General features: G+C 32.1%; 5 protein-coding genes across 5 annotated transcripts; 4 read left to right on the top strand and 1 right to left on the bottom strand.

Annotated features, from left to right (window-relative positions):
• Positions 1-11757: 11757 nt before the first annotated feature.
• On the top strand, positions 11758-17233 carry LOC120092786 (DNA mismatch repair protein). Its single transcript, XM_039050991.2, has 4 exons — positions 11758-11842; positions 11955-12050; positions 14332-14499; positions 16947-17233. The coding sequence occupies exons 2-3, from the start codon at positions 11960-11962 to the stop codon at positions 14460-14462; spliced, it is 222 nt and encodes a 73-aa protein (XP_038906919.1). The 5' UTR covers positions 11758-11842; positions 11955-11959; the 3' UTR covers positions 14463-14499; positions 16947-17233.
• Positions 17234-30490: 13257 nt separating this feature from the next.
• LOC150032122 (uncharacterized) lies at positions 30491-31214 on the top strand. The gene has a single exon (XM_090307900.1). The coding sequence runs from the start codon at positions 30678-30680 to the stop codon at positions 31068-31070; it is 393 nt and encodes a 130-aa protein (XP_090164026.1). The 5' UTR covers positions 30491-30677; the 3' UTR covers positions 31071-31214.
• Positions 31215-45202: 13988 nt separating this feature from the next.
• LOC120068301 (Peroxidase superfamily protein) lies at positions 45203-47735 on the top strand. The gene is made up of 4 exons (XM_039020023.2): positions 45203-45488; positions 45707-45898; positions 46079-46247; positions 47134-47735. The coding sequence occupies exons 1-4, from the start codon at positions 45267-45269 to the stop codon at positions 47538-47540; spliced, it is 990 nt and encodes a 329-aa protein (XP_038875951.1). The 5' UTR covers positions 45203-45266; the 3' UTR covers positions 47541-47735.
• Positions 47736-48915: 1180 nt separating this feature from the next.
• On the top strand, positions 48916-49640 carry LOC120067248 (Heavy metal transport/detoxification superfamily protein). The gene is made up of 3 exons (XM_039018774.2): positions 48916-48948; positions 49039-49120; positions 49256-49640. Exons 1-3 carry the CDS (start codon positions 48916-48918, stop codon positions 49537-49539), a joined length of 399 nt encoding a protein of 132 aa, XP_038874702.2. The 3' UTR covers positions 49540-49640.
• Positions 49641-49855: 215 nt separating this feature from the next.
• LOC120067246 (putative 1-deoxy-D-xylulose-5-phosphate synthase, chloroplastic) lies at positions 49856-54143 on the bottom strand. The gene is made up of 10 exons (XM_039018773.2): positions 53620-54143; positions 53189-53317; positions 52736-52900; positions 52480-52630; positions 51825-52096; positions 51457-51730; positions 51043-51350; positions 50638-50919; positions 50274-50558; positions 49856-50181 (listed from the first exon to the last, which is right to left on the bottom strand). Exons 1-10 carry the CDS (start codon positions 53755-53757, stop codon positions 50032-50034), a joined length of 2154 nt encoding a protein of 717 aa, XP_038874701.1. The 5' UTR covers positions 53758-54143; the 3' UTR covers positions 49856-50031.
• Positions 54144-72089: the final 17946 nt, after the last annotated feature.

Raw genomic sequence — 72089 nt, 5'->3', positions numbered from 1 at the left:
CCCTAGATTTTAAAATATTGTAATTCTATCATTGACATTTGAATTTTATTTGAATTTGGACCCTATATTTTAAAATTTTTATTCAATTTTTCATTAAATACTCATTTTATGTCTTCAATGGTAATATATGTTAATAAATTTAAAATAATTAAATGAATTATAGTTTATTAAGTTTCACTATTTTTCATCACTTTTAAAATTAAATTTAAAATTTTATTTTTATAATTATTTTAAATTAATTAATAGACATTGACATCAATATTTAAAAGTGAGTATTTAATGAAAACTTGAGGTTGAAAAATGTAAAATCTTGAAATCTATAGATCAATTTCAAACAAAACTCAAATGTCAATGGTAAAATTGAAGGAATTGTATTCTTGTGGAAGTGTGTGAATACCTTGCATTTAGACATTTGATTTTTATGGAAACAAAGACAGTAAAATAAAACATGCATTTGTAGGGTAAACATTCAAACAAAACTATAAAATAAATGTACGATAAACATTCAAACAAAACTATAAGCACGCTAAAATAGAGGAAGAAGAACTCACATTCGTTGATTCTTCTAGCTTTTCTTTTCTGTCGTTATCAACGATCTCGAACTTCACCGATGAATAAGGACACTGCCAACAAAGTTACTTTGCTATTGTCTAGGATTCCAAAAGAACTTGGAAGAGTGGTCTCCAAGATCTTTTGAGGAGGAAAAGGGTAGAGAAGTTAGAAAAAATGTGGAGGCTTGAAGGCTAGGTTTTTTGTGTGATGAAAACCTCTCCACTAAATGAGCTATAAGAATATATTTATATGGAGAAGGGGTGTATTTTCCTTTATACCAGGGTTGTATTCCCCTTTATACCCTAGTGCTAGTTAATTAAATAATTACTATTTAATTAATTGACACATTGATTAAATAATCATATATTAAATCTCATTTAATATACATTTAATTTCATTGAATATACATTTAATTAATTATCATAAATATCATATATTTATACTGATCTCCAATCTCCGTTATTTCTTAATCAATTAATTAACCATTAATTAATCAATTAAATAACTATATTAAATTATATTAAATATGGAGTTAATTAAATATTTATATGTATATATCTCTTTATGAATCAAATTCATATAAATCTAATATTTGAATCTTATTCAAATATATCTCTCTTACATAATTTGGATTTTAGATCATATCTATAATTAATCATTATATATTAATCTCATTAATATAAAATTATCTTATTTGATTTGAAAATTTTAAATCATTGCTCATTATAATCCTTTAGTGAACTAAGAAGAGACCTTATGGACCTACAAATTAGAAACTCCAATGATATGAGATTAATTGATTAAACTCCTTTAATCCAATTAATCAATATTCATTAACTATCGATCACTCCTCTAAAGACCGATAGTTGCATTCTTCACACTGTAGATATATTTCTGTGTCCATGGATATAACCAATCGACACAACGATGACCCTTCACAAATGCTCATAACTATAGCTGAGTCAAAATACCGTTTTGCTCATACAGTTACATCTAACTCTTAAGTACCACCGATTCCTCTAATGAACAAATAGTTTATAGTCTAACTATAAACTAACACCTCTTGGGCCAGTGAGAGGTTAAGGCCTCATTGGTCAAGACCTAGAACCAGCTATTAAGGGAGCAATTTATCTACTTTCCCAAAGAATGGGAAGGTGTAAATTTCATCTTGTGTGATTGTGTTCTCAGCTCCCTAATCAGAAAAATTCTCAAAATGGTAGGCTTATTCGGCTATCATGGCCACTTTCACCCATATATATCAAAGGACTGTCATCATAAACAGAAGTTCACAACTCACTTAGGATTAAGGTCAAGTCTTCTATATGAAGGAACTCTAATTACAAAGGACCTTTGAGTGGAAGCGGATCATCCAAACTTCATTGTGAATGAACTCATATATTTACAGTTAAACAAAACAGCTTATGCATTATAAACTAAATTACAACATGCTTTGAAAGTAAAAACAAAGGATAGGAAGGATTATACCTTTGAAGAACCCTTCTTCAAGAATAATCCCTCGATCATTCATAAACGCAGCGAACAACACGATCTCCCTCGAACAGCAACGAGCAATAACTCGATCCTCGAACAAATCGAACACTACCACTCATCTTGGTATTCTCGGTGTGAGAATCCAAGAGTGGTGGGCTCTGACTTATTTTGGTTTGTGGGAAAGTTTAAAGTGAAGGAGGAAGACGATCGAGTAAACGACAACACTATCGTGTAGATGAAAGTCTATCGCATAGATAGGCTACTCGATCATTTAGTCTCTAAAGCTGTTGTGTAGTATATCGATTGCTAATAACATCTGTCTCTCCCTTGTGTTTTTCGTTGAATAATTAGAAAATAAATTTTCATCTTTATTCAACTTTGCCATAAAACCGTATAACTATCCACTAAGGGTGGTTATGGAGAAAGAGAAATTAATTATCATATAATTAATAAATTATAAATAAATATGATAACTAACTTATCATATTATATTTATAACCTATGGTTTTAATATTGCATCACATACAATATATAAACCATAGTTCTTTTTCTCTATTTTATGGCATTTAATATAAATCATATTTATATTAAATTTAATAACTATGAATCTAATTCATAGAAAATATATTTGAATCATATTCAAACATTAGTTCCTCCAATCACATAATAATATATCAATTATATCATATATAATCAAATTCAATCTTATTAATTTGAACATTTAAAATTAACCCAAAAACTGATTCCCAAAATAAATCCATTAAGCTACCAAGGGGACCTTATGGACCTATAGCTTGAAGGTCAAACGGTCGTGAATAAGTGACTAAACTCTTTAATCACATTATCCATCATCTGTTAACTGCCGGGCACTCCACTAAAGACTGACAGCTGTACTGTTCGCACTACAGATATATTCCTGTGTCCACTGGATATAACCAATCAACAATACGATAACCCTTCATAAATCGCTCGTAAGTACAGCTAGGCTAAATTACCGTTTTGCCCCTATAGTTACATTTAACTTCTTAAGTACCACTGATCCCTCTAATGAACAATAGATCATAGGTCCACTATGACTAAACCCTCTCGGGCCAAGAGAGGGTGTGGCGTTACATTGTTTAAGACCCGAAATTAGTCCTTTAGAGAGAAATTTATCTACTTACCCTTGCTTCGGGGAAGGAGTGAATTTCATCTTGTGTAATTGAGTTCCCAGCTCCCCAATCAGACGAATCTCCAAAATGGTAGGCTTGTTGAGTCGGCGATATGGCCACTCTCACTCATGCAAATCAAAGAATCGCCCTCATAGGTAGGAGTTCACAACTCACTCAGGATTAAGGTCATATTGTCTATAGTCATCCTAGTGAAATGAATGTCTCAATTATGAACGACGTTATACGACGAAACTAAACATTTCGTGGTCCAATCTTATACAAAATTCTTTATATAGAATATCCCCGCTCGCATGTCTAATACATGAATGATCAGGATCAGATCATTTGTAGTACTTTACAACATTTGTAACACCTACAAAGCAGGTCATACTCGTAGTGTCACTAGTGTTGGGGTTTGTGCCCTAAAGTCTCGTGTCCTGTAATTTTGTATACAACTTTGTAAGAACACTTGTGATGTATAATATATATGATATTTACTTCACTTATTGACTTTACACATTTAGATGTTTTTATTTTACCATAAACCAATAAACTTAATATCCCTGGTTATCTTTATGTAACTTAAGCATGCATGCAGTGACATACAAGTGGATCATGTCTTAAGTGACAACCAAAATAGTTTGTAGTATATGGATATAGGAGGGAAACTTTATCCTGGTAACACTACGGATGCGGTCTGCTTTATGAAATTGTTATAGGTGTTGTAACTTGTCACAGATGGTCTGATTCTGATCATTCGTGTAATGGACATGCGAGCAGGGGCGTCCTATACAAAGAGTTTGTATAAGACCTGACCTCGAAGTGTTAATGTCTCGTCATATACTCCGTTCATGACTGAGACTTCACTTCACTAGGATGATCATAGGTAACATGATCTCAATCCTGAGTGAGTTGGGAACTCCTGCCATTGAGGGCGGTCATTTGATTTGCATAGGTGCGAGTTGCCAGAGCGCCGCCTCAAACCTACCACTTTGGGGATTGTTCTGATTTGGGAGCTGAGAACTCAGCTTCACAAGATGGAGTTCACTCATTCTCAAAGCATGGGTAAGTAGATAGATTACTCTCTTAAGGGCTAATCCCGGAGCTTGAACGATGTGGCGCCACGCATCTTCTCATGGCCCGAGAGGTGTTCACACATAGTAGGACTATGTTGTATTGTTCATTAGAGGAATCAGTGGTACTTAAGAAGGAAGATGTAATTACAGGGGCAAAACGGTAAATTGGTCTGCTATAATTACGAGCATCTGTGAAGGGTCATCGTACTGATGATTGGTTATATCCAATGGACATAGAAATATATCTATGGTAAGAAAAGTTCAATTGTTGGTCTTTAATGGAATGTCTGGCAGTTAACGGATGGTGGATGTCGTGACTAAAGAGTTTAGTCAGCTATTCACGTACCGTTGGAGCTTCGAGTCATAAGTCCATAAGGTCCCTTTGGTAGCTTGGATACAAGTTGATAGTCAGTTTGAAATGTTCAAATTGACAAGAGGGAGTTCGATTATATATGATATAATTAACTTTATGTATGAGATATATTAATCTGGAGGAAATTGGATATAAATATGATTTATATCTAGTGGAGGAAAAATATTATAATTATTATATGATATTAATTTATATGTTATGAATATGATGTGACCACATTCATTGGACGATTAAAAGGGAAATGGGACAACATCTCTTCTGTTTTAATAATGGATGAGTGAGTTGAAAGATCACTTTGAGATGCATAAATAGCTCACAGTGTGTTAAGCATGAGATGCGCGGACATTGTGTTAAAAAGTGTGTCATCGCTTAGAAAATCAGTGCTTATACGATAGTGCCTGCACGATCGCTTACCTATACGATATTGCTAAGCGATCGCTTAATGATTACACCCGCGTGCGCTATTTACTAAACGATCGTTTACCTTTTCCTAAGCGATCGTTTAGCTCTCGATATTTACTAAACGATCACTTCGTTTTTCTACACGATCGTTTAGACGATCGATTACCTTTTTCCTATACGATCGTATACTTCACCTAAACGATCAAGCATCTTGTTTATACGATAGACAAGCTCATCTCCCACTTATTTGATTGTTGTATACGATTTCTCTTCTTCCTCCTCTCTACCAAATCTGAACAAAGCCCACACTTTATATTTTCACTCAAAGAACACTGAGGGCTCTGAGTGGTAGTGTCATCTCTGTTTCCTTCTGTTCGTATGGAGATTATTCGAGGTAGACGATTGGGTTTTGGATTTGCTTTGAAGAAGAAGTCTTCAACTGGTATGATCTCTCGATCTCTTTAGCATTATGAATGCATTTTAGTATGTTTAAATGTATATGTGGTAATTCTGTCACAATGAATTGGAAAGATCCGCTTCCACTCATAGGTACTCTTGAATAAAAGTTCCTTCAACCAGGATAAGGTATCCAACTTTATCCATATACTACGGACCATTTCGGTTATCACTTAAAACACGATTCACTTGTATATCTCCACATACACGTTTAAGTTACATCGATAACCATGGATCTTTGTTTATTGGTTTGTGGTTAATGCAACGAAAATATCAAATATTTCATAGACAATATGAATAAAATATCATATATTATAAATCACAGAATGTTTGTTCATACAAGTGTTTACAAACTATAGAACCCTACGAGATTTAGAGCATCAACCTCAACGATCTCTCACTTGTCCTAAAGCTAGTGGGGTATACAAGATAATCAAATTACAAGTACACCAAACAATAAACTAGGACACAAACGCCTAGTAAAAGACTATAGTCATCCTAGTGAAATATTAGTTTCTCGTGTTATAAAGAGAAACTAGTTATTTCGTGGTTCGGTCTATGTATAAACTCCTTTATACAGGATACTCCCACTCACATGTAATAATATGGTTCATATTGTTTGTAACACTTACATCTCATGTAACAATTACAAAGTGGGTCATATCCATCGTGTTACCAAGATAAGACACCTAACCGTTATCCATTTACTGCAGACCTTTTAGGTTATTACTTGAACATGAACCACCTATATGTCAACCACATACTGTTTAAGTGACATCATATAACCTTGGATCTTAGTTTATTAGATTGAATTAATGTTGTTTAAATGTTAAATAAAATACCTATGATTTTATTATATAAATAACTTATGTCAACAAAACTACAAACCACAAGATACACTAGATTTAGGATATCAATCTCAACAAAAATTGCAACATTTTGAAACCTAAGAACTAAATTGAAATCAAATTCAAAACTCAAGGACTAAATATGTAACATTTTGAAATCTAAATACCAAATAGAGACCAGACTTCAAATCTAGAGAACAAAAATGTATTTTCCCTTGAATTATATATTGAATCGCCTAAAAAAAATAATAGTAATAAAATAAAGAAAATTATTTTTTTTATGCCAGTTGAAAGTTTCCTTTTATGATTTTTCTTTATTTTTTTAATGTTTAAATTATTTTCCATATGTGGCACGATATTTTCTTTAGAAAAAATACGGTAGGTTCAGGCTATTAGTCCAAAATTTTATTTGATAGTATGAGATTCCATCTCAAAACTAATTGACAATGGGAGGGAATAGTCCATCTCTTTTATAAAGAGTGTGAGTCCCATCGGTTTTTCTAATGTGGGATTCTCAACATGCCCCCCTCAAGATGATGCTCTTTTGGGTTCACCATTCTTGATAGGATCTCAATTTCATTTTATCGGACTGTGGTTTAATGTGCTCTGATACCATAAATGGTTTTAGAGATAGATATAGAAATATTGGAGAAATAGATTTCTCCAATATTTCCGCATCTCTCTAAAATCATTTAGTGTTGATGTGTATACAAGTAGAGGACAATATGGGAAGAGAGAACAAAGATGATTTTTTTTTTTTTCAAAATACATTGTAAAATTGTTTGTTCCAATTAAAACATTAGTTTTTTTAACTATAAAATTGAAAAACGGTTTAAACACTTTAATGCATTCCACATTTCATTTTCTTATAGTTTTAGGAATATTGTTATGTAGGGTTAGGTTAAGGAATATCTAAATTTAAACAATGTTTTTTATACATACCATATATTATTGATTATGGTCAAGTGATTCTAGTCATCTATCGAGAGAGCTCACTTGTAAGATAGACTACACACTAGTGTCGTGTCATGTTCAACATGCTTCAATGCTTAAGTGAATATTAAACGAAATGATGTCGAGCTAAGCTAGTAAGATTGCACACTAGTTGTTGGGGAGTTCCCATTTTATACTACACTCCTTGACACTTTCTTGAAACCTGCTTTTGGAGGCTTTTGCAATGTCAATGGGAGACCCTGGAGGTAGGTTTGATGACCATAAGTTGGTTTTGTTGGAGTTGATGCCCTAAATCTCGTAGGGTCTTATAGTTTGTAAACTTTGTATGAACAAACTTTTATGTGATTAATAATATATGATATTTTATTCACTTTGTCTATAAAATATATGATATTTTAGTTGCATTAACCATAAACCAATAAACTAACATCTAAGATTATCGTTGGATCATGTTTAAGTGATAACCTAAATGGTCTGTAGTATATGGATATGGCTGGGTACCTTATCTTGGTGACACTACGAGTATGACCCGCTTTGTAGGTGTTACAATTATTGTAAAGTGCTATAAATGATATGATCCTGATCATTCATGCATTAGACATGCGAGCGGGGATATTCTACATAAAGGTCTTTGTATAAGACCAGACCATGAAATGTTTACTCTCATTATATAACATCGTTCATAATAGATACTTTCATTTCACCAGAATGACCATAAGTAACATGACTTGAATCCTGAGTGAGTTGTGAACTTTTGCCTATGAGGGCGGTCATTTGATTTATATGGGTGAGAGTGGCCAGATCGCCGACTCAACAAGGCTACCATTTTGAGGATTTGTCTGATTGGGGAGTTGGGAACACAACTACATAAGATGGAATTCATTCATTCCCCGAAATAGGGGTAAGTAGATAAATTGCTCCCTTAAGGGCTGATTCCGGGTCTTGAACAATGTGGCGCCCCACTCTCTCCTGGCTTGAAAGGAGTTTAGTCATAGTGGGACTATGATCTATTGTTCATTAGAGAGATTAGTGGTACTTAAGGAGTTAGATGTAACTATAGGGACAAAACGGTAGTTTGGCCTAGCTGTGCTTACGAGTAATTTATGAAGGTTCATTTTACTGTTTATTGGTTATATCCAATGGACACAAGTGCGAAGAGTGCAGCTGTCGGTCTTTAGTGGAGTGCCCGACAGTTAACGGATGGTGGATAATGTAATTAATTAAAGAGTTTAATTAATTATTCATATACCGTTGGAGTTTCAAACTATAGGTCCATAAGGTCCCCTTGGTAGCTCAAAAGGATTTAGTTGAGAATCAGTTTTTGGGTTAATTTGAATTGTTCAAATTAATAAGAGAGATTTAATTATATATGATATAATTAAATTGATTCAGTTATATATGATATAATTGTTATAATGTATTTGAAACATTAGAATTTAATTGGAGAACATAAATATTTGAATGAGATTCAAATATATTTTCTATGAATGTGATTCATAGTTGTTAAATTTAATATAAATATGATTTATATTAAATGCCATAAAATAGAGAAAAAAACTATAGTTTATTTTGTATATGATACAATATTAAAACTATGGGTTATATGTTATATTTGATATAACATATAATTTAATATAAATATAATATGATAAGTTAGTTATCATATTTATTTTTATTATTTTATTATTTTTTGAATAATAACTACCCTCTTTTCTCTCCAACCATCTTAGTGGGTGGTTATTATTTTTGTGGCAAAAGGAATAAAAGAAAATTGTTTTCTCTTCTTCATCTACACGAATAGACATTGGCATGGGATATACGATTGATTGAATAAAAAAGTTATTTGTGCTTCAATCTTCTTCCTCCAAACTCAAACAATCCCTCCTAACCAAAATAGTCAAAGCCTACCACTCATGAGTTCTCACCTTGAGAATACCAAAAACTCACTATGGTAGTGTCCGATTTATTTGGTTCGAGAAGTTCTTGAAGAAGGTCTTTAAGATTTGCTAAGTTCGTGTCTGTTTGAGGGAGTTACGTGAAGAGAAAAGGTCTTCAAAGGTAATGTATCTTAACCATTTTCTTGTATCAAACATGTTGTAAATTATTTTGAATGTATATCTCGTATGTTTACTGTAAATTTAGTTTTTAATAAAAAATGGAATTTGGACGATCTGCTTCCACTCAAGGATCTCCTTCAATACAAGTTCCTTCAGGTTTGAGGCTTCTTGACCCCTTAAGTGCAACATGAGTTTCCTCAATTTGACCGTCACAACCTACAAGGCATTCGTTTTCCATTTGGGCTAGGTAGATATGATAGGCCTCGTGGGCCTACCCCCAAGGGTCTTAAAGACGATTATCCCCACAACAAATACTATTTTATGTAATTCACGAGAAGATGATAGGTAGTTATTATATATAATCATATAGTATAAATGATTATTACGTTGTCAACATGAGCATCATAACCGTTAAAAACGAAGAGGATGTAAGTTCAGATTTTTTAGTCTTCTATAATATATATAAAAGATACAATTACGAGAAATTTTGGGTGCAAATTTTACCCTTTCATTTTGAATTATATGTCAATTTTACCTTTATCCAATCGAGGTTAGTGGGTGTGTCAAAGAATTCAAAATTTGTAAAATACAATAGATGGGTAGCAACAACTTTCTTTTTGTTGCCAAAATAAGCATAACTCAACTGATATAATGCTTATATTATTAATTTCGAAGACAGAGGTTTGATTCTCCCTACTCACATATTGTTACAAAAAAAAATCTTTTGGCTAAAAATTGGAGAAAATGGAAGTCATTTATCATGAGTTTTTTTTGTTTGTTTGTTTCAACGAGAAAAACACGAAGATAAAAAATGAGAACAAGGTTTAAGAGAGGTTGAAAGAAATATAAAAGAGACAATTAGTATAAAATGACAAAGAAAAAAAGCACGAGTCACAAGTAATCCATGAATGAGAATTAAGGTCTGTTTGGATTGACTAAAAAAAAGTATTTTAAAAAATGTATTTTCATTTAAACATTTTTTTTTAAAAAAAAACTCCTTAAAATAAAAAATACATGTGTTCAAAAGTGTTTTTATTTAAAAGTTGGTTTGATTTGTCATATACTTGAGAAGTATTTTTATTAATTGCAAATTACTATAAAAGAATTTATTGGTGGAGGTGATAGTTGAACTTGACCGGGTCGAGGATGGTGGTGGGAGGTGGCCGATGGTGTTTGCCAGAAAAGATGGCTAGAGATTGATCAGAAGTGGTCATCGGAAACGGTCGCGGAAGTTAGTTGGTGACAAACGTCGGAGATGGTGGACAGAATTCGACCGACAGCGGTTGCTGAAGACAGTGGTTGGAAGTTGATCGGCGTCAGTTGTCGAAGGTGGTGGCGCAGAGTCTTTTTTAAACCAAATAGGAGAGAATAATCACTAAACACTCTAAATTCGTTTTTCTAAAAGTTGGTTGAAAGTGTTTATCCTAAAACAACTTAATTTATAAACCCATTCTTTCAAAATCCATTTAAGATGATTGACAAACACATGAATTTTTTTCCAAAACAACTTATTTTTTAATTTAATCGCTTGAAAAGTATTCCAAACATACCCTTAGATTCATACCAATTTTAGGTGTAATCAGATTATAGGATTGAGCGTAATCAAACTCTTTGAGACCCACACTTAATTTTCATCACTTTTTTTTTTTTTTAAGGAGGATCTTGATTACATATTTTTATAGACACTGTAAAACGCAATGAAATATATCCCACCGTTGTAGACTCCATATGTCGAGTATGATTACACCTAAATAAAATAAAGGTCTAAATCTTATTTTGGTTTATGAACTTTGTATGATGTTCTATTTTGTTCCCTAAATTTTTAAAAATATTCGTGTTAGTCCCTAAATTTTGAATATTTTTTTATTTTGGTCCCTAAATTTTTAAAAATGATTGTTTTAATCCTTGAACTTTTAAAAAATGCTTATTTTGGTCCCTAATATATTAAAATTTGTTAAAATTTTAACAAAATGCCGAGGTGACTTGTATTTTTTTGGATGACTAAGTTACCAAATAAGTTAACTTCGCTAAAAAATCTATAGTTTCAATTTTGAATAAGGTGAGAGAGTGGGAGAATTTAAAAGAAATTTTTAGTTCAAAATTTTGGTTGTTGAGTACTTTGACGTGTTGGTTGTTGTCATTTTACTTCACTTTTATCTTGCTCAATATATCTATAGCCTAGTCATAAAAAATTTAGGGATTAAAACAAACGTCTTTTAAAATTTAAGAACCAACGTAAAACAAGATTCAAGAGACCAAAATAGAATTTAAATAGCGGAAAATAAACCAGTAAATTTTAATCAATGGGCCTGCTTCAATCCGTATGGGGCCAATGGGCCAGATTATTTGGGCCTATTCCAAAACGCCGTCGTTTTAGTTCATAAATCAATAGGATCAAAATGATGTTTGAGAACGGAGAATTAACAAATTCTCTCTCTGAAGCCGCAGGACGTCGCAGCGCTACTTCCGCAGCTTGAGCTTCGTAAGTAGCACTGAAACTTCAAAGCAGAAACCTTTTTTTTCTTTTGAAAATGAAGAATGGATTCAATTTTGTAATTGCGTGAATATCATTTTTTTTTTGTTTGAATTCTCAGTTGAAATGAAGTTTCTAGGTTGGTATGTGAAGATTGGGACAGTGTCAGCTTTGATTGGAGCTTCCATGGAAATGTTCATGATTAAAACGGGCTTCTGTGTGAGAACCCTCCTTTTTCCTCCTTCTTCCTCAATTCACCATTGTTAATTCTTTTTGTTTCTTGTATTTAATTGAAGTACATGTGGTTAATGGCTTCTTCGTCTTCATTTGTGTTCTGTCTTTTTATAAATCTTAGAAAATTGATTGGAGCTTTATCTTGTTCTTTATTAGGGTTTATTTTGCTTTCAATAAATCTAAACTAACTTTTCATTTCCCGTGTTCGATACAACGAAGTAAATAAGTTGAATTGAGTGGAAAATGGAAATTATAATGAACCACAAACTTCATGGGACATTATTTTTTATAAGTTTTGTGGCATATGATATTGGAGGCTGAAGCTAATGCCAAATTCTCAACCGTTGTGGTAATCGCTATTAATCTGACTTATAATGAGAAAACTCGTTAGAATCCTGGCAGTGCTTACTTCAACTGTTTCACAACACTCCTAATTTGGTCGTTTTTATTTTCCAAGTTCCTTCTTAAAACCAGTCTCCCTTCAAAGAAGTGAAGGTGTCGCCAACTTGAGCAAAATTGAACTAGTTATGACGTTATATCCTTGACTAGAATGTTAGAGTTCACATCCCGGCTCCCATGCTTCCTTACCAGATTCTATGCGCACATTGGCATGCCATATGCAAGAAAAATGCAGAAAGGCAGAGCCACCTCTTTATCACTTACCCCTTAGCCTATAGTTTCTGGTCTGCATAAAAGAATGCATTCAGATGGTCTATGACCCCCACAAGCAACATCCATGATTTTCTTGCTCTCGATATGTTGGGCCACTCTTTCCGAGAAGAAAAGAAAACTCTAGGGATGTCCACCCAGAGCCTTGTTTTGGACTTTTTGGTGGGAAAGAAACGACTGGCTATTCAAGGACATATCTTTATCTAATTAAATTTTCATTGAGCTGGTTCTTTTTCAGCTCTACATGGTGTGAACGTATACATCCAGAAACTACAGCCTCACATGTCTTGTTGCTGGTGGCTAAGTTTTTTTTTTCCCCTCCATCTTCTTCTTCTCTAAAAAAAACAAAAGGGGGAAAAAAATTCATTGCTTAATGAAATAGAGGAGTAGAACTCAAACACCTACTGGTGAATTGAAACATAGCTTTCTGGTTGGAGATCAAATGAGGCACGATATAATGAACCAAAGGGTGTTTTGTTTTACAACAAAAGAAAGTGGTAATAACACCTTGTCCATAAAGCAATCAACAGAAGAGGAAGTATCCTTGAAAAGGTGACCATTTCTTTCACCTCTAAGCAATCAGAAAAAGGCACGAGCGAAAGCCAACCATTACACTTTTCTGTACCACCAACAGGATTACCTACCAAAATGGAAGCAAGAATGTTGAAAACGTATTTGGGAACGTTAAAGACCAGCCATAACCCTCCAATATAATTTGGCAAAATGGGTATGCAGAGCAGCATAAACGACCTGGATATTCAGCACTAGATTCACACATGAAGCACTAGGAGGGGGATGGATGAAAATAGGGTGTTCGCCATTGCTGATAGGAATAATACTACATCAATCCAAATTAAGCGACCCAATTTAGACAATATATACTATCTAACAATTTGAAATTCGTAGGCTTAAAAGAATGGATAAACTAATCTAAGCTTCTAAGCAATAAGACCAATATTAAACCAAGTTTAAGGGAAAGAGATGACACTGATTTATACTGGTTCACTCGGTGTGGGCTATATCTAGTTCTCTGCTACTAATGTAGGTTCCACTAAAAATGATTGGGAGAAGAACCCAAGAGTTTGTAACGCTCAAGAATGATTTCTCACTTTTCTCTCAAGGAAAAGGTTCACGTACCACTCTTACAATAGCATTAAACTCTTCAATGGAAGAACAAACACACACACAAACCAAGAAAAACATTTAAAAACAGCAAGCCTTTTTCTTCTTCATCAGTGTGAAAAAATACTCACGGGAGAGAGAAAAAACACTACTGCCTTCTCTGTTTTTAAATTTTCCTCTAGGTTCTGTTTTCGGCAACTACCCCACTAAAAGACGCATGTAGCAGGTTTTTCTTTTTCTTTTCTTTTTTTAATAATTTTATTTGAAATGATGCACCTTCTATTTTGGGGTCCAATTCTTAACAATTACAACCTATTAGCTGTATTCATTCAATGAAAATTTTGTTTCTTGTAAAAAAAATAATAATGATAAAGAAAGTACTGATTCAATCACTCTATTTAGATCAGTTTCTTGTTTGGTCGTCTGTTGATTGGTTTATGATGTTCACTCTATCCTGGCTTTGCATTGTACAGACGATAAAGTAACAGTACTGGAGTCGGAGAAGCTGGCTTGGGAAAACTCGCCTGAGGCTCAAGCAATTAGAGAAGCCCTCAATCCTTGGAGGAACATTGATGCTGCTGCAGAGGCCAGGAAAGACACCTAATGCTTCAACTGCTGACTGGAGGTAGCTGGTTTGCAAGGTTTGTTCATCATTCCATCTTCATAATCATAGAACTGATCATATAGAAAGGTATTGGCAAGGTTGTACCTATGTCCATGCTTTGACTGTGTTGGGGGGGTTAAGTGGGTCGGTTTGAGTCAGTTGAGGTTGAAATAATTTTTTTTTCTTTCTTCTCTCTTCCAAAATGGATGCCTGAGAATGGCATCATGTTTTAAAATTTAAAACTGAGGTTAAGCTGAGCTTGTTGAAAATTAAACTGGCCGCTTGAAAAAAGCAGTAGAAATAAAGCTGAATGCACAGAAACCGACAAAAACCTAATAGAAATTGTACTGATTAGCTTTTCGCTTTATACCTTAAAAAACCAAACATCGCCAAACATTGCTTAGACAACTGACATCACTGACTCAGTTCAATTAATTTTGTTAGCTTTTTTTTTGTTTTGTTTTCCTGCTTTAGGGAGCGACTATGCTTTGACTCGATGCTCGAGTGATACTTGTTTGATTGGCTGTCATGTTATACAAAAAGCCTAAAAAAGGCACAGACTTTTTGAAACAAACCTAACGGTCAGTCTTGGCAAAATATACGGGTCTAGATTCAAAGTGGAATAAACAATGTGCTAGAATAGCTTAGGATCCGGGGGTCGATGTGTTAAAAGTTTGTAGAAACTTATTGTGAAAATAATTTGAATTAGTCAGTTTTTTACCTATTAGAAATTAATGTTGGTCCCACTCATGTAGCTTGTAATTATGGGGGATGTGGAAAGTGGCATAGTGGGGTTGATAGGGGAGATTTTTAAGGTTTGTTAGATGGGTTGTCCCGTGAGATTAGTTAAGGTGCACGTCAGCTGACTTAGACACTCATGGATATAAGAAAAAAAAGAAAAACCAAGTGCGTTGGTAAATATACCAGTAACTAGCTTCTTAGAATTTATCTTCTGCAATTAGATGTCTTGCTTCAAACTTCCTCTTGAACAAAGTGAATATGTTTCAATATGTTTTGTTAGTTTGTACGAAGATGAAACATTGGATTCACAGTAAGCTTGGTTACATTTTTATCATCACAAAAAATGTGATTTTGATAAAGCTAGACAATATGATCTGAACAACTTTGCATTGGATAAGTGAAAAGTAACTCGGTTAAAACATAATGAGAAAACCAACCGAACTCCCAAACTTTAGAGCACCTAGAGTATTGGGTTTACAAATCGGCACCCTTCCTTTATAAAAAATTATCCCAACCCACCCACTATCGGTTGATCTAGTGGCCATAAGAGGAAGTAATGAAAGCAGGGAGATTATTGAAAAATGAGGCCAAAACCCGTAGACCTACACAAGGATTAAAATATATGTTGATAGATTGATATTCATAAATCGGAAGGTTCAACGTGAATATTAAAGATTAATCGATATCTCTGATATCTTTGATAAGAGTTCCCAGAAAACATAAAAAAAATCATCTATTAATTGCAATATGAAGATATATACACTAATAAGAAGATCAATCTCTTAGTTTGGTAAGTAAAAACAACTTAATCATTAATTTAAATAATTTTATAAATGTTTTGCTTTATAGAGATATCTGTCGATATTTATATTTTATCCATATATCCGTAAAATTGGATTCTTATACCATCATCGATATTTTAATCCTTAGGCCATTCTAAGATACCATAAATTGACAAGTTTATATATATATAACAAAATATTATAAGGTTAGGTAGTTGCTTATAAGATGTACTTATACATAGCAGTTTAGAGGCTCCAACGCATTTAAATTTTCTAATAATTAAAAAAAAAAAAAAACTGAAGGAAAAGAACTCCTAAATTCTCGTATCCTAAGATTAGTCTAAAGATGCACATGATGTGGTTTAGAGACTCATAATTTCATTTTCATTTTTTATTTTTTAACAGAAAAACCGACATAACCATTGCATGATTGCATTTGAAACAAAAATGGCATTAAAGTTTTCTAGTTGAACAAAATTTCTCGAGGAAAATAACTGTTGAGTTCTTAAGAAAGAACACATTTTTTTCAGGCGAAAAGAACACATGATTAAGAAACGATATTTGATGGAATTCAAATCTTTGCTCCCAACTCTCTATTTTGCCTTCGAAGTCACGTTGATTTCTCTCAAGTCTAACCATAAACCCCAGACGAAGATTTTGACTTTGTCAATTTTATACCCTATCACTTTAGCCTGCATCCGCATTGACGACAATCCCACGAACAACCAAATCACTGTAACTTGCCTCCCAAATTTTTCTAAAGAATGAACAATGAAAGAACAAATTGTGATGGTAGGATGTTCGAACTTACAAACGAGTACAAACAGCCCTATCATAACTCTACAATCGTTTTGTAGGACAACAACCATCTCTGTCTGTTTACATCGGTATGCAAGAACTCTCTTCTTACTGAAACCTTATGACAAAACTATTTAGCGGTTTCTTCTGATCGGTTTTGCAGGTAGAGAAAATAATTACGGGGGAATCGGACTGAAAGATGTGCAAGCACAGGCTTTTAAGTTTCAACTAATAAGAGGAGGGATTTTAGAAAGGTGTTTCTTTATGACATTGGAGGTTTACTTATGATTGATTCCATATTGAAATTGAATGATATCACCAAGCTGAAGGTCTGATAATTATATTCATTAGCAAGCTCTGCTTTTCTTTTGGTAGAAATATGACAGATTTTCTATTTTCATATAGTCTGAAACCATAATAGAGAATCATAATCCTATATTCTGGATGCCACTCCAATTCTCTTGAACTCATCATGCTTCTTGGACTATAGTCCTTTGGTTCTACTTTTGACTCAAAACCTACCAGATGATTTGACAATGTTGATGCAGTACACCATAGTTGAAAATATTTCTTAAGTGAATGAAAAAGAAAGTTTGTTGTCTAACAATCGATCTGAATCTTATTTTGGTCAACCTTTCACACTAATCCAATGGGGGTTGGTACGTTCAAACATTGTCTCGATTCTTGAATTTTTCATGAAATCTCATTTTTGGTCTCTTTAGTGCATTTGATGTGATACCAAGCAGAGTAAAGGTTTATTTGGAATGACTTTTTAAGTCCGTAAAAACGTTTTGGAAAAATATCAATTTATACCCCTAAATTTTATGAGTTGTATTAATAATTTTGAACTTTTGTGTGTCTATTTAAATTTTCTATTATGTTTCTCTTGGAAAAATCTCGTGTGAAACTTATGATTGTATAAATTGAACCCCTGAATTTTCATAAATCAATCAATTTAAACTATTAGTAATAATTTTCTTCGAGAATCATCCATGCATTTATTTTATTTGTCCAATTTGTTAAACCAATATTTGAAAAAGTCTACATATATTTGAGAATTAAGACATGGATGATTTTCAAAAGTAATAATAACGAAGGGTCTAAATTGATTGAGCGAAATTTCAAGGAAAGTGTAAATTGATATACTTACGAAATGTCAAGATTTTAGTTGACACAACCTATAAAGTTTAAGAGTTTTAATCAATATTTGTCTAATTATATTTTAAGCACAATTAAGAATCGACAATTAAAGATAAATAGAAAATGTAGACGGTAAGAATTAACCTACAGATTTACGTGATTCACTAATAATGTGTTAGCTACGTTCATGGGGCAGAAGGAGAATTATTTTATTAGAGAGAAATATTTAGAATATAGAATAGAGGCGTTTCTAGGATTAAAGAATTTATACAATTCACTTTTCGAGATCTCTATACTTGTTGTTCAAAATGTCATACATCAAATTCAAGATATTTCAACAAATATCTACGTAACCATTACATGAACTATAAGAAGTAGAGTTAGATGGGGAAAGAAATCCGACAGAAGTTGGAATATTCCACTAGTTTGGGAAAAAATACCAAGAAAACAGCCGTTGGGCATCTATGTTTATGTATTTTCACTAATGGCTTTGAATTGATTGGCGAAGAGAGAATCTGAAAGGTCAAAGTGTGAAATCTTTGCACTCAAATTGAGCTCTTTGATTCTAGAAGTTGGTTGGAGTTTGGTCTTTACTCAATTACTTATTAACTAACAAAAATGGTTCAAGAGGATCATCTATATTCAACCAAAGAAATCATCTCAACTTTAAATCGTTTCCATTAGGTTTGAATTAAATTGTTGTCTTTAGTAGTGATATTGCTTTTAAAGGACAATTGGATGGTGCATTGTGGATTTTGTTGTAGGTAAGCTCATGGGTTGGTCGAGCGTGTTTATTTAATGATGGAAGAAAAAAAGAAAAAGATGTTGTCAAGTGCTATTGGAATCATTGAAAGTGAATATGTAAACTAAAGTTGGTTCAAAGATTTTGTTTGATAATGATTTTGTTTTTGACATTTATGCTTGTTTTCTTTCCATCTCCCAATTATAATTTTCGTTTGGTTGTAAAGAAACAATTGAATTCTTGGTCATATTCTAAAATAAAAACAAGTTTTTGAAATTTATTTTTAAGTTTTTAAAATTTGGGGCTGGTTTTTTAAATCATTAGTAGATAGTGTCAGAGAGATAACAAAAGATTGAAATTTACGAGTGAAAATAGTGTTTATAAGCTTAATTTAAAAAAAAAAACCAAATGATTGTCAAATGAAATCTAAATTTTTAGTGTTGTTTATATTTGGTCTCTAGACTTTTAAAAAGTGTCTAATAAGTCTCGGGTTAAATTGTAAATTTGGTATTTATGGTTTGGAGAAAATTAGAATTTAATCTTAGTGATTTATAAATAGAATACAGTTCTTATGGTTTTATGAAACATTAATAAATATTCTATATGGTAGAAACTATTTATGAAGATTTTATCAAATCATAGAGACTATTTATAAGGTTTTATCAAACTAGAAGAACTAAATTGTAACTTTTTCAAAACCATAGTGACGAAATATTTAATTTAGCTTAAACTTTCAATCTTTTTGTCTAATACGTCTTTGAAGTTTCAATTTTGTGTAAAATAGATCATGACTTCATACATAAAACTAAAGTTTTGCATCTCAATAGACATAAAATCCAATTTTGTATCTACTAGATCAATTAATTTTTTAATTTTTTTTTAAAATATCGAAAATTTATTAGACACAAATTTGAAAGTTGAAGGATCTATTAGACATTCTTAAAATATGAAAACATATTAGATACAAAGTTAAGAATTTATAGATTTATTGTAAATATATTTTAAAGTTCAAAGGCCAAGTTAATCGATGCAAACTTAGAAGTTGAAAGGCAAAAATATAAAAATGAGTTTAGTAAAAGAAATAAAAAAAAGATTAAAAATAGTGACTATTTTTGATAGGTAATAGCCAATGAGAGTTGATAATTGGGGATGAAAAACTATTTGAGTGTGAGAGGATGGAAAAATTGTGGAATTCCATTGAGTTTTCAAATAGAAAGGGATATATACAAGAAACTAGAAAGTTAAGTATTCATTGAAAATTTGCTGAAAGAATACAAAATATGGCTTATTTTCCTTGTCAAAAACAACTTTTGACATGTAATCAATCATCTGTAAAATATTTTAATAGGAAAAAAAATATTTTTGTTCAAAAATTTTAAAATAATATTATATTTTTATCGTAAGTTTTGAGTTATTTTTTTTTAGTTAAAATACCATTTTAGTTCATATACTTATCAATTAGGATATTTTGGCCATTGGAATAGAATTCTCGGGATTAAGAAACCAAATCCATGGGATTGGAATGTTTTTTTTATTATTATTTTTAATTGAATGTCATAGGTTTAAGAAAAATTTTCCTTCATTTCCTATGTCTTATCGATGATTGTCAATGATTGTTTGCAATTATCAACCAACATTCATGATCGACCCTAGATGATTGATTGTCTTGACTGTCAACAATCAATTGTCTTCTACATTAGCGGGTGACTGTCTTAATCGCTAGTGGCTGACTGTAGTTACCATTAATGACCAACTATCGCAGTTGTTAACCACCGACTGTAGTGATGATTGGCGACCATACGTCGTGATCGTCAACGACCAACCAACCATCTTGACCGTCAGTGACCAAGTGGCCATCGTGTCATTGTCAATTGATCTTTGTGGTTGTCTTCGGCCGATGCATGGTTGTCAGTGATAGTTGACAATTGCTGCTAGTAGGCCACCTAAGACCGTTGGCCGTTTAGAAACTTTTTCCCTTGGATTTCTCATTCTTTTGCCATTGTTAAAATAAAGAATGGGGAAGAGAAGAACAACAAAAATACGTGGAAACCCTAGTACAGGGAGAAAAACCACTATATAAAGACTTTTCTTATTCTTTTAAATTTGATATACTGAATATACATGGACACACTGTATAAATAGACAGTAGAAAACCCTAGGGGTCTACACAATTACATAAATGCCCCTAGGTTAATAACCCTATTTTCAACACTCCCCCTCAAGTTAGAGCATAGATATCGACAAGGCTCAACTTGCTTACACAATAATTAAAATTTTGTCTCATTAACACTTTTGTAAGTACATCAGCAACTTGTTGGTTTGAAGGAATATAAGGGATGCATATGTTTCCACTGTCCAATCTCTCCTTAATGTAGTGTCTGTATATCTCTACGTGTTTAGTTCTGTCATGTTGAACTAGGTTGTTTGCAATACTGATGGTAGCTTTATTATCACAAAACAATTTCATTGGAAGCTCATTATCTTACTGGAAATCTGATAATATTTTCTCCAACCAAATTTCTTCACAAATCTCTAGACTCATGGCCCGATACTTAGCCTCAACACTACTTCTAGCAACAACTCATTGTTTCTTACTTCTTCAAGTGACTAGATTTCCCCAGACAAACGTACAATACCCAGACATCGATTTTCTATCAACAACAGACCCTACCCAGTTAGAATCAGTGTAGGCTTCAACAGATCGTTTATCGATTTTCCTAAAGATTAGACCTTTACCAAGAGTTCTTTTCAGATATCGAAGAATACGTTCAACTGCTTTCATATGATCCTCACAAGGAGCTTGTATAAACTGACTCACAACACTTACTGCATAAGAAATATTTGGTCTTGTGTGAGACAAGTATATCAATTTTCCAACTAACCGCTGATACCTTTCTTTATTAATAGGAATTCTATCATTCTTATCACCGAGTTTCGTATTGTATTCTACTGGTATGTCAACAGGTTTACACTAAGTCATACCTGTTTCTTTTAGCAAGTCCAGAGTATATTTTCATTGAGAAACTGATATACCCTCTTTTGAGCGAGCCACTTCCATTCCCAGAAAGTATCGTAGCGGTTTTTAATTTCAAACTCTTTGGCCATCTTTGTTTTTAGCCTTGTGACCTCTACATAATCATTCCCAGATAAAACAATGTGATCAACGTAGACAATAAGAGCAGCTATCTTCCCTGATGTTGATCTTTTTATAAACAGAGTGTGATTGGAATGCCCTTGAACATACCCCTGTGCTTTCACAAACGTTGTAAACCTGTCAAACCAGGCCCTCGGAGACTGTTTCAATCCGTATAATGACTTTCTCAATCTACACACCTTATTTTTGAATTGACTCTCGAACCTGGGAGGAGGACTCATATAGAATTCCTCCTTAAGTTCCCCATTCAAAAACACATTTTTAACATCAAGTTGGTGTAGAGGCCAATCTTTATTCATAACAACTGACAAAAGCACTCGGATCGTGTTAAGTTTAGCCATAGGTGAAAAAGTTTCAGAATAATCTACTTCATAGGCTTGAGTAAAGCATCTTACAATGAGTCTAGCCTTGTACCGGTCAATTGTCCCATCTGACTTGTACTTTATAGTAAACACCCATTTACATCCAATTGTCTTGTGCCCTTCAGGCAAATTCACTGATTCCCAGGTTTTATTCTTTTCCAGAGCTCTTATTTCTTCCATAACAGTAGACCGCCATTCTGGTTTTTTCATTGCAACACTTATGTTATCTTGAACCACCTCAGTGTCCAAGCTAGTAGTAAATGCCTTGACTCGGATGCTAGATTACTATACGTCATGTAACTATGCATAGGGTATTTATATTTAATGCATGAGCGAGTACCTTTCCTCAGGGCTATAGGAAGATCAAGTGATACATCACGTTCTTTCACCTCTCCAGGTTCCTCACCATGATTGACTATCTGTGTATCAGAAACTCTAGTAGTATCTTCTACATTATCATTAGCAAGGATCATTTCATTCTCTGTAGCTTCAATCATTTCATCCTCTGCAGTTTCTGCTTCTATCACTCTTTTAGTATTACCACTACCTTCCCCCTTGTCTTGCCTGCCTTCATTAGTCTCCATACATATATCAACATCATTAGGAATATATGTACCTGGACCTGATGGTGGGTCTGACTCCTGCACTAGAGCCGACAGTTCTGGTTCAACAAATGACACTGCTTCCTTCCGAGATTCTTTTTGTAGTAAGTTTTCCAAGGAACTTGATTGGTAGGAAAGACCAGACTATCATGCTCAGAACTAGGGTTAGACAAGGTTTGAATGGACGCTGACTCTAAAGGAATAGCATAAGATGACCAATTAGTCTTTTCATTTATGTTCTCCCCCTGAAGATGACTAACAGGGAAAAACGACTGATCCTTGAGAAAGGTGACATCCATGGAGACATAGTATTTCCGAGATGATGGGTGATAGCACTTATATCCATGTTGATGGAGTGGATATCCAACAAAGAAACACTTTTGAGCACGAGGAGTAAATTTCGTGCGGTTTAGACCATGGGAGTGAACAAAAGCAACACAATCAAAATCCCAAAGAGAAACATCAGAAATCAATCGAGTAGTTGGAAAGGATTCTTTAAACAATTCTAAAGGAGTATGAAGATTAAGGATACGAGAGGGCATCCGATTAATGAGGTGAGCAGCAGTGAGAACTGCATCTCCCAGAGGTACGACGAAAGGGTGGCGGATAACATAAGAGATCGGGCTACTTCAACCAGGTGCCGATTTTTATGCTCAGCTACTCCATTTTGTTGCAGAGTGTAAGCACACGAGCTCTGGTGGACAATACCTTTAGAAACAAGGAAATCCCTGAAGGAGACATTAAAAAATTCTCGTCCATTATCACTTCTTAAAATCCCAATCTTTGTTTTAAATTAAGTTTTAACAGTTGTGTAAAACTGTTGGAAAACAGAGGACACTTCAAATTTATCAGTAAGAAGGAAAATCCAGGTGAGACGGGTGTGATCATCTATAAATGTGACAAACCACCGTTTTCCAGTGGAAGTAGTAACCGGTGGGGGACTCCATACATCACTATGAACAAGAGAAAATGGACTCGAGGGTTTGTAAGGCTGAGAACGGAAAGAAACACGATGTTGCTTGGCACGAATACACACATCACAATTAAAAGAAGAAGTACTAGCATTACGAAGTAAATGAGGAAATAAATACTTCATATATTGAAAATTCTGATGTCCTAAGCGGAAATGCCATAACATAATATCATGTTCAGAAACAGAGAAATTTAAAGACATAAACCCACTTTGGTGATCATTCTTAGAGGAAGTTTCGTCAGAAAGAAAGTATAGTCCCCTATCGTGCCGAGCAGTGCCAATCGTCATCCCCGATTTCAGATCCTGAAACAAAATGGAATCTGGTGAGAAAATTGCCTTACACTTCAAATCTCTTGTTATTTTACTGACAGATAACAAATTATATGATATTTTAGGCACATATAAGGTATCACGTAGGATTAAACCATTAAACGGAGAGATATTTCCCTTCCCCGCAATATGGGCAAAAGACCCGTATGCAATTCGAATACGCTCATTACCAGCACTGGATTATATGACATAAATAACTCTGAGGAACTCATAAGATGATCAGTGGCCCCTGAATCTACAATCCATGGTTTTTTTACCATTTATACTAATCAAGCCAAAAGAAGGGAAAATTACCTAACTGTACAATTGCACTCACCCCAACCGTACTCAAGTTGTGTTTACTGTCACCAGAAGATTGTTTCTGAGTTTGTTCATCTATTGAGTCATTTACCAGGACACGACTAGTATTAGATTTGTCATGAGACTGTCGTCGCCTGCTGTTTGGGGGCTTCCCGTGTAAATTCCAACATTGGTCCTTTGTATGCCAAAGCTTCTTACAATGTATACAAACAGGTGGAGGTTTTTTTTTTATCACCATCAGTACCGGATGACTTGACGATGAAGGTGGCTGCATCAGTAGTAGGAATGGTATTATTCATGGCACACGACCGATCCTCTTCCAGCTGTATTTCATAGCAGACTTCTCTAAGTGAAAGAGTTGGGCGCTGGCCCAATATCCGATTACGAACACCATCAAATTTTGGGTTTAATCCAGCCAAAAACACATAAACATGATCTGCTTCTTCAACCTTCAAATATTGGGCCCCATCTTGTGGACAATTTCAGACAATCTCTCTACACACGTCCATCTCCTGCCACAACATTAACAGTTTGTTAAAATAAGAAGTAACATCTATGGACTCTTGTTTGCATTCATGGACCTGTTTGTGGAGTGTATATAGCCGAGAGGCATTCTGTCTTTTAGAGTATAGATCTTGCACTACCTCCCAGATATCCTTGGTTGTTGCAGCATATAGTAGTGGTCTTCCTATCTGGGGTTCTATACTATTCACCAAAACAGACCGTAACAACGAATCTTCTCCTTTCCAAATTCATTCTTGTGGATCACCTGGGGCCGACTTTGGAATTTTTCTTGTCAAATATCCAACTTGTGACACCCTTCCAAGGCCATCCGAATTGATTATGAACAGGAGAAATAGTTCTACCATTTAATTTTTCCCCTACGATAAATCCTGCAGAATTACCCATCGAACCAGATAAGTAGGAAACATTAGGCACAATAGGTAATGAGTTTACCGGATTTTCTGAATAAATCTGTTGAGGATTTGCACCGAACATTGTATCCAAATCAGAAATCTGCTGTTGTAGGTAAGCCAACCGTTGTCTCACATCGTCTGGGTAACGGGTTGAACTACAAGTGGTTGGAACAGGTGCTGGTCGGTTGGGCTGTTCAAGACTTCAGGCGTCGAACTTGGAAGGACCATCGAGTTGGATTGTGAAGGAAGAAGGATCGGTCGGCACAAAAACTCAAGTTGTGAATGTAGAAGAACCATCAGGTCGAGCTGTGAAGGAGGAAAGATCGGGCGGCACAAACACCATCGGGTCAGAGTAGAAATCAACAAATCGGGTCCATCCATCATCGGTCTACCCTGGTTCAACCTGGAATGGCCCAGTTTGCTCCAGACCGGTACCAACCTTACTCAGATCGGACCGATAAGCCTGCTCTTCGCGTCCGAGGTTGCCAATTCTGCCTTGATCGTGATGGCTCCGATCGCAACCAAACGATCCACCTGCGATTCCCGAGTTCGGCTCGTTTCTGCGTGGAGAGACCCAATCGGCTCGATCTGATGTGATGGCTCCCACTGATGTCCAGTGATTGCAACTAGACAGCAGAAAGTAACTCCGGTAGGGCATCCTAAAAACATTCTTTTACAGCTGCTCGGATAGCCGTTTTCATGTCAAAACTCGAAGACCTATCAGTAGAAGAAGATTGGGGTTGATTCTCTTCCATAACGGCTAGAGTTTCGTCACCTAGCTCTGATACCATATTAAAAATAAAGAATAGGGAAGAGAAAAACAACAAGATTACGTGGAAACCCTAGTACAGGGAGAAAAACCACTATATAAAGATTTTTCTTATTCTTTTAAATCTGATACACTGAATACACAGGGACACACTGGATAAATAGATAGTAGAAAACCCTAGGGGTCTACACAATTACATAAATTCCCCTAGGTTAATAATTCTATTTTCAACAATTTTCATAAAAATAGAAAAGTAAAAACAATCTTCCTTATTCTAGGATCTTCTCGCTGAAGCATGGTTTTGATTATGCTAGGCATGGATAGTTGGATGTTCTTTATCGCTCGCCACCCTTTTCCGGTCACTATGGTTTCAAGGTTTTGATTATGCTAGGCATGGATAGTTGGATGTTCTTTATCGCTCGCCACCCTTTTCCGGTCACTATGGTTTCATTTTTGTTTTTTTCCCTCTTCCTTCTTCCTCTTTTTTCCCTGCTTACTCATTTTCACACACTCGAAAAAAAAAAAAGAAAAAGAAAGAAAAAAAAAAGAAAAAGAAAGAAAGAAAGAAAAAGATTATTTCATCTAGGAGCTTTAAAGACTGAAGTGTTGCATCCATCGTGTTGCTCATGGGTCATCAAATTCTTTTCACTCTCCATTGCGCGCATACCATCGTTGGTCACCTACTCGTAGTCACTAGCAATTTTTTTGCTTTCATCCTTCTTCCAACTTCCTCTTTTCCCTTTAATTTCTCATTTCCTTGTTTCTTCATTTTCCCGCATTAGAAACTGGTTGATAGATTGAGAATGTTATTAAAAGCAAACTTCAAAGGTAAAATTCATTTCATAACTACAACCAAAAGAGATAATTTAGGAATTTAAAGCAAAACTATATTTATTATAAATGTGTTAATATACTAAATTTCAAACTTTACTACTTTATTATAAAAAGATAAATTTGTTATTTAAAAAGAGATAAATTAGAAATTTAACGGTAAACTGAATTTGGTAGAAAACTTAATTTCAAAGCTCTGTTAATTTATTACTGAATCATTACCATTCTACATTATTGTCATGTAAATTATGAACTAATTTAAGATTAAAAAGATAAAGCTAATATAAGCTTCATTTTAAAATGAATAAATTAAATTTTTATTTCAAAATAATCATAAAAATTGATCGAAAATACACTAGATGAAAGTTAAAAAAAACCACTAAAAAATAGGTAAAAAAAAAATCAGATTATCTAAACTCATACCTGTATCCCAAACACAGGCTTCAGAAACCTAGACTTTCAAACCTTGCATCCCAAACATAGATATTTGTGATTTTCAGGCTTCAGAACCCCTTCAATTAAGCCCCCATATATTTGATTCTCAAGCTTTTGATTTCGAACTTGTGTCCCAAGCATCCCTAAAATTTGTTCAATTATAGTCCTCGTATGTCCAGTTGTCCAATTTTAGTTCATATACTTTCAATAGATCTTAAATTTAGTCTCATAAAGTTATTTTTTTTTTACTGAAATTTGTTAAATAATAATAATAATAATAATAATAATAATAATAATAATAATTTTCATACAAAGAAATACAATATGTGAATTTGTTTTTTCAAATTTTATAGTAAAATTGCTAATAAATAAAAAAAGTTTTTTTTTTCTTTAAAAAGAAGTTAACAATACGGACTAAATTTAAGATTTATTGAAAGTATATAACTAAAAATGGACAATTGAAAGTATAAAGACTAAAATTGAACAAAATTCAAAGTATAGTGACCAAAATGATATTTTAATCATTTTCTTTTGATTTTTAATTTTCAAAATATTACATTTCTACATTTGAGTTTTGTTTCAATTTAGTTCCTAGGAATTCAAGATTTACACTTTGACCTCAAATTTTCACTTATATTGAATGAATATTTTAATTAATTTGGAAAAATTAAATTAATTATAATTAAATCTGTTTTCACTCAATTTTTTTTTTTTTTTTTGTCCCTATTCATAATATAAAATTTTCACATCATAATACTAAAATTTGCATTAGCAAAAAATCAAGGGTAAGTAAAATATTGAAATTAAGGGATTAGATAAAAATTAAACCTAAAATTTAAGAGTAAATATGTCAAATTATGAAAACTACAGACTAAATCAAAATTAAACTCAAAATTCATGAGGGTGGAAGTATTGAGTTGATTATCATTGTCGGTGGTTATTATAGTCTGTGAATTATAATAGTATGCATATGACGTGCTGACTATTTTAGACGATAAGTAGAAAATAGTAAACACTATAAAAAAGATTTGAAGTAGTAATATTTAGAAACACTAACTATTATAATTGGAACTCCAAACATTGAATGAGAGCTATAATAGTCCACTCCACCCCTCAAATATCCCGAGTAAAAGTATAACATTTTGAAATCTAAATATCAAATGAAAATTAGATTCGAAATTCATGGAACAAATATAATTTTTTTTTCTATTTAAAATTAATTGTAATAGAATCTTTTTAAGTTGAAAAAGAAAAAGAAAAGTAAACATTTAAAAACATTGGGAAGAAATCGAAAGTGCAACGACTCTATGAAAAGTGTCATCGTCGGCAAACCTAGGAGGTTTTGTTTGAAATTGTAACCATTTAATTAACCAAAAGAAACTTTGAACAAAGAAAGAAAAAGAAAAAGGAGAAGCACTTGGGAGATTTTGGATCAACCGTCTATTTCTTGACTTTTTTTTCCCTAAAAAAATTATTTTTTATGGGTTGTTTTGAGGGAAGAGTTTGCACCAAGCTCTCTTTTTTAGATTCATCTCATATATATATATATATATATATATATATATATTCTTTGATTTGATATCAAACAAACTTATGAGGCTAATCATATTTATGGACTTAATTTCTCATTAAGTTTTATGATGAGTTAGGAAAAATTGAGTTTGATCAATGATAATAGTCAACATCAACCATCTAGATAGAAGTGATTGATGTTAGAAAATTACGATATATATTTAATTAATTTTGTAAGTTCATGGGTGGAGATTTGAACTTCTAATCTTTTGATCGTGGATATATTTAATGAGCTAAACTATACTTAAAGTTGATTTAAATGTCGATAAATTAGTAGTGTTGTAATATCTTGTTGGCTCTTTGGTCGGGGAATTGATAGAAAAATAGATATTTATATTTTATAATAAAGGGCTTTTAACAATCTCTCTTTGTATGCTAAAAATTTTGATATCCTTCCTACAAAAAAAATTGATATTGCCTTTTAGAATACATATTTTTTAAAAAAAATTACAAATATGAGTAAGCCTGTATGAAATATTAGTAATATATATACTTTACTATGTTGATATATGTTCATGTTGACATTTTTTTTATAAGTCTAATCTGTGAAAGTTCGAACCTTTAGGATTTTAAAAAACAATTATATCATCCCTATAATCCCTATTAGGATTTTAAATGTCAAAATATTTAAAATTTTGAACATGCATTAACCTCTACCTTCCATCTTTATTCCATAGGAATTGAGATATAACCTATATACCTAATCAATAGGTAATAAATGGCATAGGCTGAAAAAGTGACCAAACACCTACATTGGCTGCATAGAAGGAAGATCGTGGGTATAAAAGAGAGGTCTATTGATATGAGGCATTTTGGTTGAAAACAAAACCAAAGTCATAGGAGATTATGTTTAAAGTCAATAATATCATTCCATTTATGGAGATATGTATGGAGGGTTTAATTTATTGTCTAATAAATCATATGAAGAGCCATATTTCTAACTTAGCCATGTGCTTTGAAGAAACATAATGGATAAGAGCTATCAAATAGATGACTATAAAACGTCTTTTGTAACTTTTTTTTTTTTTTTCGAAAATTGAGCTTATAAACGTTCGGGTTCCACCTCTAAATTTCTTGATTTGTTATCTACTTTTTTATCAATATTTGAAAAAAAAACAAAAAAAATTTAGAGAACTAAAAAAAGTATTTTTTAAAATATTATTTTCGTTTAAAGATTTTGCCTAAAAATTGAATTCTTGCATTTAAAAAAGATACAAACTATTATAAGAAATTAAGAAGAAATAAACTTATTTTTTAAAAAGTTAAAAGTAATTAGTAACAAAATAATTACCCTACAAATCCTTAGTTTTTTATAATAATTTTTTAATTTGATTTATTATTTTTTTAAAACTCTCCCTCTCTAGCACTGAAAAGAGAGTGGATAGGTGACAATAAACCCACCATCAAATTAAAATGTGAAGCAAGATCCCTACCTACCACCTTTTCCAAAACCCACAAATCTCCATAACCAAAAAAAGAAAAAAGTTTATTTTTTTTTTTAAAAGAAAAAAACCTATAGCGTAGGACTTGTCATCCATCTACATTAAATCCCTTCCATTTCAGCAACAACACACTATAAAAACATGCACAATAATATTAAACTTTCTCCACAATTACAACTCAACTAACCCACCTCCCAAAAAGCAAAAGGAAGAAAAAAAAAAAAACCAAATCATTTATTATTTTTTTTTTATTTCTTATATTACTGCAAAACAAACCACCAAAATTGCTTTTTTTTTTTAATGTATAAAATAATAATCTTCATATATGGACCAAATCAAAGATGCCTCTTCTTTCTTTCTATGGGAAGATAGTGCAGATTCTGAGGTGGATAAATTATTATCTCATCCTCATGAATTAGAATCTGCTGTGGATGATCAGGAGGATGCTTGCTCCTGCAGCTGCAATGATTTTGCTACTGATGATTTGAGAGCCCTTGATTTCCAAGATGATGGGGATGGTAATGGAGATCAAGCCGTTGGTTTGATCGGTGATGGTGGAAGGCGGCGGAGTGGGGCGGCGTTGGAGTGCAGTTACGAGGATGAGGAGGAAGAGGAAGAAGAAGAAGAGTCGAGTAATGATGTGGGTGTGATTCCTAATATTGATGAAATGGAAGACAAGCTCTTTTGGGACACGTGCATGGCGGGAGGTTATCCTTGAATCTCGTCGTTCGTCGTTAAAAAGGTTTAAATCTCATTTTAGTTAGAAATGTTTACGATTATTCTATCTTCAACTTTGAATATTTTTAATTTTTTTTGTTTTAGTCTCTAATGAGAGTTTATTAAATTCTATTTTGTCTATAAATTTTTTAAATATCTATATTTTAGTTTAGAAAGATAGACAAAGTATAATAAATTTTAAATGTCTCTATTTTAATATAAGAATATAGAATCATGGATAACATGACTTAAAATATGCGTATTTCATTGTATTTGACGTCTTGAATATGTATTTGAATCACATGAGAAAAGTTTATTTGGGTCATGAATATTAAATACAAAAATAATAGCAAAAGCTAAAACAATAAATTTAACTAAATTAAGGTTTAGTTGTCACTAAAAAATTTCTGCATAAGTCTTAATGTTTGTAGTTTGACTATTAATCTTTTCTACAAGTTTTAGTTTCTCATGTCTTGATTTATCAATTGAATTCTTATATTTGTTAAATATTAAAAAATTAAATTTGAATATTGTAATTTTTATATCATTATTTGATATGTCAAGTTTTTAAATAATAGGTAGTTTTGAATAGTGATGTGTAAGTTTTTATTTTATTTCTTTTTAAGAGTTATGTTTTATAATCAAATTAAAAATGTATATTGTATCGAAGTAAACTTGACTTGATGGTATTGACATGCGCTCTTTCTATAGAAGTCGAAAGTTCAATCCCCCTCCCAGTAATTATTGTATTGTACTTGTCTCTACTATTTAAGCATATTATCATCACCTATTGTCATTAAGAAACTAAAAGAAAAGAAAGGGAGAAACAAAAAAGTTAATAGGTAGAAATAGAAACCAACTGATATAAAAACGTCTGTCTATACAAATGATTTGTTATTTCAAGTTAAGAAGATGTGAAAATGTCTCTTTATACAAATGATATGTTCCCATTCCCACGTGTGAAGTGTGTGAGAGAGAGGAACTTTTCATTATTTTCAATAATTCTATAATTTTGGGACAAAAAAATGTTAGCAAACATTTTTTTAAAAAAAATATTTTAAATCAAGATGGGTTTCATGTGAAAATATATACTTAATAAGAAAATATTGTCTCTTTCTGACTTCATCTAAATCTCCGTCATTATATGACACGTATATGAAATTTAATCTTAATTTTGATTGTGATCATAAAATAAGGTTTTTTTTTCCTTGTTTTATTCTTTTTTTAATGTTAATTTAAGAGAACTCAAGAAGTAGAAACAAATCTAATCAACAATTGTATAAACGACAAAGAGAAATTGAGAAAAAGGAAGAGTCTAGATAGAAAATTTATACTGATTCGGTCTCCATATGAGATCTACATCCACTATTGAATGTTACAACCTTCTTTACTGACTTAGAAAACAAAAAGAAAGCATGAATATAGAAGGAAATTTCTCAGCACAACAATCTTGGACTAAAGGCATGAAGAATCTATGGTTGATCCAACTCACAATTCTAGGCCCAAAGGATGCTTCAATTCAAAGCTCCATAGTCATTCAGGAATACCTGACAAAGCAATTCAAAAACTAACGTGGACAAATCTAAACGGAAAATTTTTCAATATTTTGGAAGTACTATATTCTCCTTGTTTACATTATAAATTTATTTTTATAAATATTTTTAAATCCTACATTAATATTAGTGACTCTCATCCTATTTTTAAAAACGTGTTGACTTGACTGTATGAAAAATGTTAGAAAAATAAGACAGCAAAAAAAAAAAAAAAAAAAACATCTTATGTCAAGATTCACAGAAAATTTTGGAAGTTTTAATTTTATGAAAATATTAATGGGAACAACGAAAAAGTGTAGTGTTGATGGGTATTTTGAAGTTTTGAGTTTGACCCTTCTAAAGTAAGTCAACAAAATTTTATTATTAATATTATATCAAAATTAATGTGTATATATAGAAAAATTCTTATAAATAGAGAATTTCAAAAAATATTTACATTTTGTAGATAAAAGTTTCAAAATTGTTTTATACTTTTGGAACTTTTTGCTATAAAGTGTAAATATTTTTAAATATTTTTTATATTTGAAAAGATACTATATATATATATATATATAGATTTAAATATTATTTTGGCTTTTGTACTTTTGGTTTTAGTTTGTTTTGATCCCTATGCTTTTAAAATGTTAATATTGATCATTGTGCTTTTGATTGGAATTTATTTTGGACCTTAAACTTTCAAAATATTCAATTTTGATAATCGAACTTTTAAAAGTGACTATTTTTGTCCCTCGAACGTGAAATAAAAATGAAAACAAGATGTTTATTTTTTTAAATCGTAAGGACTAAAATGAATATTTTGAAAATTCAGAAACCAAAATGAATAAAAGTTAAAAGTATAAAGACAAAAATAAATATTTTAAAAATATATAAATAAAAAATCTTAATAGTATTTAAGCTAATTAAAAAATATTTCTAGGTGTCCAAGTAACTAAAAAAAGAGTTTATATTATTTACTAAAAAAAAAGGAAAAAAAAAGGGTTTGCCATTGGGATGGTTGGCTGGTGAAGCAAAAATGTCAAATTACTTCCAAACTATGAGGCTGAAATTGCACCTAATTCTTTGAAATCCTAATTTATTGTTTCAATCTTACCAAAAAATTTAGAAAGAAACAAAAATTTCGACTGACCATAAATTATTACATCCTTACTTTTAAATTAGTGACAAATTTTTTTCAATAAAATTTTATGACAAAATGACACATTTTAAATAATGTCACTAAATTATAAATATTTGATAAAGTAAGTCTAGTCAGTTTACATTTTGTATCAACGATTCATTTAAGACTACGTTCATCCATCCGTAATTAAAATTGGTATACTTGCAATGAGATTCCATTGATGGATCAATCGTAATAGGTCTCAATCGCAAACATAATTGAATTGCGTTGATCACGTTTACTTAAGCATTTTACAAATGTAATCTTGTCACAATTGAGATTGTTTACTTTGTATTGTCTTCTTACCATTACCTTTATCTTTATCGTTTAGGGTCAATTGATAAAGGTAAATGTAACAATAATAGTGACAGATTCTTAATTCTCATTTTGTAATAACAACAACATTTGTAACGGCAAAAACATTGGACTCCATATAATTTTTAAACACAATAAAATTGAGTACTCTATATCTATATTATTCAATAAGATTGCATATTTTGATTACAAATTTGGAGGTGGGCCTCACAGTTTGTTATGATTACGGAATAAATGACACAGACGTAACCAAATGGAGCCCACTTTTTAGATTAACATCATGAATTATGTTTCACCTCGAATAAACGTGACTTAATTGAATATTTTAGACCAGTTAAGATAAAGATTTTCCATTTTACTTATCGGTTCGATTGGTTCAAAAAATCATATTGATGTACAATAAGACAAATTTGGAATAATATTTCCTTTTACTTTTTTACTTCTATAGCCTTGAGTAGGGGTATACATAGGTTGAGTTGAGTTGTGGCGTTTTTTTGGACCAACTCGAAAATTCAGGTTGGTTAAGTTGGCAATCCAAATGACCAAAACATAGTCTCTAACTCAACCCAACCATAAATAATTGGATTGGGTTTGATTGGATTGTCAGATTATTATTATTTCTTCTTAATTTAAAATACTTAAATTTATCTATAACACATATTTAATAACTAAAATCTCATAAAACTATATTCTTATGTATCAAATATCTATAATATCTATTACTAACTTTACACATAAATAAACAATCTTAAAAGAAAAAGATAAAGATTTCACAAATTCATCAATTCTAAATATATATATATTTATTTTTTTTTATTAATATATATGTAATTCGAGTTGGATTGGGTCAATCCAAATTTTTTATTCAAACCTAGACCCGATCCAAACCAAGAAAAAAAGTCAATCCAACCCAATAAAAAAAAGTCAATCCAACTCAACCCAATAACAAAACTAACCCAATCCAACTCTTATAGTTTAGGTAGGATAGTCCAAATTATTTAAGTTGTCGGGCTATTTGAATACCCCTAACTTTGGGGGTTCAGAATTTCAGATTGATTTTGTGGCCCATTATCATTTTGGTAAGGAATCATTTAATCTAAATATTAAATTAAAAAAAAAACATTTAATCATCTTCCATGTTTCAATTTAGGGTTTTCTACCCATATAATCAAAACAAATAGGTTAAATTACATAATTGTCAAAATTTTTCTATTGTTTACGTGGATAGCTTAATGAGCTATTATTTTATATAAAAGTCTAATCCAATTTACTTTTTTAACGTTTCTTGCCATTCGATTTTTTAGAAAAATATATTTAATAATATTAATACCAAAATATGCATGAAAGGGAAGTTCTCTACGATTATAAACTTTCCAAATTGGTTTTCTTTTTAAAACCTACCCAAATAAGTTAAGTTTCTTTAAAATTCCAAAAATTGTTTCTCTTATAAACAAAAGCAGGAATCCACAAGAAGTTTTAAAAGAGAAAATAAGGTATATTTGATACATCACAATATATATATATTTGAAATTTTCAGAAATAAATAAGGATATATTTGATAAGTGCATAAACATAACACTTTATATAATATATCATCTTATATATCGTACAATGTGTGTGATGTATATTTATATGTTTCAATATATTTCCAGAATGTTCAACATATACTAAAAATTTTAATGAAGAGGTGGTTGATTTTCAGTAAGGACGAAATCTTGTAAATGAAGGAAACAAATTTAAAATATCCTACATTAAATGAATATCAATTAAAATTAATATATAACAAAAATAAAGTCAAAATTTGAAATTGATGATGATAAAGAAAGAATTAAAAATTTTAAAAATTTAAAATAATAGTGAAAAGGTTAAATTGGTCTAAAATTAAAACTAAATTAGAAAATAATTTAAAATCTAGGACATTTATAACATATATAGTGTACAAAAAGATTCTCCTACGTAGAATTATCTTAATACACAAGTGTAAATATATAATTTTCCTTTCCTCTATGTAAGACTTGTGTTGCATTGCAAATGCACATTTTATTCTTTTTCAATGAGTACATGTTTCCACTAATTCTCATGTTTAACATTTTTTTTGTTTGTTTTATTTCCTCTTTATTATTAATTAGCTTCTACTTTTCCATTTTTTTTAAAAAAGAACTTTTTAATAGTAGTTGTTACCAACTATTACATAGGTGGAGAATCTAACGTTTGAAACGATAATACGAGTGATATATGTTAGATTTGACATTTTTAAGCTCAATATAGAATTGTCTTTAAATAATATAAATAATAGTCGATATAAATTAGAATTTAGCCTTATAATTTTAAAAATTAAAATTTAGTTTTTATAGTTTAATAGAATCAACCTCATAAATCCTTGATTTGATAAAATCATCCATAACTACTTAAAGGGAATTTTATAAAACTAGAGGGGCTAAAGTTTAAATTTCTTTAAATCATATAAACCAAAATTGTAATTTAACCCCTTTTATGAGTGTTCGACGAGATTTTCGGATAAATTTAATTTGTTAAATGAACTTTTGAATTTGTATTGATCTCAGTATAGTGAGTACAATCTCTAATACTACTTTATTCTTTGGTTCTTTCTCTCGAAAAGTAAAATTGTCTTGAGGTCTTTGCAGTTTGCTCTTAAGGTTGATTTGTTTGAAGACTTTGTAACTTGTTTTCGAATGTTAATTTGTCTCGAGAACTTTGCAACTTGCTCTCGAAGCTATAGTTATTGGGTTTGGAAGTCAGCTAATCTTTGAAACTCTTTTGGTCTACAAAGACATGTTTGATTTTCAAGAGTTTGGAGAGTATTCTACTTTATGAATTCTCTCTAGAATTTCCTTTAGGGTCTCCAACTTCTACTTTAGATCGTCCATAGAGTTTTTGACTTAAGGAGCTTCATAGTCTTCAAATCTTCTGAAAATCTTCTAAACTTTAGTCTTTTGATCCTCAAGAGAGCAAAATTTGATCTTTGGAGCTTAAGTCTTTAGATCTCCAGGAGCGTCACACTCTTAAGAGCTTTAGTCTTTTGATTTTTAAAACTTCAAGAGATTTTTGTTCTTTAGATCTTAAGAATTTCAACCTTTGAATATTCAAAACTTTGGAGATTCAGAGTTTCAGTCTTCGGAGCTTGTGAGCTTGTGAGCTTGAGAGCTTCAGTCTTTAGACTTCAGAGCTTGAGAACTTCAAAATTTTTGCCTTCAATTCTTTCAACTTCCCAAAATGAAGGGGTAAAACCTCTATTTATAGAGGTTTTTCATGGGCCTTACATGGGCTAGGGTTGAAGTCGGACTTGGGCCAAGTCTTTTTTTTTACCCAAATTTCTACCACGAGCTTGAATTAGGTTAGACTTTGGACAGAGCTGTCTTAATTACTCGACTCGATCCAAATTACAATTTTAGGCTCAATTGGATTATAGGCCAAATGATCGATCACGTGCTTAATCACCCTTGAATTTGATTAAGTCCATCGTGGCGATCAAATTAAAGACATATGACATCATTTATTTACTATTTATTTGTCTCCAAATTTAATTTAGGGGCACACATTAATTGTTATTTGACCCTAAATTTAAGAAAATGAGTTTTGGACGTGGCGAATTTTGATTGCACAAAATTTCTTCTCCAACATTGAGTATAATAATTGGGCCTGATAACGATTGTGAATGAAACCCAAGTTAAAGCACAAGCCCAACAATTCAAACTTGAAAAAACAAGAGAAAGAGAGATTTGGCTTTCAAGGCAACGGTCACTTGCGCCGCGTTTTGACAACTTCAATACAGCTAGCATGATTTGATTGAGAAACTTGAAAGTCTCCAAATAAGAGTTGACGGAAGCACTTGTCAACTTGAGTACAAATTTATTACAACTCAATTAGTTACAACTATTATCATTTGTCTCGTCACTTTTTGAAAATTTTCATTTACGTGGTTCATTTTCGATGAGAAATCTCATTTAAAGATATTTTTTTTTGCCCTTATTAAATACAATAGAATATATTAGTTCAAAGTTTAATCATATCAAATATCAAAGTCATTAACTTTACGCGTTTTTGAAGGGAGACGTGTGATATAAAGTATGTCTTTTAACACTCTTAAGAAATATGTATGTTTTGAATTTCTCCACTCTACTTTACTTAACAAATTTTAAATTTTGTTCATGTCAAAATCTAAACAAAAGATATGCACTTGACTTTAGTTGCGATTGTTAGGGTTGATGCCTTAAATCTTGTTGGATCGTGTAGTTTGTAAACACTTATATGAACAAACGTTCTGTGATTTATAATATATGATATTTTATTCACATTGTCTATAAAATATTTGATATTTTAGTTGCATTAACCACAAACCAATAAACTAAGATCCATGGTTATCCTTGTAACTTAAACATGTATGTGGAGACATACAAGTGGATCGTATTTTTAAGTGATAACCTAAATGGTCTATAGTATATGGATAAAGCTGGATACCTTATCTTGGTGACACTACGAGTATGGCCTGCTTTATAGGTATTACAAATGTTGTAAAATGCTACAAATGATCTGATCCTAATCATTCATGTATTAGACATGCGAGCGAGGATATTTTACATAAAGGAGTTTGTATAAGACCAGACCATGAAATGCTTAGTCTCGTTATATAACGCCGTTCATAATTGAGACTTTCATTTCACTAGGATGACCAAAGGTAACATGACCTTAATCCTGAGTGAGTTATGAACTCCTGCCTATGAGAGCGGTCCTTTGATTTGCATGAGTGAGAGTGGTCAGATCGCTGATTCAACAAGCCTACCATTTTGAGGATTCGTTTAATTAAGGAGCTGAGAACTCAGCTACACAAGATGAAATTCACTTCTTCCCTGAAATAGAGGTAAGTAGATAAATTGCTCCCTTGAGGACTGATTTTGGGTCTTGAACAATGTGGCACCACACCCTCTCTTGACCCAAGAGGGGTTTAGTCATAGTGAGACTATGATCTATTGTTCATTAGAGGGATCAGTGGTATTTAAGGAGTTAGATGTAACTACAGGGGAAAAACGGTAATTTGACCCAATTGTACTTACGAATGATTTGTGAAGGGTCATCATACTGTTGATTGGTTATATCCAATGGACACAGAAATATATCTGTAGTGCGAAGAGTGCAGTTGTCAGTCTTTTTAGTGGAGTGCCCGACAGTTAACGGATGGTGGATAATGTGATTAAAGAGTTTAATCAGTTATTCACGTAAGCTTCAAGCTACAGGTCCATAAGATCCCCTAGGTAGCTCAAGAGATTTAAGTTGAGAATAAGTTTTTTGGTTAATTTTAAATGTTCAAATTAATAAGAGGAAATTTGATTATATATGGTATAATTAAATTAATTAAATTATATATGATATGATTGATATAATGTATTTGATATATTAATGTTTGATTGGAGGAACTAATATTTGAATATGATTCAAATATATTTTCTATGAATAAGATTCATAGTTATTAAATTTAATATAAATATGATTTTTATTAAATGCCATAAAATAAAGAAAAAAAAAACTATGGTTTATATATTGTATATGATGCAATATTAAAACTATAGGTTATAAATATAATATGATAAGTTAATTATCATATTTATTTATATTTAATAATTATTTAATAATTAATTTTTTTTTCTCAAATAACCATCCTTAGTGGGTAGTTATTAAGTTTTATGGAAAAATGGGATAAATGAAATGGTTTAATTATTCCACGACATAAGTAATACACGATTAACATTATTAGTAATCGAGTAAGAAAGTCTTACTATACGATCACTTGAGAGCCTACATGATTGAGTGCATTGTCTATGCGATAGACTTCATCTTCTACACGACCGTGTTCTCGTTTACTCGATCGTCCTCCTCCTCCACTCTCAACCTTTCCTCAAATCAAAATAAGCCAGAGTCCACCACTCTTGGATTCTCACAGCGATAATACCAATGTAATCTAGTGGTAGTGTCTGGTTGTTGCTTGCTGTTTTTTCGAGGGAGATCGTATTGTTCATTGCGTTCGTGAACGATCGAGGGATTATCTTGAAGAAAGGTTTTCAAAGGTATAATCTCTTATCCTTCATTTTTACTTTCAAAGCATGCTGTAATTTAGTTTATAATGCATAATCTGTTCTGTATGACTGTAAATATACGAGTTCATTCACAATGGGGTTTGGATAATCCGCTTCCGCTCAAAGGTCCTTTGTAATTAGAGTTCCTTCAGCGATTTCAAACGATAAACAAGGAGAATGGTGAAATCGATGCTCTATATTTTTTGTGTATTCATCCTTAAATCTTTTGATCATTTATATAATAAGGCCCAAAATTAAGGCAGAAATAAATTAGGTGTAAAATAATAAAATACACATGTCATAGTTTAATAGGAGAGGACTATTCCCTATAACAAAATCTCAATCAACATATGCTTCTAGAATTATTTCCTTGATATTCCTTTTGCTTAGCTGACTATATTAGACTGCACACTTGGATTGTGCTGACTGGATTTTTGACTTGTCAATTTATCGAGTCATCTCCTTAATAACCTTCACATGACAACAGTGCTAAATTTGTAATTCAAGGAAAAATATGACTTTTAAGATGTAAAGATTTGCACACCAATATGGTACTCGTCAAACAAGCTCCAATATTTAAGTCAGAAAATGTAAATGTGCAGCAAAGAGAGATTTTAAGTATTAGATTGCACTTACTTCTCCCTAGTTTGTAAGGGACTTGAAGCTTACAATCTTCACTCAACTATAAGTACATAGAAAGTTGCTTGCACCTATTTAATGATGCATAGACACTTCTAATGTTATCTTGCACAGTGGCATGGAGCGACTTTCGTAAAACTAGAAGGGTCGGACTTACGTGGAGGTGTGTTAAGACGGGGAGTGGTGACCCCTATACGCTTGGCACACGCTCCACACACTATACTTGGCGACTTCATGCCATGAATGTTAGAGTCCCTCGGAGGCAAAGTGTTCTCACTCAAATAAGGACTTCTAACAAGGGAAAACAGAGTTTCAGAGTTGTATTGAGGTTATCCTTTAACTCATCGAGGTAGAACATGCCTAATTGGGCACTTTGCTAAGGCCAACCTCAAGCAATCCCTTGGGTTGAACATGCATCAGTACTTTGTTAGACTCGTCGAGGCCGAGGCTAGCTCCCTTTCTCTAGGTCTATTATGGTTCTAGGGTGTCACTTTTGGTCCAAATCTTGTTTCTTTTTGGCTTTTTCATTTCCATTTTGCTTGATGTCGAGTATACCCTTTAGTAAAAAATCACCCACAACACATTTAAATATTATGTACACATGTACATGCAAAAGTTCAATGATACATATTTTATACTAGTTGTTCAATTCAGATGATACGTTTAATTAGATGTAAACTAAAAAAAAGTTATCTCTCAATTTTCCACTTCTAACTAATATTAACTATCCTAAAAATAAACATCGAAGTTAAAATTGAATTTTTCATAACTTCATCCATATTGCCAAAAACAAGAAAAAACTAATATTAATTATTAGGTGATAGTAATCGTTTCCTCATCTCAATCTCAATGCTCTCTCTCCCTTAGTCAAGATTTGTTAGAAAATTAATCATTTTGAAATTAGCATTAACAATTGGTCAAACTTTTGTCTCTATTTTATAGCTTAATTCAATAAGAAAAACAGCTAGCACTTTGAATGATTCTCTATTATTTCATGTCTTATGTCACATCCACATATATAATAGCAATATATCATCATTCCCTTTCCTATTTCATAGACTGATTCATTGTTCCTTTTAAGTATGATTTATATTGCATCTCAATACAAATTAATAAATAGGCTAAGTTTTACACAAATTTGTCTATAAATATATATATATGTACCAATTTCCAACTTCATTTCTAGTTTCCAAATTATTATGAAAATTGATGCTGGTTTTTTTTTTTGTCCTTTTACCATTTCAACTTGGTATGTTTGTACCTTTTTTAAGACAAATTTAAATTTATTATGGACAACAAAGCCATCTTTCACATTCAAAATGTTTCATTCCTATAGAAATTATTATTCTTATATATATTTATATATACACACTCTTCTTTTATCTAGCTAATGTGATATTTTAATTACTATTCTAACAATCCTCTCAAAAAACAGTCATCGAGTCTTTCCTCATATAGGTCACATCCATTGATCTCTTATTCTTATTTCCTAGTCACTTTTTTTTTTTTTTTTTTAAATGTGGATTGCCATATCCTCTATTTAATTGAACTTAACCAAGGATGGCTTACATTTCGGTTTTCGAGGGATTCGTCACTCCTTTTGTTTGATACTTGAAGATTTTATCAGTTCAACTAGAATTTGGAGAATGATTTTGATACCACTTGTTAAAAATAACAAATTTAATGTAGTACCTTCGAAATTCCTTCTCCACATCTCTACGATAGCATATGACATTATCCACTTTGGTCGTAAGCCCATGTAAACTTTCTTTATTTGATTTTACCCATATAACTTATTTTAGTGGACACAGTTGTTGTAGAATTTTCTTATATATCGGTGATGATATTTTGTTGTGTAGGCTTGAACAAAATTTTGATCGCATTTTCTACCAAACTCTTCGTCAAATTTCAAAGACAAAAACAAGTTTTAGCAACATTTTTTAGTTTCTAAACTTAAAATAAATAAAAAAAACAAATAAAATTATGAAGTAGATATCAAACCGTGTCTATAAGATCATCAAAATAAAAAAAATCTAAGTTTTTTCCTTTAGTTTAACATTATGGAATTGAGATATTCAAACCTCGAACTTCTTAGTCGAAAATATAAATTATATGTCAGTTGAGTTACATTAGATTTTTTTTTTTTTTTTTTTTCTCGTTTGAATGTCTGCAAATGCCTTTCTAAAGAGATTGAAAAACTGATATTCAACGTATGCATCATTTTCTTCTCGTGAACCAAATTAAAGCCATAAAGTTCTTTAAAATAAACATCGCATGGATTGGATAGAATTATAAAGCTTTTTGACTGGAACAAAGTCAAATATCAACTAGTTTTAATGGCTTTAATTTTGAGTTGCTTCCATGAATATGCATACACAAACAATATATAAAGAGAGGTGGGAAAGTTTTATTTTTAAATTAAAAAAAATAATAATGAAGGGTTCAGGTCAACCGTATAATTAAAATAATGAAGCTAGTTTGAATTTTATCATGAAAATAAATATATTATATGGTTCTGAGGGATAATTTGAAAGTCTTGATGGATATATTAATTTTGTGGGACTGTGATCAAAAGAATTTTTTGATGGAGGCATTTGGAGGAATCTTTCTCCATTAACTAATAAACATTACCTTTTGCCTTTTATTTTTTTTTAATTAACTAAAAAACTTGTTTTTCTATTTATTTAAAATTAAATATAAAAAATTAAGATCAAAATACTTTGAGAAATTTCATTGTTATTTATATATTTTGTTTTTCAAAACTTAAAAGAAATCCAAAAGTTACGAAATCAAACCGTAAGATACTTCTACAATGGTATAATATTGTCTATTTTGGACATAAATTTTCATGATTTTACGTTTAGTTTCACCTAAAAGACATCGTACTGTCGAAAATATAGTTGTGTCCTTCCTGAAAACTCATAATCATCCCCTTATCTAGCCAATGTGAGACTTTGGTTGTATTCTTAACAATCCTCCCCTCAAACAAAGAACTTTTGAACCCCCTCAAATATGATCTCTTTTAATTACACTGGAGCACACCCTATGTGAAAATTGATTAACTATGGATGGATGCCTCCATGACTACATCTTCTAAGGCTTTTCATTTCTTTTTTAGCACTAGAGGGTTCTACTAACATGACCTAAGTTAAGGTATCACTCTGATACCACTTGTTAAAGACAATGAACCTCCGAATATCTCTACATAATTGTATAATATTGTCCACTTTGGACATGAATCTTTACGACTTTGCTTTTGGTTTCATCTAAATGCTTTAATATCATTGGAGATAATTGTCCCTTATAAATTCATGATTATCATTCAACCCTTATATCTAGTAAATATTGGATTTTGATTGCATTTCCAACTCAAACTAATCCCTTTATACAGCAATTAGCAAACAAGTTCTTTTCTTTTGATCAAAGAAAGATCACATATATTTTGGAATTTTTTCTTTAAGGTGAAGAAAAATATATGATGATAAAAATTTATATGAAATTTCCAAAATAATGTTTCTTAATTAAAAAAGATACATATCTTTAAAAGAGAACTTAAAACACATTACGTCAAATTTCAACATTATTGCATTAATCTCACTCCAACAAAAGTATCACAAATCTTTGAAAACAAAAAACAAAAAACAAAAATATCTCCAAATTTTAGAATGACAGAGTTTGTTTATTTATTTATTTTTAATAAGAAACCAATGATCAAAACATAAGAGAAAAATAAAATAGTATCATTGAAAATAAATTATTCGACAATATTTTATCATTGAATGTATAGGTAGAAAAATATCTCAAATTTATATCTAATAGTTACTAAAGGCATACATATTGTTAAATCTACATGTAACAACGGTATATTTATAAGACCAACTACGTGACAAACTCGTTCAATATTTTTTTATGGTTAAAACAATCTTCCTAACTTCTTTTTTTCAAAATAAAATCTTTATTTATATACCTCAATTTTGCCACTCCCATTTTAAAAAATAAACGATAATAAATAACTCATATATATATATATATATATATATATATATATTGATTTTTGCAATAACTCACCATATTAACACAAACGTCCGACATTGAAATGAATATTAAATAATTTAAAAGGTCAGATTGTCGCGTACCTTCATAAGAAAAAGAATCATGATAATAATAATTCAAAGAAGAAAAATAATAATAATAATTTTATTAATTTTAAATTAGAATCGACCCATATCCATGCTCCATAGCCACAACCTCTTTAATTATGGGATAAGTCTTTGACTTTACACCAATTATTCCAAATTGCGTGATTTATTTATTTATTTTATTTCCCCTTCAGCTCTCCCATCTTTGCCTATAAAAAGCCTCTTATTCCCTTTGTTTTTTTCACCAAACCATCTCTTCTTCTATTTTAATATATATATATATTTTTTCTGTGAAAAATCTCTAAAATGAGAGCTTCAAATCATGGCTTCCCCCTCTTCTCTGTACTGCTTCTCAGTACTCTTCTTGCTCTTCAGGCTGTTAATGGAGCTTTGATCAATAATTTCTATAGGAAAAGCTGCCCCCAAGCTGAGAGAATCATTAAAGATGTCACCTTTCGTCTCGTTCGATCAAATCCCGGCCTCGGCGCTCAACTCCTCCGAGTTCAATTCCATGACTGTTTCGTTCGGGTACGTCTTTATGAAAGTTGTAGTTAAAAATATAAATAAAACATCGTAATTTATCGACTTAAATTTTTTTTATATGATATGATATTGAAGTAGAATATTAAATATTTATAAATATTGATAATTTCTTTTTTCAAGTTGGTGAGCAAGAAAGTTGAGAGAGTAAAACAAGAATTTAAATAAAAGATCATTGCTAATTGATTTTAGTTTTTTTACTATAGGGATGTGATGCATCGATTCTATTAGATACCGTTGGAACAAACCAATCAGAAAAAGAAGCAAGACCGAACCAATCACTATTGGGATTTGACGCCATTGATCAAATCAAGTCCGAGGTTGAGAAAGTCTGTAGTGGAATCGTTTCTTGTGCTGATATTCTTGCTCTTGCTGCTCGTGACGCTGTTTCCTTTCCAGTGAGTTACTTTTCTCTTCTTCAAAACCCTTTTATTAGGATAAGAGATTAAAATATTCGATATAAAATGTCAGATCTCAAATTTATAAAAGTATATATATATATAGTATTAGTATATGTCAAAATGGATGTATATTTTATTAAATTGTTCATTAATTTCTTTATCATTTTCCTAACGCAGTTCAAAAACCGGCCACTCTGGCCTGTCTTAACTGGAAGAAGAGATGGAACAGTTTCACGATCATCTGAAGTTACCGGTAATATCCCGTCGCCGTTCTCCGATTTTGCCACTCTTAAGCAAATCTTCGAGAAGAAAGGCCTAACTGTGAGCGATCTGGTGATTTTATCAGGTAATTAATTAAACACCAAAAATAAAAAATCAGTTATAAATAATATTTGTTGTATATCTATAGAATGAGAAAATAGGAAGGAAAAAAGAAAAAAAGAGAATTATGCATATATTTGCATGTACGTAAAAAAAGAAAGTGCAGTGCATGCATGGAGATGTATGAATCTAATATGTGTCCAGGGCATGCAGAGGATTAAAAAAAAAAAAACAAAAATCTTAGGTGTCGTTGGTTAACCATTTCGTTTTTTGTTTTTGTTTTTAAAAATTAAATTTATTCCTCTAGTTTCTTACAATAATCTCCATTTTTATCAAGTATAATGATTGAATTCTTAGCCAAAGTCAAAAAACACAAATAAATTTTTAAAAGCTATTTTTTTTAGTTTTCAAAATTTGACTTGTTTTTTTAAACTAATGGTAAAAAGTAGATAACCAAAGAAGAAATTTATAGGGGAAGTAATGTCAATAGGTTTAATTTTAAATAACAAAATGATTATTAAACAAATCCTTATTATTGTGTTCTTAGAAAATCCCTCTCTAAAAGGAAACAAAATCAAGTTTCATGAGTCTTTGGATCAACTTACGAACATTTTGACTAATCTCACGAGAAAACTTGACATCACTTTACAACATTTGAGTATCAAGAAAATTCGTAGAATGTTAAATCTTAGATAAGTGTAAGCTTTTTATACCCTAAATATCAAATTCCATGATCTTTTAATAAAACTTATGTCCTAAATATTCATAAATTAAAAAAGAATCGAACATATCGTTGCCATGACGATTATAACTAAACACGTTGTAAATGTAATTTCAACACACGTATTAAACACAACCCTAAAAGTTGAAGTTCGAGAACTAAATTTCAAATTCTAATATTTTTTTTATAGGTGGACACACAATTGGAGTAGCTCATTGCGGCACTTTCTCAAGAAGGCTCTACAACTTTACAGGCAAAGGAGATGCAGATCCTTCATTAGATCCAAAATATGCAGATTTTCTTAGAACAAAATGTCCAAATCCAGCTGACTCTTCCATTACAGTTGAAATGGATCCAAGGAGTTCTCGTTCCTTTGACAGTAACTATTTCAAAATTCTCACACAAAAAAAGGGTTTGTTTCAATCCGACGCCGCGCTTCTCACCGACGTTTCTTCGTCTCGGATCGTCAGACAGTTGCAGAATCCAAGGGCTTTCTCTTTAAACTTTGCTAATTCCATGTTGAAGATGGCAGCCATTGAAGTCCTCACTGGAACTAATAATGGTGAAATTAGGAAACGATGCCGTTTTGTTAATTAAAATTATTGTAACGTGGGAATTATATTTTATTATATGGTGTCTTTTATGATAAATGTTATTTGCTAATTTGTTTGTTTGTATCTTGGTTTTGTATGTAATGTGGTAGTGAAGAAGCTACATATTTATATTTATATGCGTGGAAAAATGTTGGTTAATATATGATACAACTATATAACATCATTTGTCTTTTTCTAATTTTCTATTCCTATGTATCATTTAAGCCTAACTCAACAGATAAAACGAAATAAAAGTAATCGAAGACAAATGTGTCGGGAGAAGGAGAAAAGGATTAGAGGATATTAGTAAAAATAATTTAAATAAATAAATGAGGAAAAAAATACATTTTTGGTCCCTAGATGTTGGATTTAATTTCATTTAGTCCATGTTATAAATGTTACACTTTTAGTTCTTAAGTTTTGAGTTTGATTTTAATTTAATGTTAAAATTTAGTTCTTTATATTTGGATTTTGTCTCAATTTGTTCTCTAATTTTCAATATCCACGCGTTTACTTTAATTTTTTACTAAACACTCAATTTCATACTTCAGTGTTAAGATCTATAATTATTCTAAAATAATTAAAAAAAATAAAAGAAGCATAATTAATTAAGGTTTACTATTTTTTTTTCATCGGTGTTAATTTTAATTTTAAATTTCTATTCCATAATTATTTAAAAGTAATTGACCGAGTACATAAGATGTATTACTTTATTAAAATAAAAATAAATAAATGACCAAAATAGTTATTTTCGAAGACTAAAATAGAATAAAGTATTTGAAAGCTCACGACTAAAATAAATATTTTAAAGGGATCTTTTTAAATATAAAAAATATTTATACTTTATAACAAAAAGTTTCAAAAGTACAAAGGACTTTTGAATTTTTTTTTTTGCTATGAATGGTAAATATTTTTAGGATTTTTTTTATTTATAAGAATTTTTCTATTTTTTAAAAGTTAATCAAAATATAATATTTCCTATAGTCTACTTTCATTTGTCTACTCATGTGTATTATCATTTATCATTAATTTAGCGGTTAGAACATGCGGCTTTGCAAAACCCGGGAAAATCAAATTTCTGTTATATCCACGATGGGTTGGGGGCGTCTTAATCATTTTTTGAAAAATAAAATAAATAGATAAATATTTTTTTTTATAATTATTGTTTTACTTTATGTATTATTTTATTCTTATTATTATGTGAGAAAGTCTTATGTCGCCGAATCGCCACCAATATTTCCTTCAGCGACCACTACTAACTATATTCCCAAAAAAAAAAAAAAAAAAAAACTACCACTATAAATTAAGAATTTTCTTTTCTTTTCTTTTTTTCTTTTCTATTTTGATGGAATATTTGCTCTTGTTTTCTTCGAAACTCAATGGGGAAAAAGAAGAAAACAGAGGAAATCAAAGTAAGTCATCCCATCTTTGTCGTTTTCTTTTCTTTAAAACGACCTCGTTTCTTCTGATATGGTCAAATATCGTCTTCTTCTTGAATTTAGCCATTAACTGCAGAATTTAAGATCTCAATGCATTGTAAAGCATGTGAAAGAACTGTGGCCAAAGCCATTTCCAAATTCAAAGGTAAACTCTCTTCAAAATAACAATACTTATTATTATTATTATTATTATTATTGCTATTTGTTTTTTCTTTTTTTAATCGTTTTAAATTCCATTTGTTTTGTTTGATTATGATGATGTATGATAATGTTGAATAAGGGGTGGAGAAGTTTGTGACAGACATGGGAAAGCACAAAGTTGTAGTGATGGGGAAGTTTGATCCCCAGAAAGTTATGAAGAAACTAAGAAAAAAGACGGGAAAAGCCGTTGAGATGGTGGTGGACAAAGGCGCAACGGCGAACGATGCAACCGTTGTCAAGGATTTGGAGCGATCAGACCCGAATAATTTCAATCTGTTGATGATGTCAAATTGTTGCAAGGAGAGTGCTCGGTTGCTAGTTTTGTTCAGTGATGAGAATCCAAATGCTTGTTGCCTTATGTAGAGAGAGAGAGAGATGATTCTTAATTCTCCTTTTTCAAAATGTTAAGAGAGGAGAGGATTTGAACAGCGGTAATAAAGTCAGAATTCATATATAAGAGCAAATATATCACCAACTTTTTATTTTTGAAATAAAACGACTGATTTGATCAAAAGAATTAAAAGGAAGCGAGACAGACTAATCACTCTTTTGAAATTGGCTATACTTTTGAGGATAATATAATTTAGTTATCTTAAACAAAATACCGAAAATATCGAGAAAATATGGGGCATTTGAATCCTAAGAATGGTAAGGGTGCCGGTTTGGTTCACCAAGAAAATTAAGAATCTTGCATCAAAGCATATGCTTTGTAGCCTCGTATAAGGAATTGTTTATACAGCCCTAGACTGATAATGTATAGTTATAAGTATACGCAAATATGACCGAACTAGATACGTGATTCTCAAATTTGTACATTACATTGAAGTGGGAACGCTATGAGTTGTAAATTATCTTCTACGACATGATCTCCAGAGCTTCCCTGGTTTGTCCTAGCATATTGAATACTGTAGCAGCAATATGAGATGGAGTAAGACCTGCTTCGGCCAGTTGGTCTGCTGGCGATCCGTGGTCAATGTATCGGTCGGGAAGAACTAGCGGTCTCCACTGCAAGTGTTATATGGAGTGGCAAGTTTAGTGAATTTCATAAAACAATCTTAAAGCAGAGATTTGACATGGTTTGCAGGAGATTTATATACCTTCAAGGTGCCGTCAAGAAGGCCATCAAGAGCCAGAAACTGGATGACATGAGACCCAAATCCCCCAATCGATCCTTCTTCCACTGTGATTAAAATTTCGTGTGATTTAGCTAGACTGCGGATGAGGGCTCGGTCGAGTGGCTTGCAGAAACGTCCATCTGCAACTGTTATTCGTAAGCCATGGCGTTCGACCATAGATGCAGCAGCCAAACAGTTTTGAACTGCCGTTCCATAGCCCAACAGGGCAACTCTTTCCCCTTCAAGTAGAATCCTCCCTTTCCCAACCTGTTACAGAGTTGCTAATTAGATTGTTGGTGTGACAAGACTGTAAAAAGCTGCAACTTGAGATGTTGTGAACAAGTACCTCAATAGGAATGCCTTTATTCCCTGGTGGCAGCTCTACACCGATACCGTTACCTCGTGGATACCGGAAACAACTGGGTCGGTCATCTATGGCTGCAGCTGTAGCAACCATGTGAAAGAGTTCGGCCTCATCAGACGGAGCCATGACCACCATGTTAGGCAGGCATGCCATAAACGTAACATCAAAAGAACCACAATGAGTCGGCCCATCTGCTCCAACTAAGCCTGCTCTATCCATTGCAAATCTCACGGGCAACTTCTGCAAATCCACATCATGAACTACCTGCCATTTGAACACGGTAAATTTTGTTGACATTTAATAATAATTAAAAGTAAAAAAAGCGCACACAAATTCAATTCCCTTTGCTAATGGAGTATCAAGGATAAACATGAAGCCAATGCTTGCCTGGTCATACGCCCTTTGCATGAACGATGAATAGATCGCACAAAATGGTTTAAGGCCTTCACAAGCCAGACCAGCAGCAAATGTAACAGCATGCTGTTCAGCTATGCCGACATCAAAGCATCTTGTCGGAAAACGTCTTTGAAAGAGATTTAAGCCTGTGCCTCCTCCCATTGCAGCATGGATTGCAATAATATCTTTGTCCTTTTCAGCTTCTGCAATCAATGCCTCTGCGAAGTAGGTCGTATAAGACTGTGTTGGAGCCTTGGATTTCTGTTGTTTCCCAGTAGCAGGATCAAACTTTGTGACTCCTGTATATAAGCCATAATTGTAAGTTGTAACCCAATTTTTGAAACAATGCAAATGATAACAATCCGTTTCGAAACAATGATCATCTTTCCTGAATCTTTTGTTTACCATGGTATTTGTCAGCAGCTTTTTCAGCATATGGATAACCTCTTCCTTTCTCAGTGACAACATGGATAAGGACTGGACCAGTGGTTTTTGTACTCTTAACTTCCTTAAGAATAGAGACAAGATCATCCACGTTATGACCATCAACAGGGCCGATATAATAGAGCCCGAGCTCCTCAAATAACGTTGATCCAGAGCCACTAATCATCCCACGAGCATATTCATCAACTTTTGCAGCCAACTCATGCATAGGACCGCCAATTTGTTTTGTGACGCCCTGGAACATCATTGGTATTAGGACAATAGAACTCAAGCTCATTCAGATTGAAGGATGCAGGCGTGATGGCTTGCTTTGGTTCACTACTTCTTACCTTGGCTACCTCTCTCAATTCTCTGAGAGGCCTGTTTGACTGCAGCCTGCTGAGAGCACTACTCAAAGCTCCCACAGGTGGTACGGGCCCGTCGAGAGTTGCAGTTGGTAAAGAGACTTGTTTGTTGTCATTAAGAATAACAATCATGTCCGAGTCAAGGTACCCGGCATTGTTCATGGCTTCATAAGCTTGCCCAGCAGTCATGGCACCATCACCTATAACTGCAACCACATTATTCTTTCTTCCCTTAAGATCCCTTCCCACAGCCATTCCTGTTAAGTTACAACATAGAAATCGCAGAGAAACCTCTCAGTGAAGTACATTGTTTGTGAATAGTCAGTCAAAAGTATTTGAAATCTTAGGCAATTTTCAAAAAATAAGATTTGAGAACGATTATTTTTTCACTTTTTTTTTTTTTTAATTTTAAATTTTGTTCAAATTAATATTTTGATTTTTAGAAACTAGATAACAAAATAAATAAAATAATTTTTTAAAATAGAAAAATGAAAACAAAAGTAGTTTCGGACAATTAGACAACTTTCCACAACTCCAATCAATAGGATAGATAATCTCAGACAATGACTCAGATTATGTTCTGATCTTATCATTTCCACACAACCATCTTTCTCAATTTTCAGTTGGAGAAGCCAATTACCTAAGCCTGCTGAGATGGTGGTAGAGCTGTGCCCTGCGCCAAAGCTATCAAACTCACTCTCTGAGCGTTTCGTAAATCCCGACAACCCGTTTGTCTGTCTAATAGTAGACATCTTATCCCTCCTTCCAGTTAGAATTTTGTGTGGATAAGACTGCAATCACCACACAATTCAAAACGTATTAAAATAAAAGGCCAATCGACATCTCTCATCCCACCAGGTTGAACACAGCAAGTGAGAATGCAAGAAGAACGGCACCTGATGGCCAACATCCCACAGAATTCTGTCCTGTGGGGCATTGAAGACATAGTGAAGAGCCACCGTGAGCTCCACCACGCCAAGGCTGGAACCCAAATGACCACCAGTTTTAGAAACGTTGAAGATGACATCCGATCTCACTTCATCAGCTAGTTGATAAAGCTCCTAAGTCAACAATACCCCAAGAAGAAATCAAACATTTCGAAGAGTATCAAACGGATTCAAGAGTTTAAAAAATTAGTCGAGACTCCATAAGTGATTATCCATATTAATGGGGCAGAGGATAATATGGCAGGAGGTCAAACGCGGAAGCTTTCATGATTCATTTAAAGTACCATGTTATTTAACTATCACAAAGTTCAGGTCAGAAGTTAAGGATATGAAGCTTTTTGGTTCTTTAGAAAGAGTGAAAAGCTTGATTTTATATTTGTGATTTGGGTTTATAGTTTTCACCTTGATGGATAGATTTTTCATATGAATTGGATAGTTTATTGTGTCCAAAAGAGGAGTTGGTGGCCTTTGTGAAGGATACTCCCCCATCTCTGAAAGTGATGCACAGATCCCACCTGGCCTTTTCTTGACCTGCCTCAAAACAAAAAAGCAAACAGCCACACCTTTCAAACTTATTTATTTATCTTGTTTCTGAATTTAAAATAATCAAAATAGAAGGTCAAAATACAAACAATAATACAAAATGAAAAAAAGTGAAAGGAACATTTTAGTTGTAACTCTCCTCGGAACAACACCAATCGAAAAGGTGAAGAAAAGCCACAATTTCCAATTTTCAATTGCAAAAGATCAGAAAAGATTCCTTTCTTCTCACTTGGGTTTTTCATCAAACACTTGGTGAGCATAATTTTCATCTTCTTTTTTCTAAACTATACCTGATTGACCCTTTTCTGAAATCGGAAGACCAGATCCGTTCCCCTTGAAAACCGAGAAGAAACAGCACTAGAACCATCGTGCTCTTTTGCAGCAACTCGGCTAACATGAGCAGGAAAAGTTAGCGTACAGAGCGCCATTAGAGCTCAACAACCACCAAAATAGGAATATCAAACTACTTCAATCGCAAAAATCAAAACCCAAGTGAAGAAATCCAATAAAAATGAAAAAGAAAAAGAGAAGCAATGCTCTGATCTTCTCTCTCTACGTGTCTTATAGAGGGAGACACAGTAGAAGAAATTGAATGAACCGTTTTTGCCACTAAGGGAAGTGGTAATTTGAAAGTGGAAGAATTAAATTAACAAAAAAATGAAAAAAAAAAAAAAAAGTCCAATGAAAAGACGAAGCGTGGGCTGAATTGGAAGATAGAATTGAAGCCGCATTTGCTGGGTGTCTCCTTCGAATTCGGTCTCACTGTAAAAGCAGTGCGCCATTGCTTCAGTGGGAAATGGCAGATCGTTTTCCTATTGGTCCACGTGGACGGAAATCACAAAATGGATATATGTGGATAGATACATCTCCCTTTGTAGATTATTCTTGCCTTCCATCCCTATTTTTTCAACCCTAAAAATTGAAATTTGAAAGCCTAGTTTCTTTTTTCTCTTTTTCTAATAGCGGTTTGAGATTAGAAACTCTGACCTTATAGAACTCTGATCGAAAGTATATGTAATTTTTTTATTATTTTAAAAAATATTTATTTAATATAATAATATGTAAGAAATAGAGTTGTAGATTTAACTTTTTGGTCAAGAATATAACGTTTTTCAACTGTTGAGTTAAATTGAGGTTGAATACAAAATTTTGATTTAAGTTCTTATGATTTGAATTTTTGATTAAAAAAACTTGTAAGTTTAAATTGTCATTTAATAAAAACTGACACTTCCTACATTATGATATTCTTAGTGAATTTGTGGAAGATGGAAATTCGAATCTTTAACTTTTTAATCTATGATATAGTGTTTTTATCTGTTGTGTTAGACTCGGCTTGCTTAAAAAGCTTTGATATAGGTACTTTATGTTTTCAGTTTTTGGTTAAAAAATACTTTTGTAAGTTTAAATCGTCATCCGATAAAAATTGACAGTTCCTACATTATAATACTCAGTAAATTTATGGGAAAATGTTTTTTGATACGTTAAGTCGTTAGACTTTAAATGCTTGAAAAACTTTGTTTTGAGTTCATATATATTAAATTTTTAGTTAAACATCATTTTCGTAAGTTTAAATTATCGTTCATAAAAATTGAGACTTTCTACATTATAATATTTAATGAATTTGTGGAGATTATGATATTGTTCACTTTGAGCATAAACTCTCATAACTTTACTTTTGATTTTATCCAATAATTAAAATAATTGTTCTTACTGTACAATAGATCTCCTTTTTCCTAATCAATATAGGATTTTATATGCACCTACACACTTATATACAATAGCTTTAATTTATCGTTTTTCTTTGAAGCTTCATTAATTTCATTTGAGACATATGTCATATATTTATTAAATTCACACCATAATATTTTCATTGACGATTTTTAAATTAAAAGTCTAGAAGAGAGTAAAAGTTGGTCTTTATAATTTAAAGTTTGTTCAATTTTAGTTCATTGATTTCCAAATGTTTAATTTTAATCACTGTATTTTAATTAAAATTTTAATTTCGTCTCTCGAAGTTAATATATATCGAAAGAGGGTAGTAATAATAATAATAATTTTCATGCAAGAAAATAAAATACATGAATATGTTTTTAAATTTTATAGTGAAAATATTAATTTATAACATTTTTTTTTAAAAAAAATAGGAATAAATTAGAAATGGAGACTCAATTTAAGATTTATTGAAAATATAAGGCTTGTTTGATAACATTACCGTTTCACTTTTCACGTTCTTGTTTTTTAAGAATAAAAAATAGGAATATGTTTGGTAACTATAAAAATATAAATATTATATAAATATAAATATTGGAAAATTTAAATTTTAAAATTAACTTAACATATAAATATAAAAAAATTAATAAATAAAATAAATAGATATAAAACAAATATTAAAATTAATATAGAAAAGAAAGAAAAATAATTATGTTTTAATTTTTTTTTTATTTAAAAATCACTTGTAAGTCTAAATTGTCATGTAATAAAAATTGACATTTTCTACATTATAATATTCAATAAATTATGGGGAAAAAAAAAAGTTTTTGATACGTTAAGTCAGACTTTAGATGCTTGAAAAGCTTTATTTTAAGTTCTTATATTTTAAATTTTTGGTTAAACATCATTTTCTTAAGTTTAAATTATCGTTAATAATTATGCACACACGTATTTCAACTAAATGAAAACCTTCTCATTCCTTGTACCAAACATTTTCAAAGTCTACCACATGTCCATTTCAGACTTGACTAAAATGAAAAAAAAAAAAAAAATAGTTACAAATATAACAACGAATCCAAAATATTAACAGATATAATATAATGTTAAAAAAATTACAAATATGATAAAATTTAGATAATCTATCAATGATTTACCATATTGTTGGTAGGAGTTTATCAATGATAAACTATATCACTAGCAAGAGTCTATCAACGATAAAAGTGTATTGTTGATAGATTTTGTTATATTTTCAATTTTTTTAAAAATATTGTTATACACTTTATTATTACCTTTAAAAATGCTGGAATTAATTATCTAAAAAATAATTAAAAAATAAAAGGTTTTATGTCAATTGACTTGAACAACGAACCTCGGAGCATTTTTTTTATTAAAATTCTAATGATATTAATAAGCACCCATGACAATATCATAATGAGAGTGAAATCTTATCCTTTGAAAAATATAATATAATGTATTCAGGTGAGGTCAGATTTTGCTGATCCCTCGTTCAAATTAATTAATACGTCATTTCATTCCTCCATGCATAAATCTATTTCTTCTTTATATTTAATTAAAACTCAATGTTATGGATTAATGAATAATTGATTTTAACTATGGATAAGACCTCCGTTATGTCTAGAGATGTCTACGGGGTAGGCAGGGATGAGAAAGGCTTCCCCGTCTCCATCCCCACCTCCATATTTCATTCTCTCTCCCCGCGAAATTCTCCACGAGAATTGGGGCAGAGATTCTCCACGGAAAAAATTTTTCTGTTTGTTTTTTTTAATATATTCATTTTAGCAACTTTGTTTATTTTCAACCAAATAAAATTATATATATATTAATTGAGTTATTTCCAATAAACTTTTCATTCAAAGAAAATAGTATAAAAAATCTTTATAAAAATAACACTATTATATGTATAGAAATATAATTTAATCCTATAATTTCTAAAAGTTAAAATTTAAATATTACAATATCATAGTCAAGTTTTTCATTTAAATACAACAACATTTATGACTTAAGGTAGAAAGTCCTAAATGTTAAAACAATTTAGAAATGTATTAAAGTACGAAAAGGTTGAAATGAAAATTAGAAATAACTAACTTTTTATACTACATTTTTTGTAAAAAGTATAAAATAAAATAATAATAATAATAATAAGAAGAAGAAGTAATTATTATTATTATATAAATATAATTATATAATATATTAATTGGGGCGTGGCACGGACGGGGACGGGGTATATAATCCCCATCCCCGTCCCTATTTAGCCAACGGGAAAAAATTATCCCCACTCCCTCCCCCATTCCCCGTCTAACTGGGGATTCCCCGCCCTGTTCGGGGCGGGTTCTCGCGGGGTACATGGACATCCCTATTTACGCCAAAGTCAATTTAAATTAATGAGAATTGGCATAACCTTTTTCGTAAAAAGTCGAAGGTTTAATCTCTCATTCCCGCTTGTAATTGTTGTACTAAAAATGGACATCTATTACCAATTAATTACCATTCTAAAGTTTGATAGTTCTTTGTCATGTAATTATTAAACTTTAAAAAATTGAGGATATAATTTAGTTGTTTTCAAATAAAGAAAAATAAATCAACTTATTTATAAATATAACAAAATTTCACTATATACCAGTGTTAGTAATAGAAGTCTATTGTGATCTATCACTGATAGAAAATGACATTTTGTTATACTTGAAAATATTTTTTAGCAGTTTTACCATTTAAAACAATTATCTATTTTTAATATATATATATATTTTTACAATATATGAGATGTGGGAATCGAATCATGGACTTTATCAAAATAGCTTGATGTAATCGCTTTTTCCAAAGCAATCATTTTTAAATTGCAGCTAAACTATCTTATAAGTAATCTAAATTTATCAGTGAAATCTATCATTGATTATCATGGATAGACTTCAAATAATATAAGCCTATTAAGTAATAAACTTCAATTATTTATAGAGTTTATCAATGATACTTCATATCAAATAATATATATAGAGTCTATCCATGATAATAGACTTACATTAATATGAGTTATATTAAGTAATAAGTTTATTACTTGATATGTTGTAATATGAGTTTGTAATAGTCTATTAAGTAATACTTCATATCAATGATAAAATCTATCTATACTAGGCTCTTTCAATAATAGCTTTCTTTTGTGATATGAGTCTACCAATTTACTACTTTATGCCTAAAAAATAGATGATAGTAACAAACTTTAGAATTCCGATGACGTTTAAATAATAATAATAAAAAGAAAATAAGATGATGTTTAAATAGAAGTAATAAAAAAAATATTTCAGATGATATTCAACTCAAAGTAAGGGGTATACATGGATTGGGTTGGGTTGGAAATTTTTTTGGACCAACCTGAATTTGGTTGGCTACCCTTATGACCTGAATAAAGTCTCCAATCCAACCAACACAATCCAAGGGTTAGGCTGGATTGGGTTGTCAGGTTATTTATTATTTATTTTTTATTACATTTTTATTAACTTAAAATACCTAAATTACGAGCTAGCAGAGGAACCTTATGGACCTACAGATCATGAGCTCCAACATTTGTAATTAATTGGTTAAATTCTTTGAACCAAATTAATTACTTTTCGTTAACTAACAAGATATTCCACTATAGCTCGATAGTTGCACTCTCTTCATTGTAGATATATTTCTGTCCATTTTAACCATAACCGATAAGTCGATCCTTCACAGGTCGTTCGTATTTACAGCTGGGTCAAAGATTACTATTTTACCCCTATAAATACATCTTGCTCCTTAAACTCCTACTGATCATCCATTGAACCATTGATTTATAGTCCAACTTATAAACCATAACCCTCTCTTTCATAAGAGGGCAGAGCCTCGTTTGTTCAAGACAAGGCAACAGCTCTTAAGAGAACAACCTATCTGCTAACTCTAAATCGAGTAGGAGTGAGTTTCATATTGCAAAACTATGTCCCCAGCTATTTATCCGGTCTTATTTCCAAAATGGAAGGCTTATTGAGCAGCGCTGTTGGACTACTCTCACGTATGTAGATCAAATGATAATCCCAAGTAAACAGGAGTTCATAGTTAGCTTAGGATTGAGATCGAGTTACCCTAGGTCATTGAGTTTGAGATAGTCAGTTTTAACAGTAAACAGTTGTTATAAAGAAAATTGACTATTCTGAGGTCCAGTCTTATGCAAACTCATTGCACAGGATGCCTCCACTCATATGTCTCCACATGAATGATTTTTGGATCACATCATTTGTATCAGTACACAAAATGGGCTGCATCCAGTAGTGTCATTAGGATGAGGTACCCAATATCATTCCTATACCTATAGACCATTTTGGCTACATACTAAAACTTAATCATCTTTTATGTCGCCACATAAAGTTAAAGTATTCATGTTATAGTCATGGATTTGTTTATTTGATTTTCATAAAAGAATGCAATATTAATAATAATTTATTAAATAAAATATTCAATAACATTTTTATTGATAAATAGAATATGTTAACAACATTTACGAACTGCGAGTTTAGGACATTCCCAACATTTATATATATATATATATATATATTAATAATATTAGAAATTTGGGTTGGGTTGGTGATAACTTGTAGAAAGACAAGTTATTATATCTTTTGGTTTAAGAATGATTAGGAAAAATTAGAGGAAAAGACATTAACTTAATATGAAATTCATGTAGATAACCACACCTTGCGTTCATGTGTTACAAAGCTCATAAATCTTGGAAATTATAAAATCTAACATCTTTAAACACAAGATTTGAATGAAATGAAGCAAAACTCAACTAAGGAAACAATAGTTGCAGCCATGGACGCATGAAAAGTGATAGGTCAATGTTCAACCTTGCGCGCAGAGGAATACGAGTTGAGCAAACAACATGAAAGAAAATGACAAAACGTGTGAGCAATGGAAGTCAAATCAAGGCGTAAGTTGGTAGCTAATTTGAGACATTTGTGGTAGAACTAATGAATTTGTGACGCAAATAATCGGCACAATAAGGCATGGAATTAAATGTAAAAGTGTCAGTGCATCATTGGAAAGAGGCAAAGAAGCTTCCCTATTGGTGCCTATAAATAGCATTGAAATTAAAGTTAAATATGTGATTTTCTTCCAAAAAATTGATCAAAATTCTGCAAAAAATTCTCCACATTTCCACCATCATCTTCAACCTCTTAAGCTTATCTTTGAATTACTCTGAGTGATAACTCAGTTTTCTTCTTTGAAAAGAGAGAGAGTACTGCCAGCCTCCATTGCAACCGCTATGATGTAGCCACCATACAAGCCAAAGGAAGCAAGAGATTGCGACCAAATACTTGACATTTCCATTCTCTGTTCTTTATCATATTTTTCTTTACATTTGCGTTTATGTTAAGTAACTGAGGTTAAAAAACTCATAATCTTAATATAAATATGATGCCTTTCACATTTCATCCACTCATGTCTTCTCTATCTTTAATCATGTGCAACTAAATTTTACATGGGTTGAGAATGCTAAACTGACATTTTCCTTAAGTTTTGCATAAGCCAAAGTTCATCTTATTTGATGTCTGCATATTACATTGCTTGAATCCAGTTGAGCGATTGATTTAAGTAGACATACTCAACTGCTAGAGATAGTTAATGTAGATCTCATTAACAAGGACAAAAGTAACTTTAGAAATAAAGTTTAACATTTTTTCAATATATTAATTCAAGCATGCGTCTTAGAGATATGGAGTTGTGGCCTAAAAGCACTGAAAGGTGAGTTCTCTATTTTTATGAGTTAATGACATAAACGCATGACTTATGCATTACTTGGAAAAATATTAGTAAACCTTTCTTAACCCTGCTTTATCAACTGATTTTTCCTTTAGTTTCCTCACACGTTGCTTCACTATTCACCCACATCTTGTGACTTCATTTCCACACATCACACCATTCGACATATCATCGATCACTATACTCACACAATCACCATCATCCACTTCCCCACACTTGTAATTAGTATTTAGTTAGCTATATGAAACATTCTCTATGTATAATTGAAAAACTCATCGTGTTAAGATTGGTCATTAATTTCAATGCATCTTAATCAATAATCCCCGTGTTTGATCCTAGACTCACCAGAATTCTATTCAGGCTTACTCTTGAGTCTACATAGATAAAACATTGTGTTTATGATTCCTTATTCATTCCATTTAGAGATTAGGACACAATATAAGGCTATAATTCATTCATCACTTTCAAGCGCAACAAGTTTCGGCTCCGTTGTTGGGGATATACCGGTAACAAATTTGTGTAGAAATTTTTGTTTTGATTTTCCCAGGCACTCGATTGAGAGAGTATTGTGAGTTTGACCGAGAAGTGTTGCAAAACATCATATGAGTGAAGGTACTATGCTTGAGCCATTGTATGACCCTGAGATTGAGAGGACTTTCTGCAGATGAATAAGAAAGAATTGAAAAAGAAGACAAAGAAAAAAAAGCTCGAACCATAAGAGACCAACAAAATAATCCTACAATATCAAATGTGGTCAACAACGTGGCCAGCAACGCATTGGTACAAACTAACCCAAACTCCTTACCAATGACAGAAACAGACCCATACGAGATTATGTTTCACCAATTTTATATGACTTAGCACTTGGAAATATGTGTTCTGCACTTGATGGGGCTAGGTTCGAGATGAAGTCCGTAATGCTCCAAATGATCCAGACAGCTAAGCAATTTGAAGGTGCACCAAGTGAAGACCCCCATGAACATTTGAGAAGTTTTATTGAAATTTGTAATATTTTCGTGCTACCAAACATCATCATCGAGGAAATTTAACTATCTTTATTTTCATTCTCTTTATGAGATGATGCAAAACAGTGGGTATACTTGCTTGAACCAGGTGAGATTACAACCTGGGTTCAAATGGTAGAAAAGTTCATGAAAAAATACTTTCCTCCCATGGAGAATACAAAGAGGATGAGAGAAATTACAAACTTTCAACAGATGGACAAAGAAACACGGAGTGACGCATGAGCAAGATTTAAAAATTTGGTAAGAAATTTCCTGAATAACTGTCTCCCAGATTGTTTATAGATGAAAATATTTTATGAAGGCTTGAATGAAGCATCACAAACGATAGCAAATGCTGCCGCCACATGAGGTTTGTCGAAAAGGCTCTTGGGTAAAATTGAACAAGTTGACTAAGCTTTTTTCTATCAAAAGAAATAAATGAATTACTCGGATTTAGACATGTCACACAGAGAAGCAATTTAGTATTTGTTTTAATGAAATGATTATTCAGCTCTTGAATTGCATATCAATGATAGCATAGAAAACTTGAACACGATAATGATGTAAATTTGTAACTTGTTGAGACTTCCGTCTTTGTCATCCTTGAGTTAGACATAGGTCATCTATTTTAAGGACTTCAATATCATGACTATGACAGAAATTAGAAACCATACTCACTAGCGAATCCCAATCAAACTTTTTTTTTTGTTTTCTACAGTCTTTCTTCACAAATTTTGACTAAATTCATTGCATTCACAATATCTTGATCTTTTTTTTGTAATGCTTGGGATAAGTCATTTGTGATTCCCAAGATAATTTTCATAAAATATATATGGAAAAAAAAAAGTCAAAAGATAGAATCGAACTTATTAGAGTATTTGCTTCATATTTTTGTTCTAGATTTGATCCACCTTGCACAATTGTCTCAAGTACATCAACTATTGAAGAGAACATTGTAATAAAACTTGTAAAGTGTAGTAATGTGATCCCCGATGAGTATCTCCTGATTGTTTATTCATTGTCTCCTGATTTAATCCTCGATCATTTAATATTTCATCATTATTTAAAGCTTAAAAAATTTTCATTCTATGTTTTTCTCATAGAATATCTCGATGTTTTGCTGATGCCCCTATTACACTACATTTGTAACAATTAAAAATAGACCAATAATTTTCACATGATTTTTAGCAGCAACTATAAGAGCTAATTGAAGCTGATGAAAAAAACAGTGAATGTAGAAAACACATTCATTTTCTTTTAAAATAAGTGCTTTCAATCCATTGAACTGACATTGCATATTACTTGCTCCTTCATATCCTTGTCCTCTAATTGAGTTTGATACTCAACTCTTGCTTGGTTAGTAATATTTAAAAAAGTCTCATTATGTTGTTTTTGTTTCAAAAGAGCCTCATGTTTACCCAAAGCCTTATTGTGTGCACTATTAGGACCACCAACATGAATATGCAATTTATCTTTTTTCTTCAGTTAGAAAATCCTTCACTAACAAAACAGTTACCTCCTGACTCTTCACTTACTTCTGATTTGAATAGATAGTAATATAAACAAAATGCAACATCCTTTGAAATTCTATATTCCAACTAATTTAGAATATTCACTAAACCAAGCTGGGTTAAATCATCTTGACTTTGTACCAAATTTCTTAAGTCGAAAAGTATGGTTTTGAGGCTAACAAGGACCTTTTAGTAAATATGCTCTACAAACTTGATCTTGAATATTTTAATTATAATCATAAGTTTTGGTTCTTAGACCAGGATCATCAGGTGGTTCTTCTAGATTGAATTTTGTATAAGACCAATCAAAACCCAAAAAAATTTTCTTCTTTGAAGATGATGTCTCTGTTGTCTCTATTGTTATTTTTTTTTATAATATCTCTCTATATTAATTTTGAGTTAACTCTACAAAATTATTAATAATAAGAATATTACACTCTATTATATAGATTTAAAAATATAAATACTTAAAGTCTAAGAAGAATTTAAAACTTACTTGCCAAGTTCGTATATCCAAACGAGTGACAACAAATAATTTTCTAACTTGAAGTCTGAAATTAATTTTAAAAACCTATATCAATAATATAAATGTAAAAATAACATGGAAACAAACAAAAATATATAGAGAGTAATATGAATATAAAAATTATGTACAAAAAATTAATGACACAATAAAAATATCTCTCCATATTGAATTGGAGCTAACTCTACAAAAGTATTCACAATAAAAATACTAAAAACTATTATGTAGATTTTAAAATATAAGAACTAAAAGTCTAAGAAGAATTTCAAACTTATATATCAATGATATGATATGTGTAGCCTTGATTTTTTGGAGACTGGTTTGCAAACCTACTTTATATTTTATTTCCAACAAATTCAAATGGTAGACATTTTATTTCTTTTATTTCCATCAAAGCTTAAAAAAAAATGAGTCCAACGAGAATTGAATTCTAGTCTTGTGCATGATCAATCAACCCTTTATCCACTGAACCATAAATAAGATTTAGTAATAATAGTGCACTTGTTAATAATATTATTAATTATTACTTAAAAAATTATATTAAAAATACAAAAAACTGATATTGGAGGGGGGCACGTGCCCCTTGGCCTTTATGTAGCTCCGCCCTTGCCTATTCATATGGAACATTTGCCTTTCGGCACATGCCATTTGGGTTATCTAATGCACCTGACACTTTTCAAAGGTGTGTGATGGCTATTTTTTTTTTTATTATCTAGAACACTCAGTAGAAATATTCATGGATGACTTTTCCATGTTTGGTGACTCCTATGAAACTTGCCTAGTTAACCTTGAGTTAGTGCTGCAAAGATGCAAAGATAACAATTTAGTCCTCAACTAGAAAAAGAAAATGCCATTTTATAGTAACTGAAGGTGTTGTGCTCGGGCACAAGGTATTAAAATCTGGCCTAGAGGTTGATAAGGCCAAGATTGAAGCTATTGAGAAACTTCCTCCCCCTTCAAACGTAAAAGCTTTAAGAAGTTTCTTTGGACATGCTAGTTTTTTTCAAAGGTTTGTTAAAGAATTCTCAAATAGTGTATCCGCTAAGTATGTTGCTCGAAGTAAATAGGCCCTACATCTTTGAGGATGACTGTGTGAAGGTGTTTGAAATGCTTAAGCATGCGTTGGTCTCAACACCAATTCTAATCGCCTATGACTGGTCTTAGATATTTGAATTAATATGCGATGTGAGCGATTATGCAACGGGTGCTGCACTAGTTCAATGCAAGGACAAAATCCTTCACCCCATAGCATACACTAGCAAAACGTCTAATGAATCACAAGAGAACTATACAACCATTGAGAAGGAATTGTTGGCGATTGTGTACAAATCATTTTACCATTAAATATCTGATGACCAAAAAGGACGTGAAGTCTCGTCTTATTTGCCGAAATTTGCTTTTACAAGAATTCAACACAAAAATTGTTGATAGAAAAGGAATTGAAAATGTGGCTGATCATTTTTCAAGCCTTAAAAATGAAGAAGTTGACCACAACCAACCAAAGGTGAATACATGCTTCCCAAATGAAGCTATATTGAAAATTGATGATATTACTTCTTGGTTTGTGGACATTGTAAACTTCTTGATTTGCAAACAATTCCCTGAAGATTACAACACACAATAGAAAAAAACTGATGCATGAGTGCAAGTTCTATTATTGGGACGAACCTAACTTACAAGCGTGGACTTGATCAGATCTTCAGGTAGTGCATTCTTGAAACTGCATACTATTACATTCTCTCACAATGCCATGAATCATCTTCCGGAGGCCACTTCGAAAGGCAAAGAAATGCTGCCAAAGTTCTTCAATATGAGTATTACTGGCCTATGTTGCTTAGAGATGCAAGGGATTTGTGGTAAAATGCAATAAATTTCAATGCATAGGGAACATTTCAAGCTGAAATGAAATGCCACTAACATCAATCCTTGAAGTTGAGTTGTTTTACGTATGGGGAACGACTTCATGTGTCTATTTCCATCTTTATGCATCCACAATTACATTATGATAGTAATGGATTATGTATCAAAATGAATTGAAGTAATTTTCTGTGCTAGCAATGATGCGATGACATTATCCAAATTTCTTCAAAAACATATTTTCACAAGCTTTGTAACCCCAGGACACTGATAAGTAATGAAGATACACGTTTTCTCAATTGCATTACTAGTAAACTGCTAATCAAGTATAATGTGCGACACAAGGTGGTGAAAACACAACGGGCAGGCAGAAATTTCCAATCAAAAGATCAAATCGATCTTGGAAAAAGTTATCAATGTTTCTTGAAAGGATTGAGCGCAAAATATGGATGAGGCATTGTGGGCGTATCAAATAGCCTATAAAACGCCTATTGGCATTTCCCTTTACACACTACAATTTGGAAAATCTTGCCAACTTCCACTGAAGTTGAAGCATAAAGTGCATTGGGCCACAAAAAGAAGATGAACTTTGACCTAAACGTAGTTAGAGAAGCGAGAAAACTTCAACTAAATGAGTTTGACGAGTGGAGGCTTTAGCCTACAAGAATGAAAAAATATACATAGAGAGAACGAAGTATTGACATGACCAACGCATTAGTAAGAAAGTTTTCTCCCCTAGTCAAAAAGTGCTTTTATTTAACTCGAGGCTGAAATTGTTTCTAGGAAAGCTAAAATCCAAATGGTCCATCCTTTTCGATATCAAGGAGATCTTTCCTCATGGCGCAGTGGAGTTACCAAACAAGGATGGGCCAGACGTGTTCAAAGTTAATGGCCAAAGAATTAAACCCTATTATGGATGTGAAATTGATCACGAGAAAGTCTCCATTGACCTCGAAAACCAGAATGAGGAAAAGTTGATGGTCCCTGCAAGAAATTATCACAACTCCTTAAGGACGCATTCTATCTTTTGTCTTTACTTTATCTTATTTCTTTGCTTTCTTGTTTGTCTTTGCATCACTTGATTTTTTTTTTTTTTTTTTTTTTATGAAATTGGTTGCTTTGTGAATTGATTGAAATTAACTATGTGGAAAAAGTTTGACTTTGATTTGAGGAAAAAACAAAATTGAGTGATGTGTGGAGCGTTGCGCATCCAACTCGCTCAACATAGGAGAGAGTACCTAAGGGTTATTAGATCGTTTGTGGAATATGAAAAGATGTCAAGGCGTGTGCCGCTTGACATAGGGTCACGTCTGCCTTATTTAATGAGCCATCATTATGATAACTTCATGCACCTAAATCCTTGCAACCACTAACGCATTAAAAAACTTCATCTCTCTTATTCTTCCACTTCCACATTCCCATTTTCAAAATCCTTCGAGCTCTCAAATTGCCATAATCTTTAATTTCTCTCAGTCAGCTCTCTGGCGATCTTTCAAATACCATCTCCTCCAATTCCTTTTTCACCAAGCTCATATGAAAGGTCAAGGTACTGCTTCTGATCCAAAACCATTCTCTTCATCTTCCCAATCCCCTCTCCGCCCGTTTCAATTAACAATTCTGGCGAGTAGAGCCCATTCTCCTTCAGCTCAGCCTCAAAACACCCAACGAGTTTGTGCTTTCACACTCCCTAATCGATGGTTGTTGGAAATCCTCACATCCGGCCACCTACCCCGACCCCACTTATCCAGACTTCTCCCTAAATTGCCCTTTCTCCTATCCTGCATCCATCGTGCAAACCTCAACCCTTAGCTATTGTGCTCCTAAAATGAGCCCTTTCATGTTTATCTTCACCTAAGGAGCACAGGCCAAGCCAGACAAGCCACAAAACCATGCGAGGAGACGGTCTGGCCCAACATTCCTAAGTTGGGAATGTATCCACTTCTTGTTGGGATTGGTGTCTTAATTCTCCAGGAGTCTTGTAGTTTGTAAACTTTGTACACATTTTTATGAATAAAATAAGAGTTATTTTATTTGCATTTACTCATATCCAATAAACAAAGATCCGTGGTTATTTTATGTAAACTTAAGCATGTATATGAGATATAAAAGTGGATCATGCCTTAAGTAATAACCTAAAAGGTATGTAGTATAAGAATAAAAGAGGGATACCTTATCCTGGTGAATTACGGATAGGACCGACTTTGTGGAGGTTTACAAGTGTTGTGAGCTACTACAGATGGTCTGATCCTAACCATTCATATAGAGACATGCGAGCGAGGGTGTCCTATACAAAGAGTTTGTGTAAGACCGGACCACGAGATGATTCGTCTATTTATATAACATTGTTTATAATTGAGACTTACATCTCACTAAAACGACCAAAGGTGACATGACCTTAATCCTGAGTGTTTTGGGAACTCCTGCCTATGAAGGCGGTCCTTTCATTAGTATGGGTGAGAGTGACCAGATTGCCAACTCAACAAGCTTATCTTTTTGGGGATTTGTCTGATTGGGGAGCTGGGAACTCAGTTACACAAGACAGAATTCACTCCTTTCTTGAAGCAGGGGTAAGTAGATAGATTGCTCCCTTAAGGCTAATTCCGGGTCCTTAACATAGTGGCCACACCCTCTCTTTGGAAGAGAGGATCCAGTCATAGTAGGACCATGACTTATTGTTCATTAGAGAAATCAGTGGTACTTAAGGAGTTAGATGTAATTACAGGGGCAAAACGATAAATTGGTCCAACTGTACTTACAAGCGATCTATGAAGAGTTATCGCACTGTTAATTGGTTGATATGGACACAGAAATATATCTGTAGTGAGAAAAGTGTAGCTGTCGGTCTTTAGTGGAGTGCCCGACAGTTAACACATGGTGGTCTCGTGACTAAAGAGTTTAGTCAGTTATTCACGTACCGTTGGAGCTTCAAACTACAGGTCGATAAGGTCCCCTTGGTAGCTCAATGAGTTCAAGTTGAGAATCAGTTCTTGGGGTTAGTTTGAAGTGTTCAAATTAACAAGAGGAAATTCAATTATATGTGATATAATTGGTGTGATGTATGAGATACATCAAGTGGAGGAAATAAATATGATTTACATTAACTACCATAAAATAAAATAAATAAAAAAAACTATGGTTTGTATGTTTCATGAGATGAAATATTAAAACTATAGGTTATAAATATAATATGGTAAGTTGGTTATCATATTTATTTATAATATATTAATTATATAATAATTAATTTCTTTTTCTCTAATAATCGGTTGAGTGGGAGGTTTTAGCAGTTTTATGGTAACCGTGAGATAAAAGGAAAATGATTTTCCTAAATTAGTAGTTACTTATAGGGAAAGAACACATGCAAAAAGCTATCAAGTGAAAGAATTTCACTAAGCGATAGTATTGAGAGACTAAATGATCGTTTAAGAGTTGACAATACGATCGTTGACCTTTTGATCGTTGCTACATGATCGAGTAATAAAAGTCTATGTGATAGGCTTCGTTTACTACACGATCGAGCACATTGTCTATATGATAGACAGTATCTTATCTCCCACTTGCTCGATCGTCTACTCGATTGTAGACCTCCAGTCTCTTCCTCAAGCCAAGATCATACAGAGCCCACAACTCCTAGATTCTCACACCGAGAATACCAAGGTAACCATTGTGGTGGTGTCCTCACTCAGTTCGTGGATCGAGTTAGACTCGATTGGGTTCGTGGAGGCAATGTTCGTTGTGTTCTTGTTCGTGCTGTTGGTAGCAGTCTGGTCGTTGCATACGTGCATTACTGTTCTTGGATGCTTGTAGATTGATTGAGGGATTCCTGAAGAATGGTTTTTCAAAGGTATGCATCCTCTATCCCTTGTATCATCGTATAACATGCTGTAATTTCTTGTTGTGCATGATCTATTAGTTTCCGTTTAGACTATAATTGATTTGTGTTCAATTTGAATTGAATTTGGAATGTTCCCTTCCGCTGCTCATGAAAATCCTCATGCTTGATTTCCTTCAATTGGTATTAGAGCCAGATTGTTATGATATTCTAAATACCATTTCAGTTTTAAACTTCTTTTATAGTCGTGGTGGGTTTTAAGGTTTCTACATTGCGTTTAAGTGTTAAATGCGTTTGTGGATATGTTGATGAATGTTCACGAGATGGTTGCCTCCGTTTAAAGCTTTTTTTACGATTACAAAGTGTTAATTTGTAAGGACCCCTACGTTTTTTGGCATAATTAACAAGCAATCGAATCTGTATTCAAAGTGTTTGAAGTTGTTGAGTTGTTCGTGATGAAGTTTCGAAGCATGGAGATGCGGTTCTCATCGAGGAAGAAGACCAAAGGTTAGTCATATTGTGTAGCCTAAGGTAAACGATCGTTGAGATTTGGCTAAACGATTGTGTAGAAAAGTTCTACGCGATCGTATAGCATTTACTAAACAATGTGGTAAAGTGTTTACTCTATCGCATAGCGTTGGTTGCTCGATCGCGTGGACGTTAGAGGCAAACGATCGCATAGAGCATTTGATGTTCCTTGTTTAATAAAAGGCGTGCACATTAAACGATCGTGTAGCTCAACATGCGTCACTGACTACACGATCATCCAGTATACGATACCTAGGTACTTGCTCAACGATTGTTTAGACGATTATACTTCACTGCATCGTTTAGGCCCTTGTTAAAGGGATGATCCCAAGATGTCACTAGCCTTCCAACAAGTTTATGCAATAAAATAAAGTAAAATACATAAGAAAACCCCCTAAAAATCATAATAAAATAAAATTAAAATCACTCAAAAACACTTCGTGCAAATATACAATTTTCACTCTGCAAAACTTCATGCATAAAGCATTCGAAAATTAGAAAATTAATAAAACAAGAATATTCACTATTTTGATGTAGAAGTTTTACATGAAATGAGATGAAGATTTGTTGGAATATTAAAAGGTAGATCTGATTTTACATCTTAATATTATTCTAATAATATTTTGATTTGTTTGATCAGAACACTAAAATCCATTAATAAAAAGGCCAAATGTCCTAAAATCAAGGAAAATCCACGTAAAACTCATAGATGGTACGCATCTATGTATATATATTTAACTTCTCGACTATCTTTTTGTTTTCCCAGAAATAGAACTCACTGTAATTTTACATAAAATGAGGACAATAAATAATCACTGCTAACTCAGCAACAAAATTCACAACCAAATATATATATATATATATATATATATACGAATCACAAAATTCTCCCCTTTCCCTTTTATTTTCTTCTTTCTTCTTCTTCTTCCTTTTCAATTGGATGAAAAATAGAATAAAATGTTTTTTTTAAAAGAATTAACCACTTCTCCCTTAAAAAAAAAAAAAAAACAAACTTAGTGCATACGTAACCTTGTATACATGAGAGAATCTAAGCTCAAGGACTTCAAGTTCTTTCCTTAAGACAATTTTACTCACGTTAGTGCTTGAATTTTGTAAGTAATTATCTCCTATGATAGGACAAATTACATTTTTAATAGAAGCAGCACCTCGTTTAAAAGATCCAACAAACCATACTTTATAGAAACAAATCGAACTTTGAAAATTAATCAAATGGGAGAAAAGTTTTATTAAGGAAAAGTACTTATGAAAATTTGATCCTAAAATGCAATTTGAAGAATGAGAGGCATATTTATAGACTATCTGTGACCATTCGAATAGTTGTGTCTCTTCTTTAAGTTGATAATTAACTAACTACTTTTTCATGTAATGACAATTTTGCAAATATATGAATTAAAGATCGGATATAATTGTAAAAAAAAAAAAGGTTCTTTCTAGAGCTTATGACTTCAAAATATTATAGGTTATGTTAATATGCATACTTTTCTATTGCTATTATTTTATTATTTAATTGCATGTTCTAACATTGATAGTCATTTCATTATTATGTATAATCCTATATTTATAAACACTCATTTGTATGTTATGTCATATTTGCTAGCATGTTGTTTAGAAAAAAATCTTAGTAACCGTTACATTTAGTCATTTCTTCTTGATAATATTAATGAATTTTGTTCATATTAGGCTTTTATAATTGTTGCATTGTCGATGAAGTCTCACATGCATACATCTCATACTAGTAAATAACGTCGAATGATTGAACTGTTCTCCTTCTTTAAACAAATTAAAAGAGTTAAAGTTTTTACAAAATAGCTAAGTTCTCCATCCCTCCATCCTTATTTGGACTAGAAGGAAAGCCGAGGTCATGGAAGAGTTTACCAGCCAAGTGCAAGCAATAAAAAAGGATGTCCAAGAGCTAAAAGAACAAGTAACAAAGGTTTTAGAATTGCTCACTCTAGTTAAAGATAGACCATTAGTAGGGGAATTC

Source organism: Benincasa hispida, chromosome 12, assembly GCF_027475165.1.
Source record: "Benincasa hispida cultivar pf3 chromosome 12, pf3_genome.v1.1, whole genome shotgun sequence".
Classification (NCBI taxonomy): Eukaryota; Viridiplantae; Streptophyta; class Magnoliopsida; order Cucurbitales; family Cucurbitaceae; genus Benincasa; species Benincasa hispida.
This window is presented reverse-complemented; position numbering and strand designations above follow the sequence as displayed.

Coding starts and splice junctions, on each gene's coding strand:
- LOC120092786 (XM_039050991.2), top strand. CDS start 11,960: ATGAAGTTTCTAGGTTGGTATGTGAAGATTGGGACAGTGTCAGCTTTG. Junction 12,051..14,331: donor CATGATTAAAACGGGCTTCT/GTGTGAGAACCC, acceptor TGCATTGTACAG/ACGATAAAGTAACAGTACTG.
- LOC150032122 (XM_090307900.1), top strand. CDS start 30,678: ATGGACCAAATCAAAGATGCCTCTTCTTTCTTTCTATGGGAAGATAGT.
- LOC120068301 (XM_039020023.2), top strand. CDS start 45,267: ATGAGAGCTTCAAATCATGGCTTCCCCCTCTTCTCTGTACTGCTTCTC. Junction 45,489..45,706: donor TCCATGACTGTTTCGTTCGG/GTACGTCTTTAT, acceptor TTTTTACTATAG/GGATGTGATGCATCGATTCT. Junction 45,899..46,078: donor GTGACGCTGTTTCCTTTCCA/GTGAGTTACTTT, acceptor TTCCTAACGCAG/TTCAAAAACCGGCCACTCTG.
- LOC120067248 (XM_039018774.2), top strand. CDS start 48,916: ATGGGGAAAAAGAAGAAAACAGAGGAAATCAAA. Junction 48,949..49,038: donor AGAAAACAGAGGAAATCAAA/GTAAGTCATCCC, acceptor TCTTGAATTTAG/CCATTAACTGCAGAATTTAA. Junction 49,121..49,255: donor AGCCATTTCCAAATTCAAAG/GTAAACTCTCTT, acceptor ATGTTGAATAAG/GGGTGGAGAAGTTTGTGACA.
- LOC120067246 (XM_039018773.2), bottom strand. CDS start 53,757: ATGGCGCTCTGTACGCTAACTTTTCCTGCTCATGTTAGCCGAGTTGCT. Junction 53,318..53,619: donor TTCAGAAAAGGGTCAATCAG/GTATAGTTTAGA, acceptor GTTTTGAGGCAG/GTCAAGAAAAGGCCAGGTGG. Junction 50,182..50,273: donor TTCTTGACGGCACCTTGAAG/GTATATAAATCT, acceptor TAACACTTGCAG/TGGAGACCGCTAGTTCTTCC.